This window comes from Callospermophilus lateralis, chromosome 4, assembly GCF_048772815.1.
Source record: "Callospermophilus lateralis isolate mCalLat2 chromosome 4, mCalLat2.hap1, whole genome shotgun sequence".
NCBI classification, from domain to species: domain Eukaryota; kingdom Metazoa; phylum Chordata; class Mammalia; order Rodentia; family Sciuridae; genus Callospermophilus; species Callospermophilus lateralis.
The window spans coordinates 141,998,434-142,070,522 of NC_135308.1; positions in this window are offsets into that span (position 1 = coordinate 141,998,434).

Sequence of the window (72,089 nt, forward strand, 5' to 3'; positions counted from 1 at the left end):
AATTCCTTCATCTGTTGCAAGTCATCTAGGTTGGTAGTACCAAAGCTTAGCTATTGTGAATTAAACTGCTATAAACATTGATTGGCTGTATCACTATAATGTCCTTTGGGTGTATACTGAGAAGTTGGATAACTGGGTCAAATGGTGGTTCCATTCTATGTTTTCTGAGGCATCTCCATACTGCTTTCCAGAGTAGTTCCACCAATTTGCAGTCCCACCAACAATGTATGAGTGTACATTTTTCTCCCACATCCTCATCAACATTTATTGTTACTTGTATTGATAATTTCCATTCTTATTGGAGTGAGATGGAATTTCAGTGTAATTTAAATTTGCATTTCTGTAATTGCTAGAAGTTGAACGTTTTTTCATATATTTGTTGACCATTTGTATTTCTTTTTCTGTGAAGAGTCTGTTTAGTTTTTTGCCCACTTATTGATTTGGTTATTTGGTGATGTTTTTAGAGTTCTTTATATATCCTGGAGATTAATGTACTATCTGAGGTGCAGATGGCAGATATTTTTTCCCATTCTGTAGACTCTTTCTTCGTGTTCTTGATCGTTTCCTTTTCAGCAGAACTCTTATAAGCCAGAAGAGAGTGGGATGATATACTCAAAATCCTGAAAGAATAAAAAATGTCAACAAAAAAATCTATATCCAGTAATACTATCCTTCAAAAGTGAAAAAGAAATAAAGTCTTTTTTCCAGATGAGCAAAAACAGAGAATTAATCACCACCAGGCTAGACTTACAAGAAGTAGTTAAGGGAGTTCTACATCTGGAAACAAAAGGATAATAAACATATGAAAGAATAAAACACATGAAAGAATAAAACTCCCTGGTAAAAACAAACACAAAAAGGAAGAATACCAAAGAATTAAAATGTATCATTACAGAAAACCAATGAACCACAAAGATAAATAATAACAGACATAAAGAAACAGAAAACAAAATGTAAGGAATAAGTTCTTATCTATCAATAATGATCTCAAGTATATATGGATTATATTTTCTAATCAAAAGATACAGACTAGCCAAATTGATAAAAAGACCTATAGGCCGCCTGTAAGAAACTCACTTTACCAGGAAAGATACACGTAGCCTAAAAATGAAGTTGAAAAAAAGATATTAAAGTGAAAAGCAAACAGAAGTGTCTACACTCAGATAACAGATCATAAAGAAACAAAGGTCATTATATACAGATAAAATGATTGATTCAGTGATATTATATGTATGCCAATACCAGATCACCCAAATATTATTAGATCTAAAAGTAAAATACAACAATTTATTCATCCATAGAGCATTCCAGAGAGAAAAATCAAAAAAGATACATCAGAATTGAATACACTATAGAGTAACTGAACTTTACTATAAACAGATATTTACAGAACATTTACCCAATGGTTGTAGAATATACATTTTTATCAGCACATTGAACATCACCCAAATGTTAGGTCACAAATCAAATCTCAATAAATTTTTTAAAATAAAAATTTTGTCATATATCACAACAGAATGAAACTAAAAGTCAACCAGAACAATGAAAAATAAAAAAAGCAACATGGAAATCAAACATCATGCTCTTGGAAGAACCAATGAGTCATTGAAATTCAGAGAAAAATAAGATTTCTTGAAATAAGTTGATAAACAAACAACATTAAAACCTGTGGAGCACAATGAAAGTAATACTAAGAAGAAAGACTTGCTATAAAAAGTGCATACATCACAAACAAAGAAAACATTTCAAGTAAACAACCTATCAGTGTACCTCAAGTTCCTAGAAAAGCAAAAACAAACCAAATTCAGAATTAGTGGAGGAAAAGAAATAATAAAGATCAAAGGAGAAATACAAAAAATACAAAAAAATTGGATTTTTGAAAAGATTTTTAAAACCTTTAGCTAGACTAACAACATAAAACTCAAATAAAGCTAGAGGTGGCAAATATATATTACAACTGATGCTACATAAATATAAAGAACTATAAGAAATTACTCTGAACAAATGTGTGCTAACAAATTGGAAATCTAGAAGGAATGGGTAAGTTCTTGGACCTGTACAACCTACCAAAATTGAGTTAAGGAGAAACAAGCAACCTAATCAGACTAATAATGAATAATGAGATTGGGCCAGTAATTAAGTATCCCATCAAAGAAAAGTTCAGGGCCTGATGTTGCCACATCTGAATTCTACAAAGCATTTATAGATTTAATTCCAATTCTTCTTGAACTATTCAAAAAAATTTTAAAAGGAGGGAATTGTGACAAACTCATTCTACAAGGCCAGCATTAATCTCATACCAAAACTAGACAAAGAAACAACACACTAAACAGAGCTAGGAGACCAACATCCCTGCTGAACATAGATGTAAGAAAATTCTAAAAAATAACCTGGAAAACATAATTCAACAGCACATCAAAATGATTCTATACCATGATCAAGTGGAACTTATCCCAGGGATGCAAGGATGATTAAACAAATGTAAATCAATAAATGCAATACATCATATTAACATGATGGAGCACAAAAAATTTATAATCTCAAAAATTACAACAAACGCACTTGATCAGGGCTGGGGCTGGGGCTGGGGCTGGGGCTCAGTGCTAGTGCACTTGAAAGACTCTTCAAAAATTATAAACTAATTCAGTAAGATTTCAAGATATGAAATCAGTATTCAAAAAAAAACATTATGCCTAATGTTTTCTCTGATATAAGGAGGCTGATTCATTGTGGGGTTGGGAGGGGGAGCATGGGAGGATTAGATGAACTCTAGATAGGGTAAAGGAGTGGGAAGGGAAGGGAGGGGGCATGGGGATAAAGAAGATGGTGGAATGAGATGGACATAATTATCTTAAATACATGTATGAAGATGCGAATGGTGTGAATATACTTTGTATATAACCAGAGACGGGAAAAATTGTGCTCTATATGTGTAATATGAATTGTAATGCATTCTACTGTCACATATAACAAATTAGAATAAAACATTTTTTAAAAGTACCATTTTATACAATAATTAACATATTGAAAGAGGCATCAAGAAAGCAATGTCATTCACAATAGTTATGAAGAAATAAGAATTTAACCAAGTAAATGAAAATTCTTAACAATGAAAACTATAAAATATTGATGAAAGAAATTGAAGAGGACACACAAAAAAATTGAAAGACCTCCATGTTTATGGATTGGAAAAATTCTCTTAAAGGGGATTAAGTCATTATGTCAAAGAGGTACTTGCATTCCCATGTTCTTCAAGTTTGAAATATGTTGAAAGCCACAGCTGAAGGGGCCCCAGCAAACTTTCAGACTGCCAGCTGATGATTGGCTCACAGCGGCCCCAGCAACATCTAGCTGATTGGCTCCTCTGCAGTGATGCTCATTGGGCTGTTTCCCTGCCCTTTCAGGCCACGGAGCTGCTCATTGGGGGACTTTTTTGGCTCCGCCCACGCGACCCAGCCAATCGGCCTCAAGAGCAGGAGGATTGTGGGAGGTGGAGAGGCTGGTGGTTGGGGGAGTGACTTGTGGGAAGCCGGTGGTGGCAGTTGGGCTCTGAGGGTTTTTCCTGAGGAGCTGTTTTGTTTGGCGTGTGGTTATAAAAATAAAGTTAGTTTCTTTTGACAAGTGGCTCCTGAATTGTGCCCAGCCAGACTGCGGCAGAAATACTTAACAGAAATAGAAAAGGCAATCGTAAAGTTCATATGGAGGTCTGCTGTTGTAGCTCAATGGTGAAGCACTTGCCTGTCATGCCCAAGGCCCTAGGTTCAATCCTCAGCACTGCAAAAGAAAAACAAACCAAAAAATGGAACCACCTAAGACCCAGAATAGCCGACTGAGCAAAATGAACAAAACTGGAGGAATCAAAATATCTGGACTCCAAAAGACACCAAAGCTATGGTAACCTAAACAGATAGGTTGGTACTGGCTTAAAAATTGACATGTAAAACAGTAGAACATAATAGACAACCCAGAAATTAACCCACATTCATACAGCCAACTGATTCCAACTAAAACACCACAAACAGACACAGGAAAAACATACTCTGAAAAAAGGACAGTCTCTTCCATAAATTGCAATGGGAAATTGAATACACATTTGTAGAAGGATGAAACTTGATTCCTTATTTTTCATCACACGAAGTTAATTCATGATGAATTGATGAAAGACCTAAACATAAGAACCAAACTATGAAACTACTGGAAGAAAACATTGGTATAGGCAGAATTTTTCAGATAAGACCCAAAAGCATGAGTAACAAAGTTAAAAGTATACAAATAGGGCTCTATCAAACGAGGCCCCATCTGCACAGCAAAGAAAACAGTGAAGAGGCAACCAACAGAAGGGGAGAAAGTACTTGCAAACTATCCAACAAAAGATCAGTGTTCCTAATATAATAGGAACTCAGACAACTCAACAGTAAAAGGAAAAAAAGAAAAATAGACAAACAATTAGCTTAGACATTTCTCAAAAGGAGATATACAAATGGCCTATAAGCATATGAAAAAAAATGTTCTATATAACCAATCAAGGAAATTCAATCAAAACCTCAATGAGGTATCATCTCATCCCAATTAGAATGGCTATTATTAAAAAGACAAAAATAAATGCTTTTGGAGAGGAGGTAGAGAAAGGGTACTTTTTATATACTGTTGGTGGGAATGTACATTGCACAGTCACTATGGAAAATAGACTAGAGTTCATTAAAAAACAAAACAAAACAAAACAAAAAACCTAAAGTAGAACTACCATATGATCCAGATCTCTCTCTCTCTCTCTCTTTTTTAATATTTATTTATTTATTTTCGGCGGACACAACATCTTTGTTTGTATGTGGTGCTGAGAACCGAACCCGGGCCGCACGCATGCCAGGCAAGTGCACTACCGCTTGAGCCACATCCCCAGCCCTGACCCAGATCTCTTAAAGGGGATTAAGTCATTATGTCAAAGAGGTACTTGCATTCCCATGTTTATTGCAGCACTGTTCCAAGGTGTCCATTGATGGATGAATAAAGAAAATGTGGTAAATATGCACAATGGAACATTATTCTGCCATAAAAAGAACTAAATCCTGTCATTTATGGCAATATGGATGGAACTGGAGGATATCACATTAAATAAGACCAAGTGGAAAAATGTCACATGTTCTCATTCATTTGTGGAAACAGAAATTGATCTCATAGAAAACAAGTGGAATAGTGGTCTCTAGAGACTAGAAAGGGGACAAGAAAAGTAGGAAGGAGAATAGCTAGACAACAGAAGACCAAAATAGATTAGATAGGAGGAACTGGTTCTGGCATTCCCTAGCATAGTAGGGTAACTGCAATCCTTGACAATTTATGATATATTTCAAAACAACTAAAATAGTCTGAGGCTTCCCAACACAGAGAAATGATAATGATTGAGGAGGTAGAAATGCTTATTACTCTGATTTGATCCTTACACATTGTACACATGTATCAAACGAACATTATTCCTCATAAATATGCACAAATATTATATGTCCGTTTAAAAATATAGAACAAAATAAAATTTTTAAAGTTGGGGGGAGTATATTCTAAACCAGGAATTCTCTCTCCACATAAAGCAACATGAAAGAATACATCTAGCTTTGTTCACACTTAAAAATGACCAGTGTCAAGTATGAAGTCTGAATCAAATTAACATTATATAAAAATTTTTCCATGCAAATTTCAGAGTAACGTAGGATTGCAGTGACTGCCAAATCTCAAGAGGCTCCTTCTCTGGCAATATAGAGGGGGTCAAGTGCAAATAGCATGAAGTGACTCTTCAGCAAGATGCCTGGCACAGCACCAGCCATCACCACCTTCCCTCCCAATGGCTGCACTGTTCAAGCCACATGAGCATGTGTGTTTCCAAACTATTCAACTTCCAGGTTAAACAGTGAGTGGAAATCATTATTTAAGATCACAGGAAAGCCCTTGAAGAAAAAGAAATCAAAGCTTATCGGTATATAGAAGTGGGAGTTATCATCTTGTCTTGTAAAAGGTGAATGAAATACAGACATTAGCAGATTCACAATAATTCACTAAAATTCTCTCAAGGGCTGGGGGTGTTGCTCAGTGGCAGAGTGCTTACCTGGCATATGTGAGGCTGGGTTTGATCATCAGCTCCACATAAAAATAAATAAATAAAATAAAGTCATTGTGTTCATCTACAGCTAAAGAAAGATATTTAAAATTCTCTCAAGACTAAAGAAAATACAAAACTTTGGTAGCATCAAGGATGGCAAAGACTTCACATACAATAAGTCCCACAATGAGGAGATTTAAAACACAGCCACTATTTGTAAACTCATTTTGTTTTCCATTCAGTTAGACATATTATCCAGTATCTTATTTTGAGACTATTGCATAAATCACTTTTTCTATTAACTAATTTATTTTCGCTATTAACTATTTATTCTCCCTATTTGAAATAAAAATTGTAAGCTTCTGGAAAATATCTCTTTTAATTTTTTTTTTTTAGAGAAATGGATTTTTATACAAGCACTCCAATTTTCACTGTACTGTAGAAAACTATTGAATAAATTGAGAAATGTATTAGCAAGCCGGCCCCAACCTAAGACTCTGCTCCCCGAAGCTGATCTAGGAGGAGATCCGTTCCTCTGCAGCCATTCCTCAAAGGTGTCACTGAAACTCCTCACTTTAAAGTTCCTTTAGGGCTTATAGAATCTTCTGGAACTTTCTTGGAGGTTCCCAGCTTCGTCCTTTTTGAAATGGCCAGAAGTCATTTGTAGTCAGATCTGGTTCGTCAGATCAAATGTGTTAAAACAGGCTGTGACTTTGAAGTGACAAGTCTGTGTGTCTCATCTACAGTCCCTACAGAATGAACACCTCAGTTCATTAACATTCTCGGAAAATGGTGGGAAGGGAGGGGTGGTGGGAACAAACCTGGGAAAATATTAATCCTAATGTTATGCAGCCATGATTAGAAGTTGACACCAACTTTCCCAAGTTTAACAACATGGGGAAAATGAAGATAGGGAACAGACTCCATCTCTTAAAATGAGGCTAATTTCCCAGACAATCCAAAAATTCTAGGGAGAAGGACGGGGGCCAAAGAGATCTCCCAAAAACATTCCTGTAGGTAATTCTTCTTTTCTTTCAGAACCGTCTGAATGAACTAAGACATTTTTGATAGATTGAATATGTTCATTGCAAGGGAAAAAAATCAGTATATTAAGATAAAAAGTAAAAGTCACCTGAAATTCATCTTGGAGAATAACTAAGCATCATTTCTATGCATTACATACACATCAGTGTAATTGTATTTGCATATACAATATAAGTGTGTGTATACATTTAAGGGCACATTTTAAAGGAATCAGTCCCGATATTCACTGCATCTTAACAATATATAATGAAAATTCCTCTAGGTCAAGTAGTATAGGTCATTAATTTTTAATTCTTGCATAATATTTGGTTATAAGGATGATCATAATTCACTAGCTATTCTTTTATTAATGGACTTCTGATTCACTACCAGTTTTTTATTATTAAAAATAATGTTGCAATGATCAGCTTGAAAAAAATATATATATACACACTTATATACTGGGACTTTTATCTCTGAAGTCCCAGGGGTGCAATTCCGGGTTGAATTGTATGTGCGTGTAAATATTTAATAGAGACCATGAATTCTTTTTCACATTTCCACCAGTGATGTATGAGCACGGCCTTGCCCTGACTCCCATCTCTGCTAATAATAGGTGCTATTATACTTTTAGTCTTCCCACTCTTGTGGGTATCATCCTGATCATTTTAATTTCTATTTCTCTGCATAGTGGGAAAGGTTGGGCATTTATCTTACTTGCTCTTCTAACAATTGCCTATTCGCATCTCCAACACATTTTGCTATTGGGTTGATTATCATATTAAATTGTGGAAGAGCTTTTATTATATTATACTAATTTTTATCTATTTGAATTTAAAATATTTTCCTCAAATTGTTTGCCTAGTGACTTTATTTTTGGCACTCCTTCAGCTATGATGAATACCTTAAATTGTGTGTTATTAAATGTGTATATTCTGGACTTAGTTTAAAAGATTTCTCAATTTCTAGGTGTAGAGACAATATCCTAATTTTATTCTAAAATGATTATTATTTATTTTTATTCTCAAGTCCTCAATCCATCAAGAATTTATTTTTGGAATTAATGTAGAGGTCCAAGTTTATTTTCTTCCAGGAGTATATCCAATTATGAAGTGACAATTAAATTTTATAATGACATACCACTTTTATTGGGTGTTATAATATACCTGCATATACTAAAATACAATTCCAAACTTATTATTTTTTTGTATTTTATAGTGGTCTTGTGCCAATATCACAATCTTTTATTATTCTGGCTTTTAAGTAGCTTGAATACCCTTACTCTTTTCCTATCAATTTAAGAGCATTTTATCCAATTAAAGATATCATTGCATATTTATTGAACTGAGCATGGTGGCACACACCTATGATCCCAGCAGCTCAGGAGGTTGAGGCAAGAGGATTACAAGTTCAAAGCCAGCCTCAGCAACTTAGTGAGGCCCTAAACAATTTAGTGAAACCCTGTCTCAAAACATAAAAAGTGCTGGAGATGTGGCTTAATGTTTAAGCACCCCTGGGTTCAATCCCTGATACCAAAAACATATATCATTGAGATTCTATTGGAGTTGTATTACATTTGCTTAATATAGTCAGAAGAACAGATTTTTTTTTTTTTTTTAAACTCAGTTGCTTAGAACCTTGCTAAGTTGCTGGTGTTGGCCTTAAATTTGCAATCCTCCTGCTTCAGCCTCCCAGGTCACTGGGATTACAGGTATCGTGCCTGGCAGGAAGGTTTTTTATAATGAATATTCCTTTTCAAGAACATAGTACAGATCCATGTTTGTACAGATCACGTTTTACCCTCTAGTAGGATTTTATTTTTTATATAGATCCTTTTCCTTTCTTGTGTAATTTACTTCTTTTTTAAAAATACTTGTATTTATTTTTATGTGGTGATGAGGATTGAACCCAGTGCCTTACACATGCTAGGCAAGCACTCTACCACTGAGCCCCAATCTCAGTCCTGTAATTTACTTCTATTTTATAAATTTTGTTGCTATCATGAATGGAATATTTTCCTCATCTCTGTTTCTAGATGTACAAAGCACCCATAGAAAAAGCTAACTATTTTGTATATTTGTTTTGTATCTTCCCAGATTGTCAAATTCTTTTATTCTACTTTTTTTTTTAAATTAGGATTTCTTGGTGATGTGGACATAAAATTATATTACCAGCAAAAAGTTTTACCTTTCTTTTCAAATTTATGCTATGTATTGTGTGTTTATTGTATTTATTAGAACATCTAGGCAATACCAATTATTAAGGGTGATAGGATGCCCTTCTAGCTTGTTCTTTATTTTAATGGGAACAGCTTTAATGATAAGAACAGATACATTCCATGTTTGTCTAAATATGTCAAAATATACTCTTTTGTCATGTATATCTAAAAAGAACTACAACAAAAACAAAAATTAAATGCAAACAGAAAAAAGAATACAGATGTACTATCCCATATTGTTAGATTACTTACATTGTGTGAAAACACTAAATCATCAGAGCTCTGCTGCACACAATTATATTTTTTTCTTCACGTTACACGCTGGCTGCTAATATGTGTGGTTCTGTTCCATGTGTTTGGTTCTAGATTAAATAACTGGAAACATTAATACAATCTATCACAGTCTACCCCCGGATCAAAAACCCATTCATTCACAAAATAGAGTCACCTATTCCCCAAGAAAAAACCCCTAAAGGTCCCATTCCACTGTGAGTGACAAGGCTTTTCAAAGTTTTGTGATAATCCCTATTTCCATTTCAGATGTGGCTCTTCTTGATCCTGGAAGATCATGAAATAGTCCTTTTTCCTTAGCCTATGAACTATAGAAAAGAATGTGTCCTTGACACTCCCAATGTATCAGAATGGGACAACCTCTATTCATAACTCATGTTGAGAAGCAGGAGTGACTGAAGGTACATCAGAGTCACTAACCCGTAGCTAATCTGAAGTTTCTCCGAGGAAATGCTGCCAGGTGGAGGGTAATTCTTGATTAGTCCTCATCTCTACTCCCCTGCGAGTAGCTTCTTCCAGTTTGTTGCTCTCCATTTGAGAGACTCTTCTCTCTTAGATGTCTATTTCCATTGTCCCTCTTGGTCGTATTTTTAAAGGGCGTTGGGGAATGTGCCCTCCTTTGGGCTCCAGCTCGTCTTTCTTCTCTGGCTCTTTGTGCATAGCAGTTTGAAGATCCAAAAGTTGGGTCCAGTCTTGAGTTATCTCTGGCCACTCTTGGCTAACAGCTCTTTGACAGTACTGTTTTCCCCAAAACGTTGCTCATTTTGCTCCTAATTTTATTGGGAGTAACTTGAGATTAGCAATGTCTTTAGAGAAGTCATGAAATAGTTCTTTTTCCTGATAGTGTTTTCCAACTGAAAAGATTTGCTGAGTACCTGTGTAACTGTTCAGAAGCGTCAGCAGACTTGATGGCTCTCATCTTGCTTTGGTTCTTGCCACAAAGCTGTCCCAACTGGCCCTTGAGGCCCCAACCACGTTTGCAAATCAGTAAGCCAATTCTTTTCTGAGTTTATTTCCTTTTATTAATAATCTTATCAAACTGAGACAATAGCAATGAAAGATACTACTAGTAACACTTGGTTTCCAAACTTCTTTATACAAGTTCACAAGCTCATTTGGTACATTTTCTGTCTTCTGAGATGCCTCCAGAAATAATTTTGAGAAGTTTCACCATTAAATAACATTGGCCAGCATTTTTCCAGCATCTAATGACAATTTTTTATAATCTTTACCAGGAACCGAATCGTTTTCTTCTATTCCTAATTTATGTGTGTTTTAGAAATAGTTAAAATATTTATTTATGCAAACTCTTCACAGCATCTACTGATTTGATGGAGTGGTTTTCTACCTTTAATTTGTTGATATCATATTTGTAATTTTCCCTACATATAGCTAGCTATCCTTTCATTTCTAGAATAACTGCACTTAGTAACTGTGGACTAGTCTCTGTATAACCCAATGATTCCTATTCAGTAAAATATATTTTTAAAAAGTTGTCTTTCTATTCGGCAGAATAATTAGTCAATACTGTTCTGTTCTGGTTCAATTTCAGATTTGGCTTTTAGATTATGGAAGTTTTTAACTTATTCTTTATGAATTTAAATAATTCACTGGAACTAGTTTATTGACATATTTATTACTAGAACTCAGATCTAAACTATCTAATTCTGATGCCTTTTAATCTAACTTTTTTTTTTTTTTTTTTTTTTTGGTATCAAGGATTGAACCCAAGGATACTGGGGATACACATCCCCAGCACTTTTTACATTTTATTTTGAGACAGAGTCTCACTAAGTTGCTTAGGATCCCGATAAGTTGCTAAGACTGGTCTTGAATTTGGGATTGTCTTACCTGAGTCTCCTGAGTCGCTGGGATTACAGTTGTGCACCACTGTGCCTGGTTCTGATGCCTTTAATCCAGTAGTTTATCTGTCCTAATATTTCTGTGGCAAATTTCCTTAAAATTTTTTACTCCTTTTTTCACTTCTTAACTTCTTGGGAGAAATACCACCTTTTATGCAATTTTTTTTTTCTACTTAAACAGTTTGGCAAAGAAAATCACAACTGCAGATTTTTATCAATCTTTCTTATGGCATAGACTCATTGTCATTGCTTTCCAGTTTAGAATATAAATTTTATTACTGCCCCATACTCTATCTTCAGATACACTAAAGATATGCTTCTCTTTGCAGCTTAATCTCAATGTCATCCACTCCCATTCTTTAAGCTGCCTTTTATGTTCTTGTTGTTGGACCAGAGAGTAAACCCAGGAATTCTTAACCACCAAGCCACATCCCCAGCCCTAAGCTTCCACTTCAAGTTCATGGTGCCCAAATTCTCCAGAAGCTGAAGGCTTAGATATCCACCTTGCCTCATGTATATAACCAGCTTTATAGCTTTAACCTTGTCAACATTTCTTTAAATCAACAACAAACTTTTTTTTTTCTTGATTATTTGTACCACTATCCAGTTAGTTTCTCTGGCTAGAGAGTTAGGATTCATCTTTCACCCTTCCTGCCCCTCAAATCCATATTCATTCAAACACCCAATCCTGGTTATTTTACCTTCTAACTAAAGTTCACCTTTATCCTGTCTACTCTATCTGTGGTCTTGCTGCTTCAGGTCTTTTAAAATTAATTTATTTTAATTTGGTATATATGACAGCAGAATGCATTTTGATTCATTGTACACAATTGTAGCACAACTTTATATTTCTCTGGTTGTATACAATGTAGCATCACACCATAAGTGCAGTCATACATGTACCTAGGGTAATTATGTCCATCTCATTCCACCATCTTTCCTGCATAGGACAGAGAAGCTGCTTCAGTTTTAACCATCAAGATCGGGGAAGATCATTTAAAAGGTACAAGACTTTCCCTTCTCCTCTTGCCCCCACCCTTCTTACCCTCAGCATACCCCATAAAACCTTGAGATTGATTTATCTAAAATATTCCCTCCTAAAGAGAAAAGCAGCTAACTACGTGAATAACAGTGTGAACCATTTAATGAGTTCTATTAATATACCTTGAATTAAGAAAAAGATGTGGCTTTCGAGGACTGGGTAGATCAAAGAACTAACATTCATTCCCTGTCTATTGTAAACAAGTCTTGTGCTGGTGTTTGCCACTCATTTTGTGTGTGTGTATGTGTGTAGGTAGACACAATGCCTTTATTTTTATTCATTTTTTTTAATGAGGTGCTAAGGATCGAACCCAGTGCCTCACCTGCGATAGGCAAGCGCTCTACCACTGAGCCACAATCCCCCTGCCACCCATTTAAACATTATGACATACTTGTGATATGTCCATAAGAAATGCTTTCAGATGCAAGTAGCTATCTGAATATCCCATTGATGGTGGCTTAAACCATAAAGACAGCACACTCTCTTGTGTTAAAATGTCTAAGAGTTGGTGCAGCTCAATGATGCCATGAAAGTCTCCAGACTCTATTTTTTCTATTTTGCTATTTTTAGAATATTGGCTTTTCATTCTTATGCTTATTTTACCATGAAAGCAAGATGGCTAATGAAGCTCCAGTTTCACAGGGAAAAAGACAAAGAGGTAATGCCAGTAAGCTCCCCTTTTAAGCCTGGTCCTTTTATGAAGAAGCCAATGTTCTTCTAGAAGCCCTCAACAGGTTTCCCCTTACACTTCATTGGCCTGACTGGGCCACCTGACTACCCCTGTATGTCAGGAAGATAAGAGAGCAAGAATTCAGGTATCCAGCCTCTGGTGAATGGCAATAAGGGAGAGGCTACTAGATATATACCCAGGGTAGAGACTCCACAGCATTATTATCTCCAAGTTATAGGTGAGGCTAAAGTTGCCCAAAGTCCTACTTCTGGTAACCGGTGGACCTTGGAAATGATATTGAGTTCTGCTTCCAAAGTTACGCTGACTTCTTTATAGCATCCTACTCTCCAAATACTCTAAGAATAGTATTTCAGATTCTAGACATGATTGAGGGCCATTTCCTGCCACCTGCTGGTTTTCCCCAAATCATACTACAGTACATTCTCAGGTATTGAATAGAGTTATCTAGAATGTTCTAAAAAGACAAAGCCACCCTCCTGTCTCTTTGATGAAGTCTCATATAAACTGTAGTCTTTTTGTAAATCATTAGGGGCAATACTAGGGCTGTTTGAGATTGGCTTCAAAATATAGTACTTTAAAAAAAAAAAAAAAAAGACCACATGCTTCCTCTGACCCTTCAGATCCCTGGTTGGATATTCTTGCCAAATTTAATCATTCAGTTGTGAATAAGGTTTTAGACACAATTTTTCTGACTTTAGACATTTCACTTGCCTAATGAATAGCTTGTAACTTGAGAAAGATGGTTAAACCTTCTCTAATATATCAAAGAAAAAAATTTAAATAACCAGCTTAGGAGCAGGTTCATTTTAAGACAGAATTTCTAAGGAAAGAAACATGCAGACGAGACTTTGTACCTTATGTTTCTTTATTCTTGCTTTAATAAATGAGAATCCACAGGGCAATGGTCCGATTTTTTACTCTGTAAAAATTTAAACTTTTTATTGCTTACTGTGTGATATTTGTGTCATTACAATGGAAAGATTGTGATTTCAGTTCATAGGAGGTGAAGAATATATATTATAAGCAATAAAAACGTAAAATGTGTACTAATTCTAACCCCACTGGAAATCATTCTTCCCAGACAATAATTTTCAGTTCCACCTGCTGAAAACTCATTTTTATAGAGATGAAGCCACAGGCAACTTAATACTCAAAGTTACAAAAATCTATCTCAGAACATGTAGATGGGGAAGATTTTTTTTTCCATATCTCAAAACTTTTTTTTTTTTGAAGCAAACCAATCTTAGCCATTAAAATGGACTGAAAAGACCTGAGTTCATCATCAAAGACAAGATAATCAAGAACACTCAAGCCACTCTGAGAAACATTAGGTAAAAAAAATTACTATATTGTTTGCAGCCTTCCTAATGGTTTTAATAATGTCCTCGTTTTTCTTTCAAATTCAGTCAATTTTTCTCTGATGGAAATGTTACTCTTAGAGGGGAAAAAAAATCTTCCATAGAAATTTTTAGCCTTGAACATCAGCTTTGAACGGGGAGTAGCCATTTCCTTACATTGTCTTTCCAAAAGCACTTGCAAGACGAGTTTCTGTTGTGACATAAATTTCCAGATGAGAAAAATGTAGAAAATACAATAACAGGTATATAATTCATATATTATTACAGAATGTCCCTCATTTTAAATGGACACCTAATTAATGGACACCTAAGTAATCCACCTTCTGCAGAGACCATACTTCAGATTTTGAATTTGATTTTTCCCAGAACTACTGATATGCAATAAGATACTATCTGGGAATGCTGGGCAGCAGCAGAGAGCCACAGCTGCCCGTTAGCCACACGTTCACAAGGGTAAACAAGGACCATACACTGTTGCTAAGCTATGATGTTCAGTCAGTTAGATATATTAAGCACAGTTTTCAATTTAATGATATTTCCAACTTGCAATGGGATCATCAGGATTTAACCCCCATCGTAAGTTGAGGAGCAGCTGTATATATGCATAATAATGAGAGCCTCTGTAACATATGGTACAGAGATGAAATGCAGCCTTACCGAAGCAAACCCTGCAGATTCTTCATACTTAGTTTGTGCAATAACTGTTGCTATAGAAACATTAAATCCCCAACAGAATTCCTGGAAGTTAAAGATCTGCCTGCAGTCTTGTTTCAGATGCTGACTTGCTTGCTTGTTAAATAAAACTTGGCATTTATCGCATGGGAGATTTTATCTAGAAATACACCAGGATAACTACCTGTGATGCTAGGTGCAGGGCTCACAATGGGGAGAGGAGTCTTTCTATATACTAAGGACTAGTCTGGAAGGTGTATCAGGATTTTAAATTCTGTGCCTGTCTTGATCATTTTTCTCTTCCTGCATCAACACTTCCAATAATAAAAAAAAAAAAAATTAGCCCTAAAATAGGATTAACCCTTACTAAGCTGATGATGGGAAATTGCTTTGTAAGTAAAGTTGTTGCTCCATGTTAAGCAGATTAAGCTTTTCTAAATGCCAGTGAGGAAATCGCATTTTTCTATAGACACTTTGGGGTGTCTCTTTAAGAGTAATTTTCCCCCTGGTAATTATACAGCAGTTTGCTCTAAGAAAGCAGACTGATTAATTAGGAAGCAGCTAAATGAGTTCTTTTAAAATGTCTAAAAGTGTTCTTCTCTTTTCCTAAACCTTCTCAATTAAACTGACAGCTTTATAAAAGAATTCCCTTAGAAGTGAACGCATGACAATTAAATTGAACTCTTAGCATGGGCCTTAGTTCACCAAGGGAGTTTAAATCATCAGGAGGAGTTCTGAACACCACCCACATCCCTACCTTCCTCAATCCTGTGGTCTTCACTATTTGGACCCCTTGGGGGGAAACCCAGCCAAACTCCCTGTGGGCATTTTTGTCCTTAAGCTATGAGCTCAGGCTTCTTCTGAGATGACTGCCTGCTTTGCCAGCTGCTACTCATTAATCAACTTTTATCCATGTAGAGAAATACAAGATAATGTCCTCTGTGCTGTAAAGAAGGCAGTGGTAGGGAGCCACATCTTACCTGTGGGCTATTCATAGTGACTTCCTTCCCAAAAGTGCAGCATAGAAAAAGGACAGCAAAAGAGTAACTTTACAATGGAGACATCTGGCCACGCCCACCTGGGCCAGGGGATCAGGATCAACACCAGTAGTCATAAGTCACATCAATAGTTTGGGCCTTGGATACCATGTGATAAAAACAGCACTTTACCTCTGTGATGTTCTACCCCTTAAGTCCATGACTCTAGTCTAACTATGAGAAATAGATCAGAAAATTCCCAATAGTGAGACACGCCATGATATACCTAAGTACTCAACTGTCAAGGTCATCAATAACAGGAAAAGTCTGAGAAGCTGTCACAGTCAAGAGGTGCCTGAAGAGATGTGATAACCTGGTGTATTGTAGTATTCTGGGTGGGATCCTAGGGCAGAAACAGGACATGAGATCAAAACTAAGAAAATCTGAGTAAACTATAGACTTCCGTTAATAATAACCGTATCGATGTGGTTTCACTAATTCTAACAAAAGCAGCATACTAATATAAAATGTAAATAACAGGGGGAATCATATGTGGGATGGGAGCTACCATGGCAACTCTTTATATTTAGCTGCTCAGTTTTTCTGTATATCTGAAAATTTGTTAAAAACAAATAAACTCAATATAAATAAGGGGGAGGTGATTAAAAGGGGTCAGTGTGTGACACCCCAAAATATGCCACTTTGACCTCGGGTTATTCTAAGCTGAAGGCAAGTAAGAAAAAGCAAACAACTCTTTGTCCTTCCCCTTGCTAGACTCTTGTCAGCCCAGAGATGGTCACAGAGGAATCCACATAATAGACATGACTACAACTCTTCCCTGGTTTCCTCCACATATTGACCTTCCCACAGTTTGCCACCCTAAAAGCCTATGCCCTTTTCCTTTTGTCTTGTCACTTTTTTTGCAAATTTGTTGCTGTTAGGATGCTCTGTATTCCCTGCCCCTTTGAGTTACTCTTCTAAATTTCTCCCACGCATATGCACCCTGCATGTGTAGACACACTTCTCTGCTTTTCTCCTGTTAATCTGTTTTTTGACATACAGATTTTGTAGCGCCCCCCTCCGCCGCCCTTCCCCCAAACCACCACAGAGAACCTATGAGGTTTAGGGGAAAGGGTTCTTTTCCTCCCCTACTGGGGAACAATCTGAGGAGCTTGGGCAGCTAATGAAATCTGCAACTTCCAGTGTTTGCTTGCAGTCTGGACTCAAGTGAGAATGGGAACCATGGCGGCTTCACCTCTGTAACTCTGTGACCAGCTCAGCATCCTCATCATGAGCATGGATTTTCATCACAAATACATTTTGGGCCCCACACTGTGCTAAATGCTTTAGGTACATTATCTCAGATAGGTATTAACCCAATTGTCCAGATAAGGAAAACTGAGGCAGAGAAAGGTTAAGTAGTAATTGCAGGCAGTGATGGGATTTGAACCCAGGAAGTTTATCTTCAGAGTGCTGCATAGCACCACAGACAGACAATGTGTGCTAGCAATATGAAATAATTTTCTGGTCTCCCATGCTACATATCAGGTATGAGTCACTGGTTCTAAACATTTGAAAATCTGAGGTTGTTTAGCAGACCAGTTGATCTTCAGCCTTGGAAGATTTATGGTTCTTGAATTTATGGGTGAGTCTCCTACTCCATGACATGCAGTAATTTATAATATCACTGGAATGTTAGCCTGGAAATATTAAATGGAAAATTCTTAATTTTCATAAGTTTTAAATTGCACTGTTCTGAGTAGCATGATGAAATCTTGTGCTATTAAGTTCTGTCATACCTGGGACATAAATCATTTTCTGTCCAGTGTTTCCATGCTGTATATACTACCCACTTTTTAGTTACTTTGTAGCTGTTTTATCAACCTTCATGATATTACAGTGCTTGTGTGAACCAGACTCACCCTCCAAAAAGTTGGGTGGCTAGATTCCATTTAATTGTAGTTATTTGTTTTGAGTAGTCTTAGATATGACCCTGTAGAAGCTGGATGACCACATCTAACCTCCTTGGCTGCCGAGCATCCAGCAGCTGGGCATGCTGATGGAGGGTTCCTCTTTGATGAGAGAGTATAGTAGTGATGTTAATTGACAATCATGTATGTGAATTTCTTACTTGATGTCTAATTGACAGATCCTACAATATTGACTGCACATGCCATTAAATAGATATGAGCACTGTTTGAGCACAGGCCTAGATATTTTTCCTGTATGTTTAGACATCATGGTTTACTGAGGATAGTTTGAACTCATGACTATTGGCCCCATCCATAGTAAGTAGTTCACCCCATATGAGGAATGTGTTCCAAGACCCCAAATGGATGCCTGAGACTGTGGATAGTACTGATCCTTACACATACTGTGTATAATATGTATTGATACATACTACCAAAGCAAATATATTCATCAAAATATATTCATATTTCATACTCTGGTGCCTTCTTTGCCTCAAAGCTCTTGCACTTTGGAACAATTATTAAATAAAATAAGGGTTACTTGAACACAAGCACTGCAATATCATGACAGTGGATACGACAGCTACAAAGTGGGTAGCATATACAGCATGGAAACATTGGACAAAAAGATTATTTATGTCCCAGGCATGACAGAGTTTAACAGCATGAAATTTCATCATGCTACTCAGAACAGTGCAATATAAAATGTATGGATTGTTTTAAGAATGTTCCATTTAATATTTTCAGACTAACATTTGTTTTGGGTAGCTGAAATTACAGAAAGCAAAACTATCAATAAGGGGAAACTCATGTAATAATTAACAGTCTTTGTTCATGCTCACCAAGTGCCCAGTTTGAATGTTAATTTGTACAGTCAACATATCTATAACACAGAGTCCTCTGCTGCTTCCAAACTAAAACCTTCAGAGACCATGCCAACTGCTGTTCTAATATGTTAGTGACAGCTGAACCGCCACTTCCTAGAGCTTTGGTAAATAGAAAAAAAAAAAGTCTGAAAAAAAAAAGTGATTGTAAAAGAAATTGTGATCTCCAGAAATATGCTTCCTCATTCATTCCATGTGGATAACTATTTTGCAACTTTGATCAATTTCAATGACATTTCTTTTGCATGCAGTCAATAATGCAAAAAGGAAAAACATGTGCATTTTAAAAGAAACACTTTCTGACCATTCCCCTGAGTCCCAAAAACTAGATAGCTGCCCTTAAACAGTGACAGATGGCATCTTCCCCTATGAGGTCAGACAGCATGGTCACATGTGATGCCACACTGAGCAAGAGAACATCAATAGCTAATCTCTTGGAAGAGGGCCCAGAGCAAGAAAGGCTGGAGTTCAACCCCCATTTTCTCACCATTGAAATTTTCTTCAGTTCTCAACCTTGACACTCATACTCAACTGCTTTTTCGAATCTGATACCTTGTCTTACGCTGAGTGTTCAAAATTTTACAGTTCTGCCCTGTCACCTTTTACTCTAAAACTCAACTGTAATTCCTTACATTTCTCTTCTATTTCCATCATTCTTCTTGTTTGACCACATTTTTTTATTATTTGCAGGGTTAATATGATCACCAAACAACATGGAGTCTTACTCCCCCAAAATTTTTAAACTAGGCACCAGCTATTGGTTCCTATTATTTTTATCCCCAAGAATTCTAAGGTTTATTGGAGAATTCTAAGGTTTATTTTATTGCAACATTCTCTTTTCCCATGCCACAAATTTGTAGCAGTCTCCAAGAAATCCAAACATGCATTCAATTCTAAGCCTCAACAAAGGTTGTTGATAAAATGTGGTCTTCTATCTGGAAAAGACCATTGCTGTTAACTGTGGCCAAACTAAATGTAAAATTTGTCCTTGTCATATTATTTGTTTCTTTCTCTGTCTCCCTCTGATAAGCCATGGAGCTCTAAGGACAGGTACTCTAACCTGTCAACTAGAGATGGGTTCTGAAGATGGATAGTGGTGGTACAAGAGTGTAAATGTAGTCGATGCCACTGAATTGTGCTTTTAAAGTGATTAAAATGCTAAATTTTATGTGATGGATATTTTACCACAAGTTTTTAAAAATGTGGAACATACCAATCAGAAGCATTGGGGGAACGAGGACCATGTGTGTACGTGTGTGCATACATGTGTGTAGATGTTACAGGGCTCTATGACAAACAATGACTGAGAACTAGAGGAGTCACAGTTCCTGGAGAATTGGTTTCCCATTGTTAGATGGCCTAAAGATGCATTGGACTTTCATAAGGTTGGATGTGGGTGCTGCCTTACTCTCCCTCCAAACCAATGACTGGGTAAAGGCTGTCATGGAGCCACCAAAGACAAGATTTTCCTCATCCTAGATATGGAAAAAGGTGGTAAAAGCATTCATTTATTCAACAGATATCCATTGCACTCCTGCTACTGCAGTTCAGCATATATAATCTAATAAGAATCCGGAAAGCACTTATGGAGTACATGTGCATTCATTATATAATTTTCAATGCTTTTGTACATCTAAAATACTTAACTATAAAAGCTTTGATATTCTCACAAGCACCTTGAGTCTTGGTATCATGCAAACTTAACTTCATTTGCATAGAACCACAACAGGAATAAGGTCTAGAAGATTCAAAGCTAAATATGGATAACAACTGGAAGAGGGCCTGCAGGGGACCCCTTAGCAGGCAACTGTTGTGGTTTAGATATGATGGGATCTACATTATGGTCATTCCCACATGAAATGACATTACACAGGACTCAGCTGAAAAACAATATTACCCCATTTATATTTTTCACTTTGTCCTTTATACATATCTTAGTATAGTCCTTGTCATATTATTTGTTTTCTTCTCTATCTCCCTCTGATAAGCCATGGAGCTCTAAGGACAGGTACTCTAACCTGTCAACTAAGAGGGAAAGATGGAAACACAGTCATCAACAAAGTCCTAGCTCTCATGCATGCCTTACCTCTCTTTTTCTCTCTGTGGCATCTTCTAATTTCTTCAGTTCTGTTCTCTAAATTACTAAGTCTCATTGCAGCTGTATCTAATCTGCTGTTAACCCAGCCATTGAAAGTTTGAGATTCTTTGAATCCATTTCTATGTTTCCTGTGGTAGATCTGGAGCCCCACGTTTCTGTGCTACACAGGAGCTGAAAAAAACTACAGAGGGGACACTAAGCATACTGAAAGCCAGGAAATGGCCTCTTCCACCACACCTGGCTCTCAGATTTTTTTCTAAAGCCATTCTATGAGCCTGACAGAGCAGGAAATCTATTGGATTCATTTATTAAATTCCAGAGAGCTCAAAAAGAAGATATTTTCAAGGTCACCAAAAATGAAGAGTGTAAAAATAGGAAAAATTAGACGAAATGGAAAAGTCAACAAAGCATATTCACTTGGGCTTCTGATTAATGTGTATAATGTGGTAGATTTCTGACTGAATGATATCTAAAGTGTGTTGTCATTGTGTAGATAAAATTTGAGAGTGAATACCTAAATTCAGTAGACCCACATAGAACCGTTTTTCATCTTTAACGTGTGTTTGAGTTTTCACCAGGATATTAAAGGATCTCTATACTTTTTATTGTGTGGTATTCAGTGACTTTGAAACCATTCTTAAATTCACTTTTTTGAAATTTTAAAAAGCTGAGAGCAAAGTATCTTGTAGAACATAAAACAATCAGTATAAAGAATAATATATCCTGTTGTTTAAATGGTATCTCAGCCTATAAACAATAACATTAAAAATTTATACTTAGAAATATGTGGCACATAGAAAAAAAATTTTCAAAAACTACATATCTACTAATATTGTAGTCAAAATGTCACTAATAATATTTCATAATTTCTCAGTAGTTTTACCAAACTGCCTACATTTTATAATATATTAAAAACTTTTTTTTTGGTATCATTGATTGAACCTAGGTACACTTAAGAACTAAGCCATATCCTGATCTCCTATGTCCCTTTTATATATTTAACAGAAACAGTGTTTTGCTGACTGACTTAGAGTCTTGCTAAGTAACAGGCAATATTTCTACTTGGGGTCCTCCTGCCTCACCCTCCCAACTCACTGGAAATATAGGTGTGTACCACCATGGCTAACATATATTAATTAACAATTTTATGATTGATATTTGTTTCTCTTTGTTTTATAATAATCTATGATTATTTTGTATAAAAATTATACAGTGTATTTTGTGATGTACAATATGTACATAAACATGTATAGTAGTTACACAAAGGGTACAAGAAAATAAAGAGTCTGTGGTAAGGTTTTTATTTTGTATTTAGTAAACTCATATAATAATGACTCCAATTAAATTAAAATAATAAGATGGAAATCATAATTTCATAGCAACCAATATAAATAAAATATAGTGTCATTGAACTACTAGGAAATAATAAGCTGAGTGGAATAATTATTTGTTTAAAATTATTGATGATTCCACCAATTCTAATGGTTCAAAATAAGAAATAACTCAAATTTTCTTGAATGTTGAGATGAAAAATTTGTAGTACAATCATAAAATGCAAAAGCAGTAATCAATACAAAGGAACACATTATTGATGCACATATTCTTATTGACCCTCACAGATACTGTATAGTTCAGCAGCTCTATTTAAATTATATTGCATGATGTCAGGCAAAATAAAATTATAGTTTTATAATCCATTACAGTAACATCATTCTGGGAAGAAAAAATGTTGCATGTAAAAGGAAATGGTTTGTTGGGGGGATGGTGTAAATATTCTGTGCTTAAAAGCAGCGAGAGTTTCTACCATTCTATTTATTTAACCTGCATAATTTATTTCAATGACATTCAAGAATGTACATATGACCTCACCAAAATATAAATATAAAAAGTAAAGAGGCTAGCTTATGTTGGGAAATGGGTAAAAGTAAAGAAAAATTAAAAATGGCATAAATAAGCAGTTATTAAATCTGGGTAACTGGCATAATATTCACTTTATTTATATACATTTTACATTTATGCAATTAAACATTTCCATGCTATTAAGAACCTCTTTGTTAGTAGAATAAAACAGACATTATTACTGTATGTATGTGACTATATGACCAGTGTGATTCTACAATATATATACTCAGAAAAATGAGAAATTATATTCCATCTATGTATAATAATAAAAAAAAAATACTGTTCCCCCAAACAAAACAAAACAAAAAACCCTTTTTGCTTTTTGGGATCATACATGGAAAAACTGATTTAGTCTGACCTGAGCAAGGTTGATCCAAAACATGTTTACTTTTGAATAATTTCTGAACCTTTACATAAATGCTTTATGTGTTTTTATATGAGCATCATACTTTAATGGAAATTTTAAAAGTTATGTTTATCAAATAATTAGGTATCTCAGAATACTAGCAACAATTTGTGATTCAGTAAAAATCTAAAATTGGTTCACTTTCTATTTTAATATTTTATTATTCTCATGCATTTACCCTTGGGACATAAAATTTTATTTATTTATTTATTTAAATTTCAGCAACAATTTGGTAAACATTATTTTTTATTCATTTTTTTGTTTTTTCCCTTAGTATAGGAGATGGTAGTAAGCATCACCTTACCACTGTCATTATATATATTGAAATGACACAATGACACATTACTATGTCACCAAGCCTGTCCTTAAACTTGCAATCCGGCATTATAAGATAACTTCATTGCTAAAATTATTGGCATGCAGCCAAACATATGGCTTAATACGTTTTCTATAATATTTTATGCAATTAAATTTTTTGGTAAATGATGTGATTAATGATCAAGTCACTTAGAACTGTGTCCTGAGTATTTTCTCAGTAAATTTTAACTGAGTTTAGTGGGCAAAAATCAGTGTTTTAAAGGATATCAATAATACAATACAGGTACTCTGGTTTGGATAACTGCCTCATAATTGTCCATGTATTAAAGGTTTGTTCCTAAGGGTTTTTTATTTAGTGGAAACTTTACAAGAATAAAGCATATTGGGAACTGTAAAAAAAAAAAAAAAAAAAAAAAAAAGAAAGAAAGAAAGTTTGATATTTAGTCATTGTTTTTCTATTCTAGAAATACCATTTCTAAGCATTTCTAGTTTTTTTAAATAGTGTCACTTTGCTTTCTTGTGTTTTCAATTCTATCTTTTACTTATTTTAATTTCTACATTCTATATCTGATAATTCCATTACCCGAGGTTCATGGAAAAGGGGTGTGGTTGTCTTCCCCTACTTTTTTCTGCTAATAATAACTTGCTTACATAAGGTTGCCATTTCCCATGGTGTACACAAGTTTAATTGAGCTTTATCTATGGAAATGCTCAAAGCTTGGATTGAAAGTTTATCCCTTCAGGAAGGATTTTTTTTTTCTCCTTTAATAAATGCTTTGGAGTATTATAAAACTGAGGTCACATTATATTCGTTTTTTGCTTTGGAATTTCCAGGACTATACAAGCCAAACCCATATGCTAAGAGGCATATGGTCACAAATTTTGCTGGTTTTATCCATTCAGAACCTTGGTCAAGACTGACACATTTATTTCTCATTTTCTATTATAAAACAAAAGTTTTCTAGCTCACTTTTTCACTAGGTGTGTACCTTTAAGGGTCCCAGTTCTATGTAACATTCTTAGTGCCCCCTCCCTTCTGCCAGGCTAAGATCTTGCTTTTGTTCTCACAGAACCTTTAAAGCCATGTTCTTTGATTATGAAATTGGCAAAAATCTTCCAAACTTGACATTTCAATTTCTTTGTTTTGGGAACCCAAGGATTTCTCTTATTTTTACCTTTTTTTTTTTTCATTCTCACTTTGTACTTGAATATGTTTATTTCAAACTTCTGCAAGTGTGTTGAATGAAAGAGATTTCAAATCACTACCATATTGTACATGATAGGGCTTACTCATGCTACCCAGTAAGCTTTTATTACTGCTTTTGAAGGGTTTGCAATCTTTTGCAGCATTTATTTGGGGATATCTTTAGGAGGATATGAAGAAATATCTTCAAAAATGTGATTCTTCCACTTACTGTTCAGTTGGAAGGCATGTGACGGATTTTGTTGCCCCTCTATACCCAGTATCATAGATGTAAGCCTTGTTACTGTTTGTTAGACTAAGGGAACACAAAACCCAATTGAACTGCAAGAACTTAGTGAATTACATCTGAAAGATGGAGCAAGAAAACTACCTAAGAGGAAGTCTTTCAAGTAATGAAGAAGACACTTTCAAATATCATTCAGACTAGGAAATATTAATTTCCTAACCAAAGTTGGAGAATCCTTTTAAGCCACCTTATCACTAGGGAGGGCATCTGATAAACACTCTTTTCATAGAGAGGTTGGGTGACCAGTTCCCTTAGGATCATCTCCAAAGTTCATTTTAAAAAGCTGATTTCTTTATTATTATTATTTTTTATTTGTTCTTTTTAGTTATACATGACAGTAGAATGTATTTTGACATGTCATACATACATGGAGTGTAACTTCCCATTTTTGTGGTTGTACATGATGTGGAGTTGTATTGGTCATATATTCATTTATGAATATAGGAAAGTAATGTCCGATTCATTCTACTGTCTTTCCTATTCCCATCTCCCTTCCCTTCCCCCACCACACTCTCCCCTGTCCAATTTGGTGATCCTCCACTCATCCCTCCTCCCCTATTGTGAGTCAGTATCTACATATCAGAGAGAAAATTCAGCCTTTGGTTTCTTGGGATTGGCTTGTTTCACTTAGCATGATATTCTCCAACTCTATCAAATTCTATATTGATAAATTCTGTAATTTCATTCATTTTATGGCTGAATAATATTCCATTATGTATATATATCACATTTTCTTTAGCCATTCATCTGTCAAAGGGCACCTAGGCTGGCTATATAGCTTAGGTGTTATGAATTGTGCTGCTATAAACATTGATGTGGCTACATCATTGTAGTATGTTGATTTTAAGTCCTTTGGGTGTATGCTGAGGAATGAGATAAGTGGGTCAAATGTTGGTTCCATTCCAAGTTTTCTGAGGAATCTCCATACCGCTTTCCAGAGTAGTTACGCCAATTTGCAGTCCCACCAGCAATGTATGTGTGTATCTTTTTCCCCACATTCTTGGCAACATTTTTTGCTACTTGTATTCTTGATAATTGCCATTCTGTCTGGAGTGAGATGAAATCTCAGTATAGTTTTAATTTGCCTTTCTCTAATTGCTAGAGGTACTAAACATTTTCATATATTTGTTGACCGATTATATTTCTTCTGTGAAGTGTCTATTCCATTCCTTTGCCCATTTATTGACTGGGTTATGTGACTTTTTCTTTTCGGGGCGGCGGGGGGAGTGTTAAGTTTTTTAAAGTTCTTTATATATCATGGAGATAATGCACTATCTGAAGTGTAGCTGGCAAAGATTTTCTTCCATTCCATTGGCTCTCTCTGCGTATTCTTGATTGTTTCCTTTGCTATGAAAAAGCTTTTTAATTTGATACCATCGCATATATTAATTCTTTATTTTACTTCTTATTCTTGGGAGTCTTGTTGAAGAAGTCAGTTCCCAAGCCATCATAATGGAGTTTTGGACATACCTTTTCTCTAGTAGGCGCAGGTCTGTGGTATTATAGGCCCTTGATCCACTTTGAGATGAGTTTTGTGCAGAGAGAGAGGGGTCTAAATTAATTTTGTTGCATATGAATTTCCAGTTCTCCCAGCATCATTTGTGGAAGAGGCCATCTTTTCTCCAATGTATGTTTATGGTGCCTGCAAAAGCAGATTTCTAAGTACCACTTTCAGTCGTCTGAGGTAGAAATCGGAAATCTGTTTTTAACAAGTACCCCCTGGTGACTCTTAAGTACAGTGAAGTGGGAGAAGCTCTAAAGTAGCATATATTTTTATTTGAAAAGAGTCTATTGCCATAATTTCAGGATCCCCACTGATTTACACAGTAGGAATAAAAAGATCCAAACAAAATTTCTGTTTCCGTCCTTGTGACCAAAAGTCCTTAGGACTGTGTTGCATTAAACTCTAAACTTTGAGTCATGACAAAGAGGGACACAGAGACAGAAAGCCCTCTGTGGTTACTTCAGCAGCCTTACTGGACTCCCAAGACCTTGTACTTGGCCATGACAGGATGTACAAGTGCCTAGCCAGAGTCAGAGAAATAGACCCAGGACCACAAAAGAGTTGCTTCGGGAGCCAGAGCACAACTGAAACTTCCTTGCAGGTCCTCCTGGGGAGAATCGAATCCTTCCTGGTTGTCATTTAGGAAAGGATTGGTAATTAATACCAGAATCTCACTTTGTCTGAAGCCACATACTACTTCTGACTATTCGACATAGCATGTTTCACTTAACCATTACTGAGCTACATACATTTCCTTCCATTTTTTTTTTCATCTTTTTTTTTTTTTTAATATTTATTTTTTAGTTTTCGGCGGACACAACATCTTTGTTTGTATGTGGTGCTGAGGATCGAACCTGGGCCACACGCATGCCAGGCGAGCGCGCTACTGCTTGAGCCACATCCCCATCCCCATTTCCTTCCATTTTGTGGGTTTGTCTTTATCCCTAAATTGTCCTTATAAAACCTGAGTTGAGAGAATACCTTCTGGAAACTTTCTACGGGCACACCAGAATCGCAGTCCTACTACGCAGAGCAGGTATGAGGCACATCTACCGAAATGGTGACTGTGCAGTAATCCCGGGAGCACTAGAAGAGGGAGGAAAAAATGACAGAATGTGGAAAGAGTGTGTGTGAGCGTGACTTTGAGAGTGGGGCATAGTCAACTGATAAGGCAGAGGATTAGGGTTAGAAAACCTAATAATTACAAGTGCAATAGTCCTTTAAGGAATGCCATTAAGATGAAGTCTTTTAAAGAATGCCATCCATTTGGAATGGTTCTGGGGAAAAAAAATTAAAGGAATTTCAGATGAAGAACCTTGCTGTAATTGTTGCTTTAAGCACCATTTTTGGTTTACAAATTACATGCCATTTTACAGACAACTAAAGAAACATGATCCAACTGTATTATTCTGTTAGCCCATGTTTTAACATTTCCATATGGTTAACATCAGTCGGCTGGTTTCTTTAGAAACAATTAAAAGTCTTGCCAGACACACAAGAAACCATGTGCGCATGTTTTCTGCTTGCTAGTGACATTTCATCCCCTCCCCAACCTTTTAGTCTTTAACAAATTACTCAGCCTGCTGGAGCAGGATCCCTCAAAGGCTGGGAAATGACAGCCCTCGTCTGAAATCTCCTTTCTTACCACAACCCAAATTGGGCCTTTGGGCAAACAGTAATGCAGGAAGAAATCTGTTTTATTTCTGTGGCACCCAAATGACAGTATTAGGAAACGAAATCAGTATGAAAAACAGCAGGATGGTCTTGAAATGCAGCATACCCTTCAAAGTAAAGGAATTGACAGGAAGTCAATAGAATGTGGACTCATTTTGGAGATTGGGTTGATCAAAATAGGCTAAGGTTTGGAGCAATAATGTCCACTCCCAAACTTTAGTGGCTTAATATTGCAAAGATTCAGGTTGTCACTTGGAGGTGGAGGGGAGGGTTGGGGGGAGAGTGTGGGGGGGATTTCATTGTCAAAGTCATCACCCTGAGCCTCAGGCTAACAGAGAAGGAACCCTCTGGGAAGTTGTTAATCAACATGGCAGAGGGGCCAGAGAAAGGGTGAGGTTTCCTACAGACATCATCTTATTTAACCTTTTGTCCTTCAGTGATACAGGTAGAAAAGCCCTGTTTTATAGAAGGGGAAACAAGTTTAGAGTAGTTCAAGAACTTACTCAAAGTTAGAATTCAATTCTAGATCAGTCTGAATGGTAGCCGCCAGCCTACCAGCCTACCTATTGGTGCCTGCAATAATCCTGGTAGTCATGTTTTTGTGTAATCCCCTCCCCTTGAGTGTGGCCTGGACCTAGTTACTTTCTAGTGAATGGCACATGGCAAAGGTGATGGAATATTGCTTCTGGGGTTTGCTTGCAAGAGATACTAACCCCACTCTGTTGGCAGGCTATTTGTTGCTACCTTTGATGAGTCAAGCTCATGTCCAAGAACCAAGGAAAACCTCAGTCCACAGCCCTAAAGGATCTGAATCCTACCAACAACTGTATCCATCAGCATAGAAGCTGCTCCATCCCCATTGGACCTTTCAGATGAGAAAGGTCCAGCCCTGTTCACCACCTTGATTGCAGCTTCATGAGAAACTCTGAAATATTTCAGATGATCCATCTAAGCCACGCCCAGATTCCAACCCACAGAAACTGTGAAGTAACAATTGTGTGTAGTTCTGTTTCTGTCCCTGTTCTGGTGATTTGTTATGCATTTGTAAGTCACGCACTGGCTACAGCGCCCGTGCTCTTTCCCTGCATGAGTTAAAGCCTTTCTTTTGCACAGTGCATCTCTGTTCTCCATCTTGCATTCCTTGTTTGGGTTGTTGACATCTTACACATCCAGTCCCCTAACCCAGAAACTTGAGACTCTTCCTGGATACCACCCATTCCCTCATTCTTGGTAACAGTCACTACATCTTAAATGTCCATTATCTCCTCTCCAATCCCACAGTTTAGGTCGGGCCTCGATTGTCTCTTGCCTGGACCACTTCTATGGCTCCTGTATGCCTGCTCTTGCTCCACTCCAGCCCATCTCAAACCCATCACTGCCTTTCCCATTGATTCCAGGATGACTCTGCACTCTATAGCATCTTAGGATGACGTTGTGATTCGATGATTTTTGGTCCAGACTTCCCATTACCTCCAGAACCTTCCTCCTATTCAGGACCCCAGTAGGTTGTTCTAGTTACTGCTTCAAGGCAGGATTGTTGAGGCAGAAACAGGATATCAAAATCATCAAAGCTTTGGATCCTGCATTCTATGAATTTAGGCAAAAGCCCTGAAGGACTCAGTGCATACATTTTAGGCCTGTGGTTTTTGAAGGATCTGTGAACGCTCACAGTCAGTGTTTCCCACCTGAGACTAGATGAAGTTTCTGTGGACTGGGGCCCAGGAGAGATGCAGGGAAAGTGTGAGACCCAGGACTCTGTCCCCGAGGAATCTGCCCCCAAGGAAAGGTTTGGCTTCCTGACTCGATGTCCCATCCTAGTTCTGGGAAGAGGAACCAGAGAAACCCCAGTTGGGTTTGGGGGACTGGAGAATTGAAAGAGGACTGCACCTGACTTCCCGGCCAGAGCAAGGGAGCAAACGCAGGGCAAGGCCGGCAGAGTTCCCTGCACCCGTCTCTGCGGGAGCTGCAGAGCCCACTTGACTGGGGTGACTGCAGATGGAGTTCACCTGAGTGGATTCTTAATGGGAGGCCAGGAACGAGGGCATATTAGTGGGTGTCAGCATAGACTGATGGGATGAAGGACCAGCCATTTCCCCTCTCCTGACCTGCCGTTAATATTTTGGCACTTTGCAAGCCCCCAACTAGATCCAACCTAAACATTGGTAGACAGTCTTTTTTTTTAGTTCTTTATATATCCTGGAGATTAATGCTCTATCTGAGGAGCAGGTGGCAAGGACATTTCACATCCACTACTAGACATACAAGAGATCTGAAACAGAGGTTTCACACTCTCACTAAGTGTCCTTGTAAAACTCTTTCCATCCCCCTCCCCCCACCTCCTTGGAGAGCAAGCATTCCAAGTGTTTCCTAAAAGGTTGGTGCTCTGCATAGGAATGTAATTCTTTTATTTTTTTATTTTTAAAATTTGTTTTTTTTTTTTTTAGTTGTAGATGGACACAGCATCTTTATTATTTATTTATTTATTTTTATGTGGTCCTGAGGATCGAACCCAGGGCTTCATGCATGCTAGGCAAGTGCTCTACCACTGAGCTACAACCCCAGCCCCTAAAATTTTCTCTTTTTAGTTATACATGACAGTAGAATGTATTTTGACATATACATACATGGAGTATAACTTCTCATTTTTGTGGTTGTACATGATGTGGAGTTGCACTGGTGATGTATTCATTTATGAACATAAGAAAATTATGTCTGGTTCATTCTGTTTTCCTAATCCTATTTCCTCTCCCTTCCCTTTATTCTCTTTTGTCTAATCCAATGAACTTCCATTCTTCCCTCCACCCACCACCTTTATTGTAAGTCAGCATCCGCATATCAGGGAGAACATTCAGCCTTGGTTTTGGGGATTGGGGTTTTGGGGATTCACTTACCTAGTCTTTAGTTCCATCCCTGCAAATACCATAATTTCATTCTTCTTTTTTATTATTATTTTTGCTTTCTTACTTTTTTTGTTCTAATTAGTTATATGTGACAGTAGAATGCATTTCAACTCATTGTATGCAAATGGAGCACAACTTCTCATCTTTCTGGCTGTACACAATGCAGAGTCACATCATTTGTGCAATCATACCTGTACATAGGGTAATAATGTCCATCTCATTCCACCATCCTTCCCACCCACACACTTCCTCCCGTCACTCTCCTCTGCCCAATCCAAAGTTCCTCCATTCTTCCCAACCCCTCCCCATTTGGGACCAGCATTCATATATCAGAGAAAACATTTGGCCTTTAGATTTTGGAGATTGGTTTATTTCACTTAGCATAATATTCTCCAGCTCCATCCATTTACCTGCAAATGCCATACTTTCATTCTTCTTTAAGGCTGAGTAACACTCCACTGTGTATATGAACCACATTTTCTTTATCCATTCATCCTCTGAAGATCACCTAGGCTGGCTTCATAGCTTAGGGATTGTGAATGGGGCTGCTATAAACACTGATGTGGCTGTAGCACAGGATGCTGATTTTAAGTCCTTTAGGTGTATGCAGAGAAGTGGGATAACTGGGTCAAATGGTGGTTCCATTCCAAGTTTTCTGAGGAATTTCCATACTGCTTTCCAGAGTGGTTCTACCAATTTGCAGTCCCACCAGCAATGTATGAGTGTACCTTTTCCCCCACATCCTTACATACGTTTATTGTTGCCTGTATTCTTGATAATTGCCATTCTGACTGGAGCGAGATGAAATCTCAGTGTAGTTTTAATTTGCATTTCTCTAATTGCTAGAGATATTGAACATTTTCATATATTTGTTGACCGATTGTATTTCTTCTGTGAAGTGTCTGTTCCATTCCTTTGCCCATTTATTGACTGGGTTATTTGGGTTTGGGGCTTTTTTTTTTCTTGTTTGTTTGTTTTGTTTATGGTGATAAATTTTTTGAGTTCTTTACATATCCTGGAGATTAATGCTCTATCTGTGGAACAGGTGGCAAAGACTTTTTCTCACTCTGTGGGTTCTCATTTCATGTTCTTGATTGTTTTCTTTGCTGTGAAGAAGCTTTTTAATTTGATACTATTGCATTTATTGGCTCTTGATTTTACTTCTTATGGTTTAGGAGTGTTCTTGAGGAAGTTGGTGTCTACACTGACATGATGGAGATTTGGGTTTACCTTTTCTTCTAGTAGGTGCAGGGTCTCTGGTTTAACGCCTTTGTTGGATAGGAAAGTAATTCTTGAGGACTGTGATATGATGTGAGAAGACAGGAGAAAGCTATTCTCTCCAAGGTTTGGCCCCAGGCACCTTTGCCTCCTCTGGTTCCCTCACTGTTTCACCTGCTCTTGTTGGTCCTCCGAGTTGTCTCCACCACCACCTTCCCTGCCCATTCCACAGTTCACCTTGAGGACGTTCCCCATGAATTCTACTCCATTTGATCTGTGAAGTCCTGGAGAGAATCATATCCATGAAAACCACTTAGGGTCACACTCTACTTGTCAGTCCACTTAGATAAGGGACAAGAGGGAAAGGGAACACTGCAGGCTTCTGTTTCTCCTTTTATCCCTCACCATTAAGCCCTCCATTGCCTCAGCTGTGTGGCCAGCACCATCTCACCTTGTAAGCAATCCTGACCCCTGGGCTACCAATGGACTTTTGTAAGAATCTAGGATCTTAGAAGCTAGAGTGGAATTTTCTGGATTTGGAGGAAGTTGGAATCAAAGCCCTTGAAAATTTGAATGTGAATTACATGTCCAGGGCCAGGGAAAGAAAGACTTATGGGCTATTAGAAAGTAGAGAAAACGGGCTGGAGTTGTAGCTCAGTGGTGGAACACTAAAGTCCATCAACAACTAAAAAAGGAAATTAAAAAAATGAAAATAGAACTAAAGCAAATTGGTAATCATTCATTCAGAATTTAATTGCCGATGCTCCTAACCACTCCATTCAGTGCAAACTGAGACTCCCCATAGAAGAGACTCTTGAGAACACTGTTCCTTCATAGTAGAACCCATCAAGCACAGTTCCGGCTACGCATTTAAATGCCTGGTCTTTGATTTGTGTCTAACAAGTATTTAGAAATGCTGAGTGATGGCAAACCAGGGACCACAAAGGAAACCAGAGAGAACAAAGAGAAAGCACAGGGTTTTTGTTGTAGGCATGTACTGTGTGTGTGTGTGTGTGTGTGTGTGTGTACACATTGTCCCACAAACTAAGGAAACCTAACCAACACGTCAGCCTCCAGTACAGCATCAGTCACTGATATTTGTTTCTTCGTGTCGTGGAACTGATTCCCCTTTTCTCATTACACTCTCATCTTCTTTTAATCTGCCTTTCTCTTCCACTTCAAGGAAAATCCAGGCTTCCTGGCCCACTCTCAGTCATGGCTTTTGCTCACTTCCTATAGTCGTTCTGTTCTTTTTCACCACTTTCCAGGGAACAAAACAACCCTTCCTCACCCTCTTCCTTGTCATTTCTAAAGGGGGTCACTCTTCAGCCAACCAGCTCCGCCTTTCAGAAGCTGCTCTGTGGAAGAAGAGTCCCTTATTGACAATCGCTAACAAAACACCACAAACTGAGCGGCTGATAAACAGCCTTCCTGGATTATCCCACAGTTCTTGGGGCTAGCCCTCCTAATAAAGGTGTCGGCAGGACCCTACTGCCCGGAAACCTGCAGGGCAGAATCCTTCCCTGTCTCTTCCAGCTCCTGGGGTGGCCATCAGTCCTGGGCCTTCCTTAGCCTGCAGCTGGGTCCTGGAGTCTCTGCTTCCGTCACAGGTGGTGCTTTCCAGGAGGGCACTCCCCCCTGTATGTGTCTGTGTCCAGACTTCACCCTTCATATTGGAGTAGGACAGACCCAAATGGGTTCATTTTTGCTTCATTCCATCTTCAAAACTGTTTCCAAAGAAGGTGTCATTTCCAGGTCCCGGGGATGGGAATTTCAACTTCTGTTTGGTGGGGAGACAGGCTACAATTCAACCCAGAGCACAGTCCCCATCTCCATCTCTGGGTTAAATTAAAAACAAACAATAGAACCTCCCCAGGAGTCTGAATCAAGAGGAAAAGCCCAACCTCAAGACTTCTGGCCAAGCAATTCTGAGAAATCTAGAAAATTCTAGAAAAATCTAGAAAGGGAACTGGCTAGGCTTTGGGAGGACATATCCTCTTAGCCTATATGCACTGCACCTGATAAGGAAATGAAGGGTCTGCACAGGGCCCTTCAAAGCAAGGCATGGTCCTGAGAAGGCTACATCCCACACAAATAACTGAATTGGAGTCTTTGGAAGTATGGTGGAATGGCAAGTACCTGGTTGTTTTACAAGCTTTCCCATGATCCTTATGCATTTTTCTAAAGCTTGGGTGCTAGGATAGGGTCCATCTTGCCCCTTTAAGGGTCTGAGGACAGGATTGACTCCAAGAGCATCCCTAACAGAAGGCATACAGCTCTTGGACTGCAGCCTCTAGAACTATGAACCCAATAAGCCCCTTTCCTTTATAAATTATACAGTCTCAGGTGTTCTACTATAGCAACTGAAAATGGACGGAGACAGGCCATTGTTCAGATTTGTTGTTGGTGAAGACATTTTGTTTGAAACCTCAAATGATATTATAGGAGAACATGAGATTTTTTTTTCTTCTTTTAATGTTTATTAAATAGGACCATAGCTTAGAAAGGACCTTCTCAGATGACAACAGGGATAGGGATTCCATCCCCCCCCCCCCCCCCCGATTTCTTCTCACAGATGTAAAACAACTCAAGACTTACTCAGCAAAATACCTACAAGGACAAAAAAATATTAGAAGGTAAATCGTGAAAGATTTTGAAATAGGAAAAGGGATTATGCAATATCCTCTCAGTAGAGCAATGCAAGGATCATCAAGTTTCCATGAGGGTGTGTACCTTTGTCTTTGACTAATATGTTAATCAGGTTTCCATTGCTATTACAAAATACCTGAATATCTCAGAAGTATCTTCTATACTTCATACGGTCCACATTTCATAGCTCCCAAGGCACCTAAAATTTCAGTGTTATTATTGGCATGAACTTTGGAACCAGGCTGCCGAACTCAAAACCCAGAAGCTTAAATATGTTCCTGGGCCACCTGTGCCTAAGTTTCTTCCTGTGTAAATTGAGGGTACCTCACTGGAGTTTGTGATGGATAAATGAGTTGTACAAAGCATTTAGAAAAGCATGGGGACATAGAAAAAAGTATTCCATCTTTATACCCTTCAAGTGGCAAAGACAGAGATAGCTCTCTCAACTCTGGGATCTGCTGCTACTTGCAAGTCATGAGACCACATCCAGCTCCTATGTTGTTTCTGAGAATGAAAACAAATTTCTAATTTAAGACTCTTTGGGTATCACTACTTTCTAATTTTCTCCTCTGTCAGGACATTATTATCAAGTAAGGATTTATGTAGCAATTCTCATCTGAGGGAGCTCAATTATTTTTAACATAATGAATTTATCAAACCACGACTCACTATCATAATAGCCCTTCAGATGGATCAAATGCACTTAACTGCCTTGACTTATTTTGAACATCACATTGTAGCAGGCCTCAGGAGCCTCTACTCAAGCTAGGAAGAAAGGTCAGATAGCCCAGTAAAACAGGAAAGACTATGCTGTCTTTTAAATAGAAGAATTGGGAAACAAAGAGGAATGGCCCACTTTGGAAAATGGGGAAAAGGGTTTATTTTACATTTCTAAATCTGTTGCTGGTCCACAAATCTCCTTCAGAATTGAGCTGTTAGATTCCCTAGATTGGCTTTACAAGGGCCTGGTCCCAATTTTATCAGTCAGGATGGGAATGGTTCTGTTGTTATAACAAACAGCTCCCTAAATCTCAGTGCTTTTAAAAAAAATGTTGTTTCTAGTTCAGGTCACACATCCAGAGTGTATTGGCAATGATGTCTATTCCAGAGCATCCCCACTCTAGGACTTTGGCTGATGTTTCGAGATTGGCAGCAATAGAAAGGACTTTGGGAAATTGCAAAGCAGCTCTTGAATGTATTTGCTCCTAAGTGACCAACCTCACCCCTGTTCACATAGCACACATCATGGGCATGTATAACTTTAAGCATAAGGGAGTTACTCCTCCCATGTGCCCCTTGCAGGCACTCAGAGTAAAGGACTACTGAACGTCAGATTCAGGGGGACATAGTAATGTTTCCCACACCAGTGCTGGCTCGCAGGCTCTGACTACTTTCTCACTTTTGTTCTGAATTATTACCTTTGCTGTCACCATTTGGAAAGTGATGCAGTTCCATTTCATTTGGCCTCTCTCCTAACTTGGCAATATCCCAAATATTATCTGAATTCTGTGGGTGGGAACTAAGCTCTTCAACAGTACAAATCTGTTCCCTCAAACTTCTGGCTCTCTCTAAAATGGGGCCTTTGGTGTTGTCAAAAGTAAGCTCATTTTTCCTCCCGTTTTCTGCCTTGCCCAGCCCCCACCTGGGTCTAATTGTAAAATGCATCTGCATGTTTTAAACACTCATTATGTAAATGTATCAGAGTCCATATCCATCAACAGATAATTAGGAAGACTATATACATATTTATGAGTTCGCTTAATATTGCTTTAATGAGGAGATTTACTAGAAATACCAAATCAAGGAAGCAAGAAGAAAAATGATCATAACAACGATGAGCACATGTTTTCAGCAGTTCTTGGTAGTTCTGAGAGCTGTCAGAACATTCAAAGACGTGTCAGAACTCTGAGTTCCTGTTAGCCTACCATAAATGGCAAGAAGAAGCTGGAGAAGAAGTTGATAATGTCACTCTAGGACTCTTTGAAAGTAAGGCTATAGTTTTGTTTCAAATTGGAGACTTTTGAGGAACCAAAGTCTCACATTCCTACCACCTGTGAAAGAAAGGTCACTGCAGGGTGTGGTCAAAAGTTTGATATGGCAGCTCCAGGTGATGTCATAGACAGGCAGAGAGAGGGAGGCATACAGTTGCTCTGTGCAGGTTAGAAAAAGGTGCTTCATGGGACAAGAGGAAACCTGTGCCTCCTGCCAGCAGGCAAAGCCCTGAAGGTACTGGGCTTGGTGAAGAGAATGCTTTGTGCAGGCATAAGTTCCCTGCCCCAGGTAGATGACGTCTAGTGCCAGGACACAAGGTTAAGTGAGGGTAGTGTGGCCTTGAATCTGGCCTTCATGTGACAGTCAGCCAGGTTCCTTTGTATAGCACATAATCCTCACAGGGACAGCCCCATCTAGAAAACCCATGACTCCTCCCTAGGAGGTGGCCTAAGTCCACAGGAACAGTGAACCCATCCTCCTTCCAGGTCTACCAGCTTGGCCTCCCATCTACTTAAAAGCCTGCTCCCCCATCTTTGGGCCCTCTCCATTGCCTCTCTAGACTACCCACATAATTGGGGCTTTTTTGTTTGGGTTTGGTTTTTTCCAGATCTCAGTCATGTGGTGCCACCAAATTATAAAGAAAACTGAGAGAAACAGTCACTGTGTGACCGGGAAGAAAAGGAACCTGGGATTTCTCCCTGCATGGCCCTGCTGTTGTAGGGGACAGACAGGCAAAGGCACCAGAAACAGTTTTATGTGGCTGCAGCCAGGTCCAGGGGTTGCAGCTTTCATTCCAATCAATTAATCCCCCGAACCCCGAATTCAGGTAGTTTCAGAACCTTATACCCAGCATGTAATGGAAGGGCTCAGAAGTTCAGTCTGTAAAAGTTCACATAAAAGCAGCTTTTTCTTTCACTGTTTTGAGCAAATTAACCCTTAAAGAAGGGGAGAACTTCTTCTCCCCTTTCTTTCCTCCTCCTGCCAACTGTAACCATGGAGCCCAATTGGTAACTTCCCGGATCTGTCTTTTATTATCACATTTTGCATTTGCAAACACACTTCTATAAATGACCATACTGGATAAATGTTTGTAAGAAACGAGCAAAGGGGTGTTCAGCACCTGGAGTGCTGATTTCTTCCAGGCCAGTGGTCAAGTAAAATAGAGCAACAGGAAAATAGGAAGTTTACCTACATTGAACTTTTTTTGTAGAGACTCTTTTGCTGATAGTCCTAAAATCAATCATGGTGAAGATTTCTGGAGAAGCTTAGTTAAGATTTTCTTTGGAGCAGGGGGTGCCACTACACTGCCTCTGCTGGTCTACCCATCTGGTCACCAAACATTCATTTCACTCTTTGTCCTTCACTCTGCATATCCTTATCCCAAGACCACCCAGTTACTATACCCAGCTCAACATCTAGGGTCTCAGGAGTGCTGTGCAGCTCTGCCATCTGGCCTGAGATCCGGTAGGTGGTGACTGGTGACCTAGAAAACAAGTAGTAGGAACAAGAAGTTCAAAATTAAAACTCCCACTCCATCAGAGAGTAATGGAAGAACCAGCTCCCTCCCCACCCCCACCCCTGACCATGGAAGTTCTGAAGTTCCTTGATTTGACTAATGCTGGTCTCTGTGGAACTGCCTCACCTCGTGGGCTATTCTTCTTTGCATCGGAACCAGATGCTAACCAGGGTGCTCTCTTGGGAAGCTCCACAGCTTTGGGAGCTTGGTTCCTCCTGAAGAAAGCTGAGAGGTCTAAAATTGTTTTACAACTTCAACAATAGAAGGCTTGTGGTTTCTTTGGCTTAAACACATTATCTCTTCTGTTCTGTTTGCATTTAGCCAGGATTGTGTCAGGAACCACGTCCACATCCATTCCAGACAGAATTCTCAAATCTGAATTTTTGTCTTTGCTTTCCGGTGCCTTCCTTCTCCCTCCTTCCCCCTCCCCCCTCCTCCTCCCACCTTCTCTTTTCTTAATGAATGGCATGCATCACATCTTCTCATATCCCACTGGCCAAAACTCAGGGCACATTTAACTGCAATGAAGACTGGAAAATATGGTCTCATTGTGTGCCCAAGTGGAAAAAGAAATGGGGCTTGAATATATATCCTTATTCCTTCCTCATCCGCCAACCTCTGTGGCCTGGGAGGTAAAGGTATCTATGCTGGCAATGCCCACTAAAAGCATGTATTTGGAGTGAGGTAAATCCTCTTTAAAATTAGAGGCAGGGGGACATTAGTTAAAAAAAAAAAAATCTGAGGTAGACAGAGCTGTAGATTCCAACTGGAATAGCCAGTATTTTGAGTATTTTGGGAGATGAGGCAAACTTAGAATGAAATCTAGACTTGCTAGCCTGCGCACCTATGGCAGAGTTATAAGAATTCTCTGGACTTCCATTGCCTCAATTGTGGACTCAACATTATGACACTCTTTCCTTCATAAATTGTTGTCAACTTTTATTAGACAATGTTCGTCAAGTACTTGGCACAATATCATGCAAGAGGAAATGTCAGTAATACCTTAATGAGGATCAGCCCATAAACTCAAAAATTTAACTTTCTTTTCCTGTGTCTGAACTCTACGCGATCAGAGAAACGTCTCTAGTAACATACTATGGTAATGATCCCTGAAAGTATAGTCTTCCCATGTCTGAACTTCACGTCTGTGTTAAATTCCCATTCCTTCTGATGTCAGGAACTTAATCTCAGTCAATTCTCAGCCTCCCCAAAGATTCTGGAGCAAATATGAACCCAAGATGGTGGAAGTGAGAGGTTAGACATCTGTCTCTCCATACTGTCCCTTGTCCACTGAAAAAACTTTGTCATTTGTTCTATGGTTTGTGTGCATTGCATCTGTACCCTCCTTGCTCCCACCCACCAAGCATTTGCAGATCTGCAGGCTCATGTGTCAAGGGTGGATTACCCCCTAATACACAGAAATATGCCCAGGTCATGCTGGAACCTCAGAAACTTCCAAGGCTGCCTTGGACCTGCCTATCTTGACTCATTTCCCAGATAAACCTTTTGCTTCCATCTCTCATTGGCTTGGGGGGCTCTTGGTTCTCCAATGCTATCTGGAGTTTCCATCATTCAGTGCCAATCAACCCCTTTCTCCCAGGATTCTAAGTAGGGGGTGGGTCCTTAGTATCAAAGACTGCTCTCCAATAGTCACATTTGAATTGAGTAAATTATGTTAATTGAATTATGATGGCCACATTTCAAGGGCTCAGGAGCCCTGTGGGCTGTGGCTACCATTCTAGAGAAAACAATTTTTATTATAGAACATTGCAGTCACCCCAGAAAATTCTATCAGATAGCACTGATCTGAGATATCTTCCTAGTCTGGTTTCTTCCTCCCTCTCATCTCAGCTTCTGTTATCTGACCTAGGAGAAGACTTGTTCTCGCCTGGTCTTACAGTTTTACACACATCCTTCCCCATGTCTGGGCTTTGGTTTTCAAACTCAAAAGCCAAGAAGTGACTGCTGTGTCCCTACCAAGAGGATGACCTATGCTTACAGACTGTCAGGACCCAGAGGATTCGTGGGACTTGGAACTTACCATTTGAAAACCAGGCAAGTCCCAGACAGTCAAAATGAGCTGGTCCCCCTAGTTAACAATGAAGCACAGCTACCCGTGACTAGGGAAGAGAATATCCATCTTTTCATCTTAAAATGGCCCATTTTACTCTGATGAGAACGCACTCTAACCCCCACTCTAATCTAAGTTAGACTTGGATCGTGTGTTTCTTCTCCTTCTTGAAGTCTTCCTGAGCCCCACTCTCCAGCCCTCTTCCTGCTAGGCCTTGCTGAATTTCTCTCGGTTCCCCCCTACTTAACAGGTGTCCATCTTCACATCACCCTCCCTCTCCCTCCCCAGCCAGGGGACTGTTCCAGGGTCTGCCACTTCTCCCTTCTTCACTCTGAGGTCAGATGAAGAGTGAGCCACCTGCGAGGCTTCTACAGCAAGGGCCAGCTCTGAAGACCCCCTTTGGGCATTAAACTAAGACCGTCCATGGGTTGTTGATAGGCGCCTTTTGGCCCATTTCTAATGGACATGATGCCAGTTTCAAACACTCAAGCTACTGCGGGGCTCACCTGTATGATAAGGGATTGCCGTATCTTGGCTAAACCTGTCACTCACCCCTCAATTGCCATTAGCCCCTCAGTCCTCTCCCTGACATATTCCTGCCCTGGCTTATTAGATTTTATGGAACTGTCTAAAAATACCTTCAGAGCGGCCACTTAAAGGGTTAAGAAAGAAGAAACGAACCATTCAGAAGGCAGACAGGCCTTCTGCTTCACCCAGTTCCTTCCCTCCAGGAGACTCCAGGCTGATGGCCATCACACCCCAGGCTCTCTGACCCACAGACTGGATCCCTGCTGTTCTCTGCTCCTGGAACGTCCTTCTCCCTCTACTAATCTGACCCTGCAGGGTCCCATGCAAGTACTGCCTCATCCAGGAAGCCGCTCATGAAATTGTCTTGGCTAAATCATGTGTCTCAACTGCCAATCTAACAGAAGGTTTGGAAAATAAAAACATTTTATAGAACCCCACCTTGGACTTGAACAGAGTCTTGGGAGGGAAGTTCTGGAAATATGTATTTTTTTTCTTAAAATATGCTTTTACATGTTGATGGGCCTTTATTTTACTTATTTATACATGGTGCTGAGAATAGAACCCAGTGCCTCACACATGCTAGGCAAGCACTTACTGAGCTACAATCCCAGCCCACTGGAAATATTTATTTTTTTAATATTTATTTTTTAGTTGTAGTTGGACACATACCTTTATTTTACTTATTTATTTTTATGTGGTGCTGAGGATCGAACCCAGAACCTCACATGTGCTAGGCAAGCACTCTACCACTGAGCCACAACCCCAGCTCCTGGAAATGTGTATTTTTAACAAACACTCCAGTTGCTTCTTTTTGAAAAAAAAATTTTTTTTGATTGAGATATAAAACATCTACCACCCATTTAAGTTGTACAGTTCAGTGGCTTTTAGTATATTCACAGGTTTGTGCAACTGTCACCACAATCCATTTTAGAACATTGTTATCATCTGACAAGAAACCCCATACCCTTAGCTGTCATCCTTGGATTTCTCCTCCCTCCTCTGCCCTAGTTCTAGGCAATCATGGATCTATTTCTGTTCCTATAGATTTGCCTATTTGGGACATTTCATATAAATAGAATCAGACAACATGAGGTCCTTTCTAACTGGCTTTGATCACTCGGTTAACTTTTCAAGTTTCGTTCATATTGTACTAGCAGGTATCAGGATTGCATTTCCTTTTATGACCAGATAACATTCCACTGTAAGGCTGTGCCAAGTTTTATTTTTCCAATCATTAATTGGTATACATTTGGGTTAGTCCCCCTGTCGGCTATTATGAATAATGCTGTGCTATGAATATTCATGTGCAAGTTTTGTGTAAACTTGGCTATCTGCCTAGGCGTATAATTGCTGGGTCATATTGTATCTTGTGTCTCACTTTTTAAGGAACTACTAGATGTTTTTTCCACAGTGGCTGAGCCATCTACATTCCCACTAGCAGCGTCTCAGGGTTCTGGTTCCTCAACGTCCTCACCCATCCTTGTTACACCTGCTTTTTGATTCTAGCCATCCTAGTGAGTATGCAGTGGCATCTCATTATGGTTTTGATTTACAGTAGCCCCGTGGCCAATGCAGGTGCTTCTTATGCTCTCTGAGGTTTGAGAACTTTTGGTATACTTCCCAAGTGTAGTGACGGAGTGACCACCTTATGGCCCTTACTAGGTCATAAGGCTTCAAGAAACCCTGGAGCATATCACATGGCTGCCTAGGGCCCCTTCCGTGATTTTCCTGAGCCCAAGACATGGTAGGAGCTATATAAAAAGAGCGAACATCTGGTGAAGACCTGTGTTAAACAGACACACTTTACCCCAATTAACTCACTCAACCATCACCACCCCATGAGGTAGGGACTGTTGTTCTCACCATTTTACAGATGAAAAAACTGAGGCAGAAAAAAAATAACTCACTCAGGATTACTCAGGTGGCAAGTGGTAGAACCTATATTTGGATTCAGGTGGCATGATGCCAAGCTAGACTGACTCCTTCAGTGGATTCCTGGTAAGTCAGTAAATAAGTTAAAACTCTGTACAAGAGGGAAAACAGTGGGCTACAAAGGCAGAGATCATTCTGCCATCCCCTGGACTCAACAATCTCTCAGGAGGAATAGAACAAGGAATCCAAACTGCCTGTTCCTACGAGTGACATCTGGACCCTGACAAAACCCAATTCCTGATGTAGCACATAGAAAGTTTCATGGGCTTTGATTTTTAAAAAATCAGATAAGCACTAATCCTGAGCTCCCAAGCCCACCAAGAAGTATTTATGATGGAGAACGGACATAGAGACTGAAATAAGGAACTGGCGTATGCAGTTATGGAAGCTGATAAGTCCAAAATCTGCAGGGCGGCCGTCGGGCTGGAGATCCAGAGAAGAACAAATTTATAGTTGAACTCCAAGAACCGTCTACTGGAGAATCTCTTCTCATCCGATGGAAGTCAGTCTTTTATTCTATTCAGACCTTCAACTGGTCGGATGAGGACAATTCAGTTATGGAAGGCAATTGGTTTAGTTCAAAGTTCATTGATTTAAGTGTCGATTTCACCCAAAAACAGTCTCACAGAAACATCGGAATCACACGTGGCTGAGTGTCTGGGTACCATGGTCCAGCCAAGTTAACACATAAAATCAACCATCACACAGTTGACCCCAGCCACAAGCATATTGCACTAAGTGACCCCTTGCTGACACCATGTGGAATGGAAAAACCACCCAGCTGAGCTAGGCCCAAATTCCTGGCTCCCAGAATCATGAGAAATAATAAATTACTGGTTTCAAATCACTAACTCTCTGGCTATTTGGTATATAGCAACTGTAAACTGTCCTAAAGGAACCTACAACGTACAATTTAGTGGCTTTAATAAAAAAAGGAAACAAGCATTTAATGTATAATTGCACAGTTGATACACATTAAGAACAGAAGCATTCCTGGATTGCATTTATTAAACACGTACCAGGTGAAATCCATGGTAACTGTCAGACAAGGCTACTCCTTCCTTTCCAGCCTCTGGCTCATTTGCAGTAAGGACTGGGCTCATGGCTGTCCATTCCAGACCCTGGCTTCTCCCACTGGGAGATGGGTGTGAGGACATGCATCCTCTCTGCCTCAGGGGCTCTCCTGAAGATGAAGAGAAATGAGAAACAAGTTTCAAAAGTGGCTGGAATGTCCCTGCCAGCTGCTTCATGACCAAGTAAACTCGCCCTTGCGCCAAAAATGCAAAATTGCTTTACAATGTATTTCTGAAATGGAAACATCTGGCTGAGGAAACTTAAAGGAAGCTGTAACCTTTCTGACTGAAGCAATTCCATCTAATAGCTGGTCCCCAGAGCCGCCTGCTTCAGCTCTGATGACTTGCCCACTGCTGAGACTTCCACTTTGAAACATGTCAGCTATTTTTTTTTCCACATCTGCTTTTTCTATTTTTACTTTTGCCCAGGATAGAAAAGGAAAACCTTATAAATAGTAAATATCCCTCATCGGGCATTCTGGCTAAGGGATATAAGTCTCTCCAGTACGTCTTTTAATCACAGCTACAGAGCAAACGGGAGTGTTCCCAGATTGTACAGGAATTTTAGAAGCAGGCTGAGTGGGCTGTAGTTAGTCTATAGATGACTAGAGATTCCCGCCTGGGTTATGATGCGGTGAATCCAGGAGCCGAGTCCAACCACATCTAGGCTTTGTTTAGAAACCCCTCAGTGATTCCCTGATATCTCTGCATAAAGATCAAGCTCCTTGGCAGAGCACTGATATCCCCCATTTGGCCACTGCTTACCTCTGTCTCCCGTCTGTCATCCCTGGGCTTTGCAAAAATTAACCCCTCACCTAGCACACCACCCGCTTCCTCCTTTTTTCCAGCAAACTCCTTTGCCCTTCATCTGTGGCTTTGAATGAGCTCTCTGAGAAATCTTCCCTAACACCTCAAGACTGGATTTGAATCCCAGCAGCTCAGGAAGCTGAGGCAGGAAGATTGCAGGTTCAAAGCCAGCCGCAGCAACTTAGTGAGACTGTAAGCCACCTAGTGAGACCCTGTGTCAAAAAGGGGGTTGCTAGGGAGGCACTGGGGATGTGACTCATGAATAAGAGCCCCTGGATTCAATCCCTGATATAAAAAAAAGGGGGGGAAAAAAAGACTAGATTTGATGACTTTTGTCTTTGACCCTTCAGCACTTGGACTTAACCTCTAAGGAGTATCAGATGATAAATTCCAAAAAGTTAAAGATATGACTCTCATACAAATGTATCATGAACCTGTGCCAATAGAAAAATAAGGCTGGATCAAAGAGACCTATGAGAAACTTAGAATAAATAGTAAATGAAAGAATAGTGACACAGTCAGATCCTTGTCTTGGATACATTAAACCCCAGTCCTTGGGGCTGTCTTTTCTTTATTATTATTATTATTATTATTATTATTATTATTATTATTATTATTTTAGTTGTAGATGGATACACTTTTATTTTATTTATTTTTGTGGTGCTGAAGATTGAACTCAGTGCCTCACATATGCTAGGCAAGTGCTGTACCACTGAGCCATAACCCCAGCCCTTCTAATGGACAGAAATCATTTACATCTCTGCCAGACAAAAGTCATTTGCAACTTATCAGTTTCCTACAAGTTAAGGTCCAAGTTTGCAGGGTCTAGACACTAACTAGTACTGACAGTCGGCCAAATCAACGGTGTCAGATGAACCTTGGGCTGGTCCATAAGGCAACGCTTTAGAATCCCATTAAAATGCACACCATCAACATTCAGGATAATTTCTTTTACCTGTCACATGAGTGTTTATTAGAACTTCCGGTTGTTTTCTCTGAAGCTCTGAGTCAGTGGAGGATCGTGTTTTGTTCATCCTTGCAGCTCTGACCCTCCTTCAGTGCCTAGTACACAGTGGGCCCTCATAGAATTATTGTTGAATGGATTAAAAGGCTTTTCTCTTGGAGCATTGAAGTGCTTCCTCCAAGGGCCTTATCAATTTCCCACGAATCCAGGTTATGAGTGATAAGAAATCTGGGCAGCAATCTCTCTCCAACCCCAGCCCAGATCTCTCTCCAATCCCAGCCAAGTATCCCAGTGACTTATCCCCTCAACGGAGTCTCCTGCTGCCCAAGCCCCGATTCCTGGCAATCAGGCTGAAGAGCAGGAAGAGAGAAGCCTGCCTCCCATGCCAGGAATGAGGAGTGATCAGCTCTTCCTCTGTCAAGGCCACCACCTGTCCCCACCTCCCCAACCCCCCACCCCCGGTCCCAGCAGAGAAGCTAGAGCGCTGCCCTCGTGGCTGGTGGCCCGCAGCTGCTGGGTTGCTCTGCCAGCTCAGGGGCCCACTCTAATCCTGCATCCAACCCCCCAGGGACAGTTATTGGGGCTCCAGGCATGTGGCTTATTATTCTAATAGGCTTAGGGGCGGCCAGCTTTTCTCACGGATAATGAGCCTGGGCAATTCACATCAAGACTAATTTATGCACTTAAGAGCGTGCAGGTAGCTCAGGGATAGACTGCCCTGTCTGTGACTTGTTTTTATTAGCACAGGAGGGAGGTAAGAGGGGGGGACAGGAGGGGGGGGTGCGCCACACATCTTCAAGCTACTGTGGTCTGGAAAAGGCGGAAACAGCATGGATGGGAGTAGCATTATGTCATTGTCATTGCCAGTCTCGTGGGGATCCCAGAAAGAGTTCAGAAGAACAGGGAGTAAGCCGGGATCAGACAAGGAAACAGTGGGAAGAGCCTCTGGCTTCTTGGCTAAGGGGTGGGCTCCAGCCACCCAGGGGCACCGGGAGGAGCGCTTGTGTGCTCCTGAAGCAGGGGGTGGCCAGGAAATCTGGGAAGTGGGTGCAGTTTGGGCTCTCCATTTTTCTAGGGAGCCTCCTTTGACCTACGTGTGCTCCCTTTTCTGCCCCCCACTACAAGTCCCAGATTTACCCTTGTTTTGTGAATATTAAAGCTGTGATATTATGTTTGAGCCTGGTGTGTGGGGGGGCAGCCAAATAATCAATCATTCATCCAAGAGCATTTCAAGGACTCTTTAAAATACATTAGAATAACAGGAATAAACCAGAACTGTTCCAGAAGGGTCCCAGACAAACTGAACCTAAGCTCACCTCAGAAACAAAAGGAACTGGGAATGTCACTGAACAGATGGAAAGATGTCTCTTGCTCCTTACCAAAGGGGAGAGTTGAAGGGAAGGAAGGGGATTGAAGGGAGCAGAGATGTATTAATTAAGCTGCTTCCAATTGCATGTAACAGGATAGCTGGCAATAATGAACTTCAGTTATTTCTTTTCCTCACATAACAGTGGTCCAGAGGGAGGTGGATCAGTGGTTAAATCATACCAGGGCTTCTGTAAGAATCTCTTGGCACTCTTCCTCTTTATTGCAAGATGGCTGCCAAAGTTCCATACACCATGTCTTGACAAGAGCATGCTAAAGATGCTAAGAAGGAGATATAGTATTTCTTCTTATCTTTTTCCATAGATTCTATGGTTCCCAGGTAGCTCCCAGCAGGGTTCTCCTTGGGTTTATTTGACCAATATTGGGTCACACAGCTATTGCCAGAGCTTTAAGGAAGGCTATGAGAGTAAAACCAAGCATCTTCTGTGTCTGTGATGGGAATGAACTCTACTGGCCTGAAGAGAGGGTGGCCAAATGGCCACTGGTGGGCGATGAACAGCATCTACCACAAATAGCCTTGTACTGAAGCAGCTCCCTGTGAGAGACTACAGCAGGCAACCTTCTAGGACTTCATGTGCCCACTGAGAAGAAGCTTTGTAGTTTGAATCCATCCCATTTATTGATTCTTTATTTTATTTCTTGTGCTTTAGGAGTCTTGTTAAGGAAGCCAGGGCCTAATCCTACTTTTTCCTCTATTAAGAACAGGGTCTTTGGTCTGATTCCTAGGACCTTGATCCACTTTGGGTTGAGTTTTGTGCAGGGTGAGAAATAGGGGTTTAGTTTCATTTTGCTGCATGTGGATTTCCAGTTTTCTCAGCACCATTTGTTGAAGAGGCTATCTTTTCTCCAGTGCATGTTTCTGGCACCTTTGTCTAGTATGAGATAACTGTATTTATGTGGGTTTGTCTCTGTGCTTCTATTCTGTACCATTGGTCTACATGTCTATTTTGGTGCCAATACTATGCTGTTTTTGTTACAATAGCTTTGTAGTATTTTTTAAGGTCTGGTATTATGATGCCTCCTGCTTCACTCTTCTTGCTAAAGATTGCTTTGGTTATCCTGGGTCTCTTATTCTTCCAATGATTGCTTTTTCTATTTCTATGAAGAATGATGTTGGGATTTTAGTTGAAATTGCATTGAATCTGTATAGAACTTTTGGTAGTATGGCCATTTTGACAATATTAATTCTGACTACCCAAGAGTATGGGAGATCTTTCCATCCTCTAAGATCTTCTTCTATTTCTTTCTTTAGTGTTCTATAGTTTTCATTGTAGAAGTCTTTCACCTCTTTTGTTAAATTTTGGGGTTTTTTTAATGCTATTGTGAATTAAGTACTTTTCCTAATTTCTCTTTAAGAGGATTCATCACTGGTGTATAGAAATGCATTTGATTTATGGGTATTGATTTTATATCCTGCTACTTTGCTGAATTTATTTATTAATTCTAGAAGTTTTCTGGTGGAATTTTTATAGAATCATGTCATCAGCAAATAATGATAGTTTGAGTTCTTCTTGTTCTATTCCTATCCCTTTAATTTCTTTCATCTGTCTAATTGCTCTGGCTAGAGTTTCAAGGACTGTGTTGAATAGAACTTGGGATTGAACCACCATTTGACCCAGCTATCCTACTCCTCGGTTTATACCCAAAGGACTTAAAAACAGCCCACTACACTGATGCAGCCACTTCAGTGTTTATACCTGCACAGTTCACAATAGCTAAACTGTGGAACCAACCTAGATACCCTTCAATAGATGAATGGATAATGAATTGTGATATATATACACAATGGAATATTACTCAGCATTAAAAGAATAAAATTTATGGCATTTGCAGATAAATGGATGGAGTTGGAGAATATCATGCTAAGTGAAGTAAGCCAATCCCAAAAAACCCAAGGCTGAATGTTCTCTCTGATAACTGGATGCTGATCCGTAATGGGGGGTATGGGAAAAAAATAGAACTTTGGTTGGGCCAAGGGGAGGGAGAGGAGAGAAGAGGGCATGGAGGAAAGAAAGATGGTGGAATGAGACAAATATCATTACCCTAGGTACATGTATGACTGCATATGTGGTGCAACTCTACATCGTGTACAATCAGAGAAACGAAAAGTTGTGTTCCATTTGTGTACAGTGAGTTGAAAAGCTTTCTGCTGTCATGTACAACTTATTAGAACTAATAAAAAAAGAAATTTTAAAAATATGCCCACTGAGACCCTGAGAAGTTAGCTATGACCACGTTCACACATCCTCTCGGACTGCACGCTCTTCTTCTAGGAAGTGCTTCACCTTCGCTCCTGATGGCTTTTTGGCTGCCCTGGGAGCCTAAGTCCTGAGCTCTAAAGTGCTCAGGATTCAGATCTCTAAAGTGGGGCTTAAATGTGCTAGACAAGGGGCCACTGGGGGCAGGGGAGAAGAGCTACTGAACAGAAACACTTGGGTCTCAAAGGATAAACTTGGACAGAGCCTCGAAAGCCTGACTAGGAATTTAAAGCCTGACCGTATTTTAAACAATGGTCCATCGCCAACCCTTTCTTCCAATGAAACCCAATGCACAAGTCTTGGGAAAGCTTAGCTGAATCAGAGGTGGGCCCTGGAGCCTGCTGGGAGAGAGGAGTGGTCAGCGCTCCCCAGGAGCCCTCTCTGAGCCAGACTTGGAGTTAACCTCCTTTAATCTTCCCAGATCTCTGTGAGATGGGTCCTATTGTTACCACCATTTAACAGATGAGAAAATTTGAGTTTTGGTAAATTAGTGACTTTAAGCATGGTCTCCAAACTCCTTATTTATAGGCAGAACAGTACTAGCAAATTGTTGGTAATTTTATTAGTAAATTTTTATTAGAAATTACTATTCATGTTATCACTCCCAGTTCCTTAAAGGTTCTATCTGGTTTCCTCTTTCCTTTGTCTGTCTACCTTTCCTCTGGGTGATGCTTGAGTGATAGAGGCTTTATCTCTACCTCCTGGCTGTATGCAGCTCTGTTCTGCATCAGGATCTTTGCACTTGCTGTTTCCTCTGCCTGGAGTCCTTTTTACCAGCTCCTTTCCTTCAAGTCTTAACTCAAAGTTTTCCCAGCTTCTTTAAGGTACCTCCCTTCTGTTCTGTAATAGCACCCTGTTTATTTCCTTCACTGTGTTTATCGGTGAAAGCATCTTATTTTCTCATTTCTCTCTCTCTCTCTCTCTCTCTTCCAAACTTTGCCAGGGCCTTTCTGAGGTCAGGGACTTCATTCTTGATTTATCCCCTTTGGTTAGAATAGCACCCAACACATAATTGGTGCTCAGTAAATCTTCTGAATGCTTAAAATGGATTTAAAAGTTGAGACCCAAATCCAAGTTTAAGTGGTTAAAAGCCTGTGGCTATGACCAACTGACTCAGAATTTCTTGGAACATAAATTAGAAAAATACTGATCTCCTCTAACCCCTCTTATTTTAAAGACATGAAGATAAGTCCAAGAGATTTTCCCCTCCAGATTGTAAAATAGTAACCGACTTAAGAAAGAATGTTGGACCTGGAGACTGAAGACCCCATTTATAAGCTAATAGTCTTCAAGAAACTGCTGGCTACCCAGCCTCAGTTTCCTTATTTGTAAAATATTGATAAGACAGCCTGCCTACAGAGTAATTTTGAGGCCCACATGAAATCAGGGAGGCGGACAAGGCTAGCACAGTGCCCAGCTCACAGTAAGGGCTCAGCCAAAGAGAATCTCTCTTCAATCCAGGCCAAAGCTCTTCAGTGCCCCACATTCTCATGGCTCCTTTGTACCCGCCACACAATCCTCCCAACAATTTCACAAGGCTGCATTTTTGCAAACCATGTGTTTTATGTCAGGACCATAGGAGCAAACATGCATGAGCAGGGTCCTGTCTCAGTCTGTTTCTGTTGCTATGACAAAATAGCAGAAACGGAGTAATTTATAAAGAAAGAAATTTATTTTTTTACTCTCTGAAACCTGAGAAGTCCAAGATCAAAGCATCAAGGGATTCAATGTCTGGTGATGGCTGTTTTCTGCTTCCAAGACAGTGCCCTGTAGCTGCATCCTCACAAGGTAGACCACAAGAGGGAAAGAGAGATCTTGCAAGTTCCTTCCAAGCCCTTTTCTAAGGAAACTCATCCGATTTATGAGGGGACAGATCCCTCATGACTTGTCCATCTTCTACAGACCCAGCCTCTGACTGCCATCACACTGGCCTTTAAGTTTCTACTTTGGGATTTGGGGGGACACATGGAGATCTCAGCCAGTCGGAACAATCCATTTGTGAATCCCTGCTTCAGAGCACAAAGTGCGATCCACTGTATCTAGGGTCCTAGGTTGACCAGCGAAGGTCGAATTGAACTTGTACTGCAGCCTGGGGGAAAGAAGTGGGGGCGCTGTCGCTTGTAGAACCCAATACCTGAGCAGGCAGGGGAGGCATGGGTTGACAGAGGGTGGGGGAGGGGTGGAAGCGGGGCAGGCCTACATGGGCTCACCCCAGGAGGAAAGAAGGAGGTTCCCCAGATGGGGATGCCCTTGAATTTCACAATAGGCCTAGTCGTTAGAGGGGCCACGAAAAACGGCAAGCTCCCCTCGGCCCATCTTCACAGACAACAGGGTATTGGCATTAACCAGCGCAGACTGCAGGGTTGCAAAGACCGAGGCCCCGATTCTGGCTCTGCCCCTCACCAGTGTGCATCATTGAACACACAGCCTTAATTTCTCTGAGCCCTGGTTTCCTCAGCTATGAAATGCGGATAACAGTAACCCCTAGCATTGTTATGCACTAAATCATCCTGAGGTTCAACAAGGATATGGAAAACTCTCTGCCTAGTCTTGGCATAGACCTGGGGTTAGCCATTTATATCAATTTACACTGTTCTAGAAAGGGAAAAATTTTTAATTTTTTTTTAGTTGTAAAAATATTATAAATAAATAAAAATACCTTTATTTTTATTTATTTATTTTTATGTGATGCTGAGGATTGAACCCAGTGCCTTCTACATGCCAGGCAAGTGCTCACCAGTAAGCCAGAACTCCAACCAGGGAAATTTTTTTAACTAAAAGAAAGAGACGGGGGTCCGGGTCTCAAAGGCAGGCCATTTTGCTGTCTCTGCTGTTTTGCATTTTGCAACCAAGAAGGCCGGCAAGACTCAGCCTGTCCTCAGCCCTTATGGCCATCCTGTTCCAAAACAACCTTGGGCCACAGAGTTGGAGGCTGTTATCTTTTACAGAAACCAGAGTTCTCCATTCCGGCCTCCCAGAGTGCAGCAGGAGAATACCACGCCGCCTGTACCTCTGCGTGTTCCTATCGGTTCCAGCAAAGCAAGGCTTCTAGCAGAGAGATCAGTAACCTGAATTAAGAATTGAAAAAGGAGAGTCTGCACCCCTCTCTGTCCGTCCTGTTCCAGGGAACAATGAACACACAGTAATGGGAAATGGCTTTTTTTAATGTGTTCGTGCTGGTCCACCCCTGCCAGACGCTATTATTAGCTGCAATATTAATAAATGCTCCTGGCATATGGCAGATGTTCAGAGTGCTGGAGAGTTTCAGAACATGCCAACAAGCAACCTGCCTGTCCCCAGCAGCTCAGGGGCAGGAAGGATACATGGTGAGGTCCAAATGGCAGAAACACTGACGGGAGCAGTTACTCTAAGTGAGGGAGACTTTTCTGGGTTTTGCTGGAAATCAGAGAGACAGGTGTTGGCATCCACTAGCTGGCCGCTGGTTCACTGGAAAGATGGTGAAGACAAGGAGAAGCCACTCCTGGAGCCTTGGGTAGGGGAGGCTAAACATGTGCCCAGGCTTGCGACTCGGCAAGGTCAGGTTGGGACAGAGACTGCTAATTGTTCCCCAGAGGCTATTCTGTTTCTCACTGGTAGGAATCCAGTTCTCTAGGATAGCAGGGACTTCTTCAGAATAGGACTCCCCAGTGCTAGCTGTAGACACCCCAACCCCGGCTCCATGACTGTGTGTGTGTGGCCAGTGACTGAAGGCTGGCCAAACAGATGGAAACGGAGGCCTTGTGTGTAACTTCTACATCAGGTTTGTTTCGTTTTTTTGTGGTCATCTATCAGTGTTCCAACCCGGCAGTCTACCTTTCCCCTCCCACAGGCTGGGAAGAGGCGGCAGCTGAGAGGGAGCCCCATGTTGGGAATGGCAACTCTGCCCAGCCAGCCTCCGATTCCAGCCTCCCAACCTCTCCCCTGCCTCTGCTCCATGAGTGGAAGAGAAGTTTCAACCCTGCTGAAGCCACTCTATCTGGGGGTCCCTTCCCTATACTGTTTTGTCCCATACCATGTTCACAGGCCTGGCTTTGGACTGGAGTGAGAGAGTGATACCTGAGGTTTGCGAGAGTTTTAAAGCATATCTGCTTTATCTTGCTCTCCCCCGCTGGGCTGCAGCTCAGCCAGCCTCGTTTCTGTTCCTTGAACTCATTGCTTCTTTCCTAACTCCTAGTCCTTCCTCTGAAATGCTCTTCCTCATCACTCTGTTTTTGTCTTAGTTGAAAGTCACCCCCTCTGAGAGGCCTTCTTTACCACCCTACACATCCCCACTTTCCATGATGCCTAACACATACTGCAAACCTAGCAGCCCAGGACAACCCAGACCTCTTCCTGCACAGCCCGTGTGGCCAGAGGTCTGCTACCTAGGCTTTCTGCTCAGGGTCCCATGGGGCCGTCACCAAGGTCTCAGCCAGTCCTGTCTTCATCTGGAGGTTCAGCAGGGGAAGGATCCATGTCCAAACTGCCTCAGGTGTGGAGGGTCTCATTTCCTTCTGTCCTGTGACCGAGGTCCTTGTTTCCTTGCTGGCTATCAGCCAAGGACCACTGTCAGCTCCGAGAGGCCATTGGGGCCCTTGCCACGTGGCCTTCCCCATAGGCAGCTCTCAGCATGGCCACGTGCTAATTCCAGGTGAGTAGGGCTGTCTGCTTCTTCCGTCGGATGTGATGGAGTCATATAATGGAACTTACTCAAGAGTGACTGTCCCACCACAGTCATGGGCCCTTCCCGCCTTCAAGGGCAGGGGATTTCACACGCGTGACTCCAGGGGCCGCAGATCTCAGCAGCCCTCTTGGAATCCTGCCCTACGCCCTATGCCACAAGCCCAGCTGCTTTGTCGGGTCTCGTCCACAGTGGTCAGTTTTATGCATTTATCATTTTACCTGTCCATCTGTCTTTCCCACTAGATCGTAGCCTCATTCTTTCTGTTCAGTGCCCACTATAGAATCTGCCATGAATGGCACACTTAGTAAATAGACATCTGTTGAATGAACAAATGACTCCTGTAAGGTGAGAGCAGATGTCACTCCATCATGAAGGGGAGGAAGTGGCTTCGGGAGAGTTCACCAGCCTGTTCAACTAGCTGGTTAGGGAATTAGTAGAATCTAGACGCAGACTCTTCCAGCTGTGAACCTGCAGAAAGCCCCATTCCTGCTGCAGGCAGAGGAGCTCCTGCAGGACCATCTCAGGACCACAGGGATCCTTGCCAGTGACAGGGCAAGACAGAGGGACTGGCAGATCGGGGACCCGGGACTGCCCTGTTCCTACCCTGAATCACCGCCCCCTCTCCATGCAGACGCCTGTGTCCAGCGGTCTGTCTGACATGTCCACCTGAGTGTCTAGGAGTTTTCTCAAATTTAACTTGTTCAGCATCAGGCTTCTGACTCCTGTACCCCTCCTCCATGACCCACCTGTCCCACAGACTTCCTCAATAGACGAAGCGACCCTGTCCTTCCTGCTGCTCACGCCCATAGCCAGTCCTTGCCTGCCCGTTCCTTTTCCAGACTCTTCCCTGCGGTCATCCTGGACGGATCTCTTCTCTCCTCCCTCACCTCCAGTCAGTCTATCAGCTGAGTGAGCACTGCTCACACCTCCCACACCCCATCTTGCTTTCGGGGCCCCCTTTCACCTTCCAGCATCTGGGGAAGGGTCTTGAAGCACTGTGCTAGTCTTCTGCCAGAAGTCTCCCTGCTTATTTACAAGAAAAACCAAAGATCCACAACAGGGTATATGGGCTTGTATCCTCCAGTCCCCTGCATCTCTCCCCTGACCTGTCCCTCCAGCCCTGGCTCTCGCTGCACAACCTCACTGGCCTCTTGCCACCCCTTGAACACACCAAGCATGCTCCCACCTCCAGGACCTTCAAGGCATCTCCTGCCCAAACACCCTTCTCCTCACTGCCTGCTTGAGCCGTAGGCAGGTCTGTGAAACGCCCACAACCCCTGACCAGCCCTTTTCTGCTCAGCCTGCCCTCTTTTTCTCCATTTATCACCATGCTTTAAAAAACACTGCAGTTCTATCTATTTGCTTATTGTCAGTATCGCCCTGTGTCACTTGGCCTGTATAATGGCTAGGGCCACTAGATAAAGTTTCGGTGGCTTCAACAATAGGAATATATGTTCTCCCAGTCCTAGAGGCTGGACGTCCAAAATCAAGATGAGGGTTGGGTTGGTTCCTTTGAAGGCTGTGAGGGAAGGAACTATTCCAGACTTTACTCCTGGTTTTAGACATGACCAACTTCTTGTGTTTCTTCATATTATCTTCTGCGTGTGTCTCCACATCCAAATTTCCTGTGTGGAAAGACACCAGTCATATTGGATTCAAGCCCACCCTAATGAATTCATCTTTACTTAACTGTCTCCATAAACCCTCTGTCGCCAGAGAAGGTCACCTTCTGAGGTCATAGGGCTTAGGCCTCCGACAAACGAACTTGGGAAGGACACAGTCCGTTCCCTCAGATTGTGAGCTTCTTTCGTGTGGAACAGAGAAGGTACTCTTCAGTCTCTATTGAATGAATCAATGTACAAATGTTCATCATCTTCATGACCTATATCATCATCATTATCGACCGCAAATCTTTAACTGGCATTTCTATTTCTATAGGACCCTGATAGACAATATTAATAATTATGTCCTGGGAAAATATAAAGGTCCCAAGATGCCGTTTGATTAATTGGACAAGATTACGCTAAACTCAGCATAATTTTAATGTTGAGTGTTTTGTATTGTATTTTCCTCACATAAAATTTGGTCTTTCATAGATGGGATTGATATTAATCACCAAATATCTACAATGTTTGTTTTTACTCTAGTTGAAAAGAACTTGGGGGTTTAAGTAACATACCAGAAGCAGGATTTTAATAAAATGAGCATAAAAACAGATAAAGAAGGATTAAGCAAAGAAAGTAAATGTGCTGACCAAGAAGGTCACTGTAATTGCTATGCTTCAGCATAAAATTGTACTGAAATTTTGGGGCAGCGAGCAGATAAAAACAATATCTCAGAGGCAGATTTATAGCAGTTTTTCAAGAGACAGAAATTCAGAAATTTTCATGTGGGACAAGCTACAGGACAACATTGTCTGCTGCATTGTTCAGTATTTTCCACATCTCCACTAGGAATTCAGAAGTTTTTGTTTCTTCAAGTCAGCCTCATAAATCCAGGCAACAATATTAAAACATAATTTAGTGCAGATAGTTTGTTAGGTGTATAAATGCCAAACTTCCCCCCAAGAATAGCACATAGACTACTTAGCAGAATACACAGAGATGGCTGGCATGGTAGCACATGCCTATAATCCCAGCAGTTTAGGAGGCTATGGCAGGAGGATTGCGAGTTCAAAGCCAGCCTCAGTAAAAGAGAGACCCTGTCTCTAAATAAAATAAAAAATAGAACTGGGGATGTGGCTCAGTGGTCGAGTGCCCCTGAGTTCAATCCCCAGTACCAAAAAAAAAAAAGAGAAAACACAGAGACCATGCCTCTTACATTCTTTCTATCAATCTCATTTGCATCCAACTGGGCTCCTTGCAAGAAGGAGCTCTAGCTCAAGGGCTAAGGGAGTCAGATATCTGAATTCCAATCCAGGATCTACCACTTCTGAGCTATGTGACAAGGAAAGTTTTTATGTATAAAATGAGGATGGTGATCATGCCGATTTTGTAGGTGTGTGATGAGATTAAATTATATAAGGTAGGCGAAGTCTTCATAATACCTGGCTCATGGTAAGCACTCAGTCATGTTGTAAGACATTCTTGGATCACAGGAGTGTGTGTGTGTGTGTGTGTGTGTGTGTGTGTGTGTGTGAGAGAGAGAGAGAGAGAGAGAGAGAGAGAGAGGAGAGAGAGACACTGACACTACACAGGGGTCTTGCACACGACCTGCGCAGGCAGTGGAATTTGGTTTTCCTCTGCGTGAAGCAGGCTGGCTGCAAAATAAAACTAAGAAAAGAAGGTGGCAAAAAACCCATGCAACACAGAAAGCAATTTAGAAAAGGAAGGGCAGAATGGCTCTACCTTAGGAGTCGAGCTTCCACACTGGAAAGAGAGAGCGCAAGAGCCCGTGTTTGGTTTATTTATACAAGGGAACTTCAAAGGTTTTCCATGGAATGTTCTTTTGCCAAATAAGGTAGGGAGTGGGCTGTCCAATTCCCAATGGGTTACGTTCAACCTCCAAGAGCTGTCCCATTAGAAGAGTGAGGGCAGAGAGCTCACACCTTGGGCAATCTACACCTGGGAAGGCTGGGATTGATCCCAAGGGATCTAAGTCCCCCATGGCTCAGGACTGAATAAAAGACCACTCAAGTAGCTTCGTGGGTGGTGCACCACACAGCAGAGTGGTAGAATTCACATTCCCTTGTGAGAAGCCAGGTGCCTGAGTAGTTCTCCTGCTTAGATGGAATGCATAATCAAGTCCTAACGCTCCCAGTTTGAAGTCGGCCCTCAGTTGAGAACTACAAGTATATTTTTATTTTCACTCTGCTTTTTATCATAGAGGATATAAAATATACATGAATCCTTTTTCTGGATGCTTCTCATTCATGAAAAGCATCAATTATTTGTGAAATTTAGTTCCTCGGTACCCTTGGGATGTGTAGGGACATTGGCCCCCCATACTCAGTGGCCTCAGATTGCTGTGGTATGAAGCCAGCCAGCTCGGTTCTCTGGGAGTGCTATCTGTCCTCTCTACTGTCACTTATTTGTCACTTCTCACTGATGCTAATCTGCTCCCAAATGAATACTCAGCTGCTCAGATCAAGGCCCAAGAATGTGTCCTTGTGTGTCCCTCCTTCGAGTAAAGAGTACAACTATGCCCCTAGGGGCCCGTCTCTTTGACTTCAGAGTAAAGTTCTGGGGCCTGGTTGGTTGGCATCCCTAGAAACATGATCCTGGAGCAGAAGGGCATGATCTAAATGCCTGCCTGTTACCTATTTGGCAAAAAAATTTGACAAACGAGTCATAAGACTAGTTTTACAAACCACTCTCTCCTTAAGTGATTAGACTTCCAGAAAGCTTGGCACCTAAAAATTTTCCATGAATCCTGAAAGCCAATTAAAACAGAAGGAAAAATTGCTGATGATTCCATATCCGTCATCCTCAGCAAGTGCAGGGAAGCTGCCCCGGGGTTCTCTGGGGAAAGTCCAGTATCCACACACTTGAGTGTTGTCAAATGAATCAGAGGGAACTTTGAATCTGTTGGGAATATTTAAAACAAGAGATCCACAGGTCAGAAGAGTCAAAGAAAGTGAAATACTAACATTTACAGGGTGGGCTTATCTCTCTGATTAAAGGCCCTAGGAAACAGGTAAATTGTTAGAAATGGGCCAGATGGTCAACATGTTTGGGCTGTGCAGTCTGCATGCAGTCTTTCTGGTAGGTTCTCTGTTGTTACTGTTATGGATTTTTTTTTTTTTACAACCCCCTATAAAAACTATCACCAGCTCAAGGGCTGCACAAAACTGGACAGATTTGGCCCCAGGGGCTGAAGTTAGGGAGCACAGCCTTAGACCACTGAGACGTGAATCCTGCCTTTGCCACCACTAGCTGTGAGATCAGGGATGAGTTAACTAAAGGTTCCAAACCTCAGCTTCCTCACCTGTAAAACCCCACCACCTATATCACAGGATGGTTGATTGGGCTGCTCTTATGTCAGCACCTGGCACCTGGGAGCATTGGGTCCATGATTGGTGGCTGGCATTGCGATTTCCTGGGTCTGTTCTACTGTTGCTACCTTCTATTTCTTCCTCTGAAAAGTCACTTTAATGTTAAGGTTAGGGTTTTATGTGAGACAGAATTACACAGGGTGGTCTGGGGGAGTGATTCTGTGAGAAAAGGAATGTGAGAGAGCTATTTGGCCACACAATACCAAGTCGCCATGGTCCCCTCTATGGTACGAGTGTTACCTTGAAGGAGACAGGGGCCACCTGGCCAGTCACTAATGCCACAGCACAAGCTGAGGTGGCGTTAGCTCATCCCTGAGCACAGAACCTGAGGAAATGTCCATAGTGAAGCCTGCAGTGGCCGGCAGACATTCTGTGGAAGAAGGTCTGTGAGAGATGAGGGCCAGGGGAGACCCCAAGAATGGAGGAGAGGGGAGGCCAGATTCAGGGGCGGTGCCCTGTAGCTTGTGCTGTTCTGAGGTCCTCTCCCCGCACTGCTAGGCTCTGGCACCAGCTTCCTCCATTGTCAGTGCCTGAAATGCGTCTGCTCTCTTGATCCCAAGTCTTGAGTTAGCCACATTCTGCCTCCGGGACTTTTCAAAACTCAGCCCCATCCCTTGCTGACAGGGCAGCTGTGTTGTGTACTTCCTGTGAAGTGAAAACACAATTCTTTTTTATTTTCTGATTTTGTGATTGTGGAACATAGAGAAACATGCCCAAGCATGGGCCCACGGTGAAAGAAAGAGGCCCATCGAAGCCCCCAAGCCCCTGCACACCCTCATGTCCCCTTCCTGGCCACCAGAGCCTCTCTACCCAGCAGTCACCCTTGTCCTCAATGTCATGGTATTCATTTCCTTACTCTTTTTAAAAATAGGATTATTACCTTATTATGCATGCTCAGACAACGTATTTAAATGTTGTCTGGTTTTGAATTTCATAAGAGTGGGATTGTGCAATTGTATTTTTCTACGCCTACTCCTCTGTTAATATCAGGTCCTTGAGATGCTCACCTGTTGTGGCATGACACAGGTCTGGTCCCATCTTCCCTTGACAGACATTTGGACCTTTTCCATGTTGAGGCAATTGCAAACAATCCTGCTGTGAGCCGTTTGATCATAGAGCCCGGTGCTATAAGCCTGCATGTCTAATAAGATGTAGGAGTGGCCTTGTGTGATAGAGTATGTGTTTCTTCACTTTTACTGAGCATAGCCAAGTTTTTTCAGTACACTTTTTCTATACTTTTCTCGTTGCACTGGCCTACTTAACTCAGAAAATAAGAATACAGACACTTTCACATTGTTTTGAATCACCTCCTGCATCTCAGTACCTTCCTTCCATCATTCATTCAACAGATAGAGTGGGCAATCAGTAGGCGCCTAGCCGTGGCATACCACAGAGGACAAGATAAGCAGACATCTCCAATTTAAACGGTTGACATTCTAGAAGAGAAATAGCTACAGATGAACAATACCTTTTAAAAATTAGACTGATACAGCATATATGAATAACTCCTGCAACTCCACCACAGCAATGCAGCCAACCAAACAAGCCAATTTATAATAGGCAAAGGTCTTGACGATTCTCCAGAGGAGATATGCAAATACCCCCAAGCACACAAAAAAGACACTCCACATCAGGAATCATTAGGGAAATGCAAATTAAAACCACAATGAGACATTACCTCACGTTCCAGTTGGTTAGAATGACTGCTTAAAGAAAAACAAAATAAGCAAGGATGTGGAGAAATTGGAACCCTTGGGCACTGTTAGTAGGATCGCCCAATGGTACAACTGCTGCAGAAATCAGCAAGGCAGTTCCTCAAAATCTAAAAATAGAGTTACCATATGCTCAGCATTCCACGTCTGGAAATATCCCCCAAAGAGCCAAAGGCAGGATCTTGAAGAAACCCTGGTACACCCTTGTTTACAGCAGCAGCCACATTCACAGTAGCCAAGAGGTAGAAGCAACCAAAGTGTCCATCAGTGCATGAACGGATGAGAAAAATGTGGTATGTGCAGACATCACCAGGCCCGTCATTCAGCCTCGAGAAGAAAAGAAATTCCGACCCATGCTACAGCCCTGGTGAGCCTCAAGGACAGCATGAGAAGTCAAATGAGCCAATTGCAGAAATACTGTATGATCCACTTATATGGATAGGAAGAGTCACAGAAAGTAGAACGATGGCTGCCAGAGGCTGGAGAGGGGGACGTTATTGTTCTATGGTGCAGAGTTTTAGTTCTGCAGGGTGACGAGTTCTGGAGATGGATGGTGGTAATGGTTGTCCAACAGTGTGAATCTACTTTATACTACTGACTGTGCACTTAAAAAGGTTAAGAAGGTAAATTTTACATATTTTGTCACGATTTTAAAAACCTTGTAGGATATATATAAACAAATACAAATAGAGATATATATATGGTTATTGAGTTATATCATACAGATACATATATCAGACATATATGTCAGACATAGACAAATAAAATGGGGGGGGGATGGTGGAGGGGATGCAGTTTTAAAGGGGGTGATCTAAGAAGGCCTCTCTGAAAAGGAGATATTTGGACAAAGACATAGAGAAGGAAGGGTTGGGTGAGTGGGAGGGTGTCTTGGGTAGCAGCTATAGTAAGTGAAAGGCCTTGAGGTAGAAATGTGACTGGGACTTCAGTGGACTGAAGCAGAGAAAGTGAGGAGAGAAAGAGATCAAAGAAAGATGAGGAGGTGGGGAGGAGAGGACAAGTATGCAAGGCCTACCAGAAAGAGCACTGCATTAGGAGTCTGGACACTGGGCTAGCTACTAGCTGTGAAGCACAAATCACCACCTCTCTGAAGTATCAAGTCTTTGGACATAAAACAAGAATAACAACATTTGCACCTGATCTAGAGTTATCATGAGGATAAAACAAAAGAAAGTATGTGCATATAAGGTGTCACAGGTCATGAATTAAGATATTCCTTAAGTTCAAATGCACAAGCCATAATTCCAGTCATCTTCCACTGTATCCTAGAGTGTGGTTGGTGAACGTCTTTCCTTAGGATCACCTGGGATTGCTTAAAACACTGCAGTCTTCCCTAATCTCAATCCAATCTCCAATCCAACCCCTACCCAACCAAGAAATTCTTAAGTACAATAAAGTTTGGGACCACTGATCTAGGAACTAAGTTTAATCAAATAAAAAAACAGATGAAGGATAATTATTTAAGTGCCTCTAGACTCTTGGCATTCAGATAGGTACAAATCTATAATATAAATGAAGGACCTGCCTTTTCTGTCACATTTGAATCTTCCTACGAGTGATAAATTGCACTCCATGAAAAAAAAAAAATAGTTCGGTAAAGCCAGCTATCAGAATTTTAAATAGACAATGTGAATTTGTACATGCATCTCTTCTGCAATGTGGAGTGTTTTTTCTAAAGATGAACGTCCAGTGTTCTTCCCATAGGTTTTTCTATGCCCTTAGAACACACAGCATTGGTTTTTCTAGGCACATCACTGAGTGCCACAAATCTCAGGACACACTAGAGCCAAATCAGCAATCACACCTGCAATATTGATCTCATCAAGCTGGGCCCGTGCCCAGAGGACAGCCTGTCCTGGTTGAAAGCAGGCGGAAGCTCTGATTTTGCAAATTGACTCAGCAAGATTCAGATGTTTCTACATCCAAATGGGAAGTGGGAGTTCCTAACCCTTCAGCCTGCAATCTCTTTAACCCAGATAATAGGGCCACCAGCTGGTCACCCAATCCCAGACTTTTCAGATGGGCATTTCTCCAGCCACTCAGGAAACAAGACTTGTGCACACGCAGATGCTCTGGAGACCATTTGGAACCAGTTGAACGTGGACAGAAGAGCGAGGCAGGGGGATTCTAAGGAGGCCCCGCAGCACAAAAAGATGGCACTTGGCTGCCCTATCATTGGGCATTTTATTGGTCCCTGAGTTGGAAGAGATGTTGCTTGGAAAACCTTCAGCCCGGGGTGACTGTGGGAAGGTCACACCCCTTCACCTGGAAGACACAGAGTCCCCAAGAAAGGACTGGACTATGTGCCTGTACTAAGGTTATCTTGATATCTAGGAGCCAGGATTCCCAGACAGTTTACGTTATTATTCTTGTTTTTACTGTTTCCCTGGACTCCCTGCGTGCCCCTCCCATCTTGTCTCCTCATCTGGAATGTCCTTTCTCTTCCTACCCAACTCCTCTCACGGCTCACCTCCTCCATGCTCTCTTTCCAGACCCCCCAAGACCTCATGAGACTCCTGCTATTCTGAGAGCTTCTAAGAATCATCACTGTTATTCTGTTCATGTGGCTTTTACATCCCAACTCAATTCCATGGTGGGCACCATGGCTAGATGTCCTTGGTTAGTCCACCTCACTACTTAGCCCGTGGTGGTAGGGGGTGCCTACTAAATGCCTGCTGACTCATTAGCATGGACCAGGACATGGAAATCTTAAAAAAAAAAAAATAAAAAAAAAAAGAATTAGGTAATACCATCTACTTAGTGAAAAAACAAGATACACCTGAATGCATGATGAGAAACAAGCTTTGGCAAAACAAGACAGTGGGATTATTCCATCATTCTGCACCTCAAAAAGAGAGAGAAAGCAAAATGAAAGTTCCCGATGACATCAGCTTTGGCAATCCCTGATGGAAAGTGACCTTGCCAGAGCCCTGCTCCCTCATTCAATGGGAACACTTTCCATTAACACTATTAACCTGGCCCAGCAGTCGGGGCAGAGCCGGCTGAGCCAACTGCGCTCCGTTCCAATTGCTGAATCATCTCCATCTCTTTGCCCTTCCGAATGCCTTCAAGAATCAGAAGAAACGAAGGGGGAGCGGGGGAGAGAAGCCCCAAGCACTATCAACACTGGCAATCGGTAATGGGAAGGATCTTGGCCAGTTCCTTCCAACCCTGGGAACTCTTTCCACTAAAAACATTTCTCCACCACATCCATGTTTTAGACTTCTTGTCGTATCCTCAGTCCAAAGGAAAATTCTCAGCTCTCCATCTCCAGCCACATAGCATAAACGATTTCCTTCTATGGGAGGAAACTCACTTTTTTCAGGTTTATAGCTCGTTTGCTTGGCAGCCACCAAGAAACTCCAATAACATGCTGACCTTCTGAAAGCCGGCTGAAAAGATCAGAAGCTCTGCCGGCTGAACCCAGCACCATCAAAAGGTGTGAAAAGACACCAGGATTGGAGATGTGGAAAAACACTTGAGAAGGAAGCAAATTCAATCTTCTCTGAGCTGGAAAATTAGAGCCAAGGGAATTCTATTATTAGGAGAGGCTGGGCAACCTCTGTTCTCAAGGGTAGGGGTGGGTGGCAGAGAAAGCTGCACTGCCCTCTGTTGGGGACCTATCAGCATAGAGCTAAGGACTTTTCATTCATGATCTGTTATTGCACAACCCTTGGGAGCTATTATCTGAGGGAAAAAAAATACACACACACACACAAAACCTTAGCCCAAAGAAGTCAAGGAATTTTCCCTAAGTCATGCAACTAAGAAGTAACACAAGCAAGATTACTAATTCAGGGACAGATGACTTTCAAAGTTCATTTTCTTGTCATTCGTCTTTATAGTTAATCTTTTCTTATTAGACCCATATGGCTTCATGATCTAAGGGGTTGACAGCCATTTCTCTCTAGTATAGTGTGTCTCAAAACTAACTGCATATAAAGCCACCTTAACCCTCTGTTCAGGTTCATAAATGCCCTTAAATGGCCATGCATTAAATGCTTAGGCCCCAGCCTATTGTGCTATTGGGAGGTGGTGGAACCTTTAAGAGGTGGGGCCTAGTGGAAGGAAGTTAGGTAACTGGACAGGGGCCCCCAAAGAGGATTGTGGGATGTTGGTCTCTTCTCTCTCTTTGCTTCCCGGTGGCTACAAGGTGAACAGCTTCCTCTGCCATGCTGTTCTGTCATGACACAGGCAACATCAGCAAGGCCAAATGACCAGGGACTGAAACCTCAAAAACTGTGAACCCCAAAATACCTTTTGTCTTATTATCTCAGGTACTTTTATAGTGAAGGACAGCTGTTAGCTGTCTAACCTGCCATGTTCAAGCCCCACCTACAGAGACTCTGATTTTAATTGATCCGAGGTAGATCCTGGCTTAGTCAGGTTTTAGAAGTTTCCCTGGTGATTCTAACTTGAAGTCAGTATTAAGAATTCCCACTGTAGTAAGAAGAGATGGAGGTCCCTCCCAAACCTGGAGTTTGCATTTAGTGGAGAGAAAGGCTGGAGGTGTTTACTACAGAAAAATCACTTTTGAAGGATATAAGCATCATGTGGAATGTTACAGCTGTGCTTTGTGATATGGTAGAGAGAACAATGGCCCCCCAATGAGCTTCATGTCCTAATCCCTGGAACCTTAAATATGTATTTAAGGTTTTACATGAAAAGGGGGTTTTTGCAGATGGGATAGTTAAGGATCATGAGATGGGGAGATTATCCTAACACAAAGGTCCTTATAAGGGAGTAACAGTTATAGAAGGAGCTGTGATGATGGAAGGAGAGGTTGGAAATGGTGTGAGGAAGGGATCCAAGGAAAACAGTAGCCTGAGCTAAAAAATACAAAAGAAGCAGATCCTCCCCTAGATGCTCTAGAAAGAACAGCCCTGCCAACCCCTTGATGTTAGCCCAGTAAGACTGATTTTGGACTTTTGATCTCAGATTTAGAAGAATAAATTTGTATTGTGTTAAGCCACTAGGTTTGTGGTGATTTGCTACAGCTGCAATAAAAGCTAATACAAATGTAATGCAATGCATTTCACTTGACTGAGGCTTGGCTTCCTCGCCTGTAAAATGGGATAGGCATACCAGGCTACCTCCTTCAATAGGGTAGTTGTGAGGACTAAATGCAATAACCATATGCAATTATTGTGACAAAAGAAAGTGCTCAATAAATTTGGACTACTATAGGATAATAAATGAAGATCTCCTGGAAACCCTGGATTCCCCTGCATAGCATCTGTGGGTCAGAATAGATAGGGCAAAAGTGGGGAGATATACTACATTGTAAGAAGAAAGAGAGACCTCTAGCTGTGCCCAAATTCATCTCTGCAGGACAAGTGACTGAGGTGAATGGAAAGTAAATTGGCAGAGGCTAGTGCAAGAGAGCAGAACAGCAGGAATTTTCAGCCAGCAGGACTTGGGGGACATTTACACCTGTCTGCTCTGAATATCTCATCCTATCCCCAGCCCTTTGGGGGTCTGTCCCCAGAAACTCAGCATCTCATTGTAACAATTTACACAGATAAATTTTAAAAAAAAATTTAGTTGTAGATGGACACAATATCTTTATTTATTTGTTTATTTTTTTATGTGGCTCTGAGGATCAAACCCAGTGCCTCACACATGCAAGGCCTCACCCACACGGCCATTGAGCTACAGCCCCAGCCCACAAAGAGAAGTTTTTTAAAAAAGAATGGGAGTTTTTTGAGATAGCTAAAGGGCTCAGAAATACAAGTTTCCCTGCATTTCATCACAGTTCAAATACAAGCCAGAAGGTCAATTTCTGAGCTTATGGGAAATTTCAAGTTCTTAAGATCCCCCAAGAAAAAACATGGGTTTCTATCAATTTAGTTTTGGTTGAATTATGAATATAAATGTGCAGTCTATTACTCATGAGACTTATGACCTTGGACAAATTACTCAGTTCTTCAGCTTCCTCATCTGGAACATCTGCATAAAGGGTTGTTATGAGGATTAAGTGATTTAAGCCTGCAAAAGTTACAATAAAGTGCCTGAGTCAAGATCAAGTGCTCAATAAGTTAGATAGTAACAATCCAATCATGGTTTTTTATTTGTTTGTTTGTTTTGTGGGGGAGGGATATGTGAGGCTAGGTGAGAAAGCCATCCACTTAGAAGATTATAATCTTGAATATCCTTGAATTGTTTTAACCGCAAGAGAAGGTAGTCCAAAACAGGAGCCAGATACAGTCACTTGCTCACAGCCAATATATGTTGGGTGCCGATTATATACCAAGCACTCCTCTAGGAGCTGGGAACCTAAAGATAAACCAGATCTGTTCTCTGTTTAGACTGGGAGTGCCCAGTCTCGTGGTGGAAAAGACATGGAAGACTTCTATCACAAGACAGTGAGTTATGACCTGCTGTCAGGGTGGGTGGGGCGAGATGAATATGCACACAGGTGAGGTCTCCACCTGATCCGGGAGAGGGGGCATCATGGAGGACATTGACACCTCAACTGGCTGAGTCCTTTCCCAGGTGAAGAGAGAGGGATGTGCAGAGGTTTAGAGAGGACCAGCTCTCTGGAGGCTGGAGATCAACAGTAAGCAGCATTTTCATAGAACTACAGAATCAAGATGAGCATGACCCTGGGGCCAGGCCTGGAAGGGAGCGGGTGGGAGTTTTGGCTGGAGGTCTAGGTGTCATTCCCATAACAGAGTTAATTACCTTGAAAAAGAGCTCAGATTTTAGCTTATGGACAACGAGGAGCTGGTGAAAGGCTTTAAGCAGGACATTTTTGTAATAAGATTTGAACTTCAGAAGAATCACTTTTTGGAATAATTGGGGAGAGACAAGATGAAGGTCAGAAAGGCTGAGAAACCACTGGAGTGATTCTAGTGAAATATAATGGACGATGGTGCCAAGGTAGCAACAGTGGGAGTGATCAGCCACAGGGCCTTAAAGATATCAAGGTAATAGAGCTGCAGACACTGTGGTAGGTGGGAGACAAGGAAGGGGGAAAAGAAACCCTCATTTCTAGGTTTCTGGCTTAGGCAAATGGTGGTGCCATTCGTTAAGTCAGGAAATACAGGAAACAGCAGTTTGAGGGGCAGGTGGTTTGCTCATCTGTCAGGCATTGATGTCAACACATTGAAGGGTGTGGGACCTTCAAGTTCTGTGTCTAGTGGGCAGTTAGACCTAAGTCTGGATGCAAGATGAAGACTGGAGATCTGAGGGGCATCGGCCCTTGGTTGGTTTACTTCAAATAATGGGAGCAAACAAGATCATCCAGGGAGAGTGAAGAGAAGAAAGAGAAGACGGCCAAAGATCTCAGGGCAGACAGAGGAAGCATGGATAGTCCAACAAGGAGACTGAGGTTAACACCCCAGGAGAAGGCCCAGGGGAGTGTGGCGCCCCAGGTGTCTAGGAAGAGTGTGTCAATGGAAGGAGAGGTCCTTGGTGCTGAACACCTGGCTGAGGTCAAAGGAGACAAGGCTTAGGACTTGGCCTAAGGAAGGAAGGCCATCATCAGCTCCAGCAAGAGCTGTTGCAGAGGAGTGAAGGGGTGGAAGAGCCTGATGGGCCTGGGCAAGAAGCAGAAGATAGGCAGGTGGGAAGAGCAAGGTGGATCCTTCTCTTGCAAGAACTTTGAGAGAAGAAGCAGAGAGAGAAGACTGCAATTGGAGGAAGAAGGTTTTTTGTTTGGTTTTTTAACATAACATGTTAGGGCTCATAAATGAATTATGGGTTTGTTTGAGCCATACAAGACAGGAGGTTGCTTTTCTGAAAACTCTTGGTGAAAGTCCACTGATCTGAGATGGCTCATTGGCTCAGACAGCCCTAGCTTCAAATGCGGAAGGAGAGGAGGTGGGCATGACCTGCCAAGTCCCAACCAAATTGTCTTTGCCATCTTCTTCCTGTATTCCTTAGGAAGTCCTTCACTGTGAATCCCATTGGTGTTCATACTCATTTAAATAAAGTACACGGGCTCCATTTTGTTATTAAATCCAGTCTCCATCAGAGCTGGATCATTCCAACATGCCCCTGCTTTTCACTTATTTCTGTATCTTGTCTTTATTTCTTAGATTTCTCATACCTTTAATATTTCTAATCTGACTCACCGCCCTAGTTTGGGAAACTGAGTAAATATCATGAGGGTCTTGATGATAAAGACTTGTGAATATTAAACTGTTGCTAATGGAGGGAAACGAAGGATTAAAAGTATAGTTGGTCCATAATATTCACAGATTGCGTATTTGCAAATGCCCCTCCTTTCTAAAATGTAATTGTCACCTGTAAATCAATATTCATAGTCATTCCAGACATGCTCAGGGTGGTGAAAATTTCGAGTCTCCCAATGCTCCCAATTCCGAGTGTCCCCCAGCTGAGGGTGGAAGAAAGCCTTGTTCTGCCCTCGTCTCAGCTCTCATGCTGTAAACAAGGGTCCTTGTATAGTATATCCAGTGCCACATTTTTGTTTTGCATTTTTGTGCTTTTGTGCTTAAAATTGTCCCCAAGCAGAGTGCTGAAGTGCTATCTAGTGTTCCTAAGCTCAAGTAGGCTGTGTTGTATCTTATAGAGAAAATGTGTGCTCAGTAAGCTTTGTTCAGACTTAAGTTATAGTCAAGTTGGTTGCAAGTTCAATGTTAATGAATCAAAGATATATATATTAAATAAGGTGTCCTTAAGTAGAAACCCATAAAACAGGGTTATATGTTGATTGGTTGATGAAAATGTTGTGACTAGAAGCTCACAGGAAAATACTGGATTAGTCCAGTATTTTCCTTGGAGAAATGGTTCAGTATTCAGTATTTCAGTCTTCACGGTGACTTCATCAAGCAAAACTACTGAAAATAATGAGAATTGTCTCTTGCTATGATTTGGATGTGAGGTGTCCCCCAAAAGCTCCCATGCCAATGCAGGAACATTCAGAGGTGAAATGGTTAGATGTGAGAGCTGTAACCTAATCAGCTCTTCCTAATTGGAATGGAATAACTGGGTGGTAACTGTAGGCAGGTGGGGTGTGAATGGAGAAGTGGGTCACTGAACCCTGGAAGGGTGCATCTGCCCTGTGGTCCTTTCCCTGTCTCCTTCTATCTGCTTTTTGGCTGCCAGGAGTGGAGCAGTGCTTCCACCATAATGTTCTACCTCACATTGGGCCCAGAATGACGGAGGTGGCCCACCGTGGACAGAACCTCTGAAACCACATGCCAAAATAAACTGTTCCTCCCCAAGTTGTCTTTGTTGGGTATCTTGGTCACAGTGCTGAAAAGCTGACTGAGATTGAAGAGTCAGAAAGAGGTCCTAGGGGCTGAGGGTGGAGCTCACGGCAGAGCTCATGTTTGTCATATGTGAGGCCCTGGGTTCAATCCCCAACCCAGAAACAAGAACGGTTCCATCTTTACTTTCTTTGCCCGTACCTGAATTCAGGAGAAAGTTCATTCCAGAGAACTGAGATTCAGCCTTACACAGTAACCTCTTTTTTATTAATTCATCTCAATAGTTGGAAGAATTGGGAAAATGCTATCAAAATATTTCAAAAAACAAAAAAACATTGCAACCAGTATCCTAAGGGGAATACTAAAACCAGCTCTCCCTTCTTACCAACCTTCCCCTGTGTTGGAAGAGTAAGACTTCTCTACTCTCAGAGAGAGGGTGGGGAGGAGAGAGAGAGAGAGAGAGAGAGAGAGAGAGAGAGAGAGAGAGAGGGAGGGGTAACGAACGAACTTCCCTATTTTAAATGATGTTGTGCATATTTTGAAGACAGGAACAGGACTAAACAGGAGAAAAACAAATTCTTGAGTACTGGCCATCCTGACTAGGCAGGTGAGTTTACAGTGAAATTCAGATGTTTCCATGTTAAGTCACAAAAGGTGAGACATTGGGTTGGTCAGGTTAGGAAACCACGCCCATCCCAACTCCACTGATGGGTGATTTATGACAGCTCAGGGTGCAGGGCCAAAGCTCGCTTCTGTTCTGTCCGAATGAAAGTTATTCTTAGCAGATTGACAAAATATAGAAGTTCAATTTATTAAATAAAATACACTATTTTGCAGATTATAGATTTAAGATTGGTAACACTAGAAAACCCGTTTGTTCCTTTTTTTAAAATTAAGAGACTATTTTTTAAAAGTAAGTTTACAGAAAAAAATAAAAAGAAAGTAGTTATATTGACTCCTCTTCTTCACCCACTCACACAGTTTGCTCTGTTATTTACATCTTTTATGTCTGAATGTGATACATTTCTTTTAATTGAAAAACCGATGTTGATATATTATTGTTAAACATTGTTGAGTTTACATTAGGATTCACTCTCAAAATATTTTAGAAGCATGGAATTCATAGTAATAATGTTACCGTTTATAGGGGACTCTCTAGGTCACAATGCACTGTCACATGCATGAGCTCATCCTAACAGTCCTAAATGATAGACTTAGAGTCAAAGAAAAGGAGCCAAGGTTCAGAGAGGCAAATGGCCTGCTGAAGTTCATGCAGCTATTAAGTAGCAGAGACAAGATAAGAAGCCAGGTCTTCTTGCTTCCCCTCAGGTTATGCTAATTTTTAAGATGCCATTCTTAGGGCCACATCTTCCTCAAATGCAGGTGTACATTTCTAAGGAGAGGAATAAGATGCACATTGCTAGTATTTCCACTGAGAAACAGAGTATGGCAAGGTAAACAAGATGGCAGATGGTCAAACATTTGCAGGTGAGCGGCTAGAGGCCAGTTCATCTTTCAGGATGGGGCCTTAAATCTGTATTTATAGTTAATTTACTCATCTATCTCACCTATAGAAAAGAAGCCCTGGAAGAAAAGCAATCCTGTCTGTCTTGCTAATTATTATCTCTTTGTTGCTTACATACTGCCTGGAATACAGCAGTGCTAAAACAGTCATTATTAAGCAAATGAATGAAACAATAGACACCCTCATCTGTGAGGAATGATAACCACACACAGTCGCCTCCAGAATCCCTTTCTGATATTT